The sequence below is a fragment of the Engraulis encrasicolus genome, chromosome 23, assembly GCF_034702125.1.
Source record: "Engraulis encrasicolus isolate BLACKSEA-1 chromosome 23, IST_EnEncr_1.0, whole genome shotgun sequence".
Taxonomy (NCBI): domain Eukaryota; kingdom Metazoa; phylum Chordata; class Actinopteri; order Clupeiformes; family Engraulidae; genus Engraulis; species Engraulis encrasicolus.
The window spans coordinates 33,060,204-33,120,203 of NC_085879.1; the positions used below are offsets into that span (position 1 = coordinate 33,060,204).

Sequence of the window (60,000 nt, forward strand, 5' to 3'; positions counted from 1 at the left end):
CCCTGTAATCAGTTACATTACTGAGTTACTCAAAAATGTAATGCATTACAGTAATTAGTTACTTTTGTAACTCGTTACTCCCAACACTGCTTACAACACATTATGACTGCACTCATAATGCTTCATGATGCTTTATATTAACAGTTATGAATAACCCTGAATCTAGCTTATAATGCTCTATAAGAGTGGTCAGCACAGCTCAGAAGATCACCAGCTGTCCCCTGCCCTCTTTAGAGGAGTTGTTCTCCTGTCGCTGTCTAAAGAAAGCCAAGCAAATCATCAGAGACCCCTACCATACTGGACATAAACTGTTTGAGCTGCTGCCATCAGGCAGGCGTTACAGGGCTCTGGGTACAAAAACGAACAGGCTAAAAGACAGTTTTTATCCAAAAGCAATCTACACACTTCATTTTGCACAGCGGACTTTTTAAATCTTAATTATTTTTATACAGTATATATATAGGTTCTTTGTTGATTTTTAAGCACCGTGAGCATCTGCACTTTACCAATTTCGTTGTACCTGTACAATGACAATAAAGTTTCATTCATTCATTCATAAATTCAAGGGTGTAATGAGTGCTCATGACTGGCTATAAACTACAGGCTGTCTGACGGGGCTTATAGTACATTATGAGTACTTATACCCCTCTATGCACAGACCTGGATGATAAACTGTCATAAGGACTCATAAGATGCTATAATGTTCCATGCGAGATCATAAGTTATCAATGTGTGCTCTAAGTAAAGTGAAGTTCATATGAATGCATTTATGATGCACCTACACAGTCTCACCCCAAGTAGTCAATTTTTGACTACTCAATTTTTGACACCCCAAGACTGCAATTTTTGACGTCTTGGGTATTCCTTCCACGTCACATTTTGACTATGTCCTCAAAGGCGCCCCCTTGTGGCAGCATAACGTCATTGAGGTTAGGTTTAGGAATAGGTTTCGGGTTAGGCCACATAGTCAAAATGTGACGTGGAAGGAATACCCAAGACGTCAGAAATTGCCGTCTGGTCCAAGGTAGTCAGAAATTGACTACTTGGGGTGAGACTGCGTTGGATGCACTGTATAATGCACATCTATAATGCATCATAATGTACTGTAAGCCACATCAGGCAGACTGTAGTGTATATCCAGTCACGAGCACTCATACACCCTTGGATTTATAAAGCATTATAAGCTAGATTCATGGTTATTCATGACTGTTAATGTAAAGCATCATGAAACATCATGGATGTAGTCGTAATGCATTGTAAGTATTTATAATGCACATTATAATTTGTTATAAATGCGCTTATAATGCACTATAGATATGGGCTTTAAGTAAAGTGTTACCCTTTGCTGTTACCAGAATGACCAAGTCGTAGTGCATTAAAGGCCTTGTGTTAAGTCACAATAGTGTAGTATTGTGGTAGTTAACCTTTAATTGTCTATTACAGCGTTCCACTGGTGGAACGGCATGCATTATGGGGCTACAAAACTGAAATCGCTACGATTTTGTCTTTGCTGACTTGTAGGTTCAACCACGATAGAGAAGTATGACCTGCGCACCAACACGTGGATCCAGGTGGGCATCATGAACGGGAGGCGGCTGCAGTTCGGCGTGGCTGTGATCGACAACAAGCTCTACGTGGTGGGCGGGAGGGACGGCCTCAAGACCTCCAACATGGTGGAGTGCTACAACCCCATCAGCAAAGTCTGGTCCACCATGCCCCCCATGTCTACGCATCGGCACGGCTTGGGTACGTTTGCGACCCTTTTTTTCCCATGCCTTTATTCTTTTAAGATATTTTTAGGGCTTTTATGCCTTTATTTGAGTGATAGGACAGTGAAAGACAGACAGGAAACAAGTGGGGAGAGATACGGGGAAAATGATTCAAATGACCCAGGCCTGAATCGAACCTGGGCCATCAATGTAGCAGTCCAGTGCCCTACTGTTCATGCCTTCATTGGTAGGGCAGGGAGAGGACAGTGTGGTACATTTATTTGTTTAGATTTAGTAGGTAAAAAAGTGGATCGCACTCGGGTTCTTCTTTTCTTCTTTTATCTTTTTTATTATTTACATAGCAGCAGAAGTGTAGACAAACGTTTCGGCTATTGCCTTCGTCAGCGTCTCCTTTAGATTTAGTAGCCTTTGTCTCCAAAGGGAAATTGATGCCTATGCATGGGCATGGCTTGGGTACATTTGTGACCTTTTTTTGTTCATCATATAACATAATATATCATAATATATCTGTACATATCTGACTCTTTGATCCCAAGCGACTTACAGTTATTACAAGATATTGATTACAACCCCAAATGGGAAGTCACAGTAGGTGCCTTGCTCAAGGGCACTTCAGCCATGGATGAAGCTGTAATCACACCCCCAATGTCTATACATTGGCATGGCTTGGGTGTACTTGTGATCATTTTTCGAATTACATTGCATGACATTACATTACTTCAAACTATCATGTCTGGCACTTCGATCCAAAGCAACTTACAGTTATTGCATGCTATTGATTACAATTGTAGCCTCTGTACAACCCCAATGGGAAGTCACAGTAGGTGCCTTGCTCAAGGGGACTTCAGCCATTGATATAGCTGTAAGCCGTAAGGACAGGACACTCCCCATGTATACAGACTGCATCGGCACGGTTTGGGTACGTTTTTGGAGTGTGACCCACTTGTACTTGCTCTGCAGCCATTATTTTTGGCGCCTGCTGCTGACACTCTCATTTATAAGAGAGAGTCTGCGTGTTGCGTTTGAGATTCACTGACAAGCGCTCTCCAGAGGCTGTCAAATGAAATTAGTCAAAGAGGCCGGCAACACAACTTGACTCCCAATGAAGTTTTTAACCTTAGACTGCCTTCAGTGCAGTGTACAGTCTGGTTGGCAAATTAACCACACTGCAGTGCCAGACAGAGAGAGAGAGAGAGAGAGAGAGAGAGAGAGAGAGAGAGACAGAGAGACAGCGAGAGAGAGAGAGAGAGAGAGAGAGAGAGAGAGAGAGAGAGAGAGAGAGAGACACAGAGAGAGCAGGGTTGTAGCAGCAAAATTTGGGCCCCATATACAATCAGCTCCAATGGACCCTCCCAGCCACATATCTTCATAAATCGGACACTGTATGTGCCCGTTACATCCATGGGGCCCCAGTGACTCAGTCCCTCTGAACAACACCCCCTGAGTGTGTGTGTGTGTGTGTGTGTGTGTGTGTGTGTGTGTGTGTGTGTGTGTGTGTGTGTGTGTGTGTGTGTGTGTGTGTGTGTGTGTGTGTGTGAGTGTGAATGTGTGTTTGAGTGTGTGTGTTTGAGAGAGAGAGAGAGAGAGAGAGAGAGAGAGAGAGAGAGAGACAGAGACAGAGACAGAGACAGAGAGAGAGAGGAATAGCCAGAGGGAGAGACAAAGTATGTGTGTGTGTGTGTTTGTGTGTGTGTGTGTGTGTGTGTGTGTCTGTGTGTCTGTGTGTGTGAGAGAGAGAGAGAGATGAGAGGGCGAGAGTGAGAAAGAAAGAAAGAAAGAAAGACAGAAAGAAAGAAAGACAGAAAGAAAAAAATTAAAGAAAAAAAGAAAGAAAGAGAGAAAAAACACATTTAGCCCCAGGTTTGCCTTTTATACCGTGGAATATATCCATGATAATCAATTGCACAAACAATTTCCTCTTAAGTCTCTGTGGTGGTGTGTACGCACAATATGCATCCCGAGCAAGAAAAACAATTAGGTCGCAACTGCCTGAGCAGCATAGCTAACGCTCGCTAATTGAACACGAGAGTGCCGTCACAGGCCCTGTCAGGTTCAGATGAGATTTATCGGATGAAAAAAAAGAGATTTGTTTGTTTATTTAAATGATTTATTAAACTATGTGGCGGTGAGGTGTGTAAATATCATGAAGGAAGGCAGCCCTGTCAGGGAGCTGGCTGCTTGAGAAGACTGATGAATTGCACATAAAACACAAAACACAAGAAATGCTTTCTAGAAGGATCGCCGCTGCTGCTGACATGTCTGGCTAAATTAACTGCCATATAAGGCATTAAGCAGCCTGTATTTTTTTGCATCCCCCTTATTAAGGAAACATACTGTGAGGACATAAATAACATATGTGTTGATAGATTGAAGGCACTTTTTTCCCCGTGCATGCACGCAAGGCTGTGGATAGCAGCAGCTCTTGCACATCTCCCACACAGACCTGGGTGTTAGACTGTGCGTGTTGGAAAACACACAGTGTTACACTGGTGTGATGCATTGACGGGTTCTCAGCCAGAGCGAAGGAAAAGAAATGGCACAGTGACAGTACAGCATGCAGACTGACACAAGCACATAATATAATAGGATGGATGGCAGTATAATACATGTACCGTATGTCAGCCATTAATAGTAGTGTGAGTTATCCTTCTATAATTGGGCATATAACCTTTTAAGATGTGCTGTACTATTGTTCGCATCTTACATTAAGATCAGTCTACGTTAATGTCAGCACCTACCTTCCTCGCTGTTGCTTCTTTTTGTGGGGAAGGGGACATTGGGACAGGTCTTCTTTAGTGTGCTGTACTCTCAGTACTCCTTGTAATTACACCTATGCTGATAGCACACCACCAACTTTCACAGTGTGGAGACAGATTTAGAGATCCATTTTCAAATCCGCGATGGAGTTGGAGAGAGCTTTGGAATCTGATAATCTGATAGATTTACAGCCTGTGCCTGGCCGACTATTCATGAGGCGATGAGAGAATGGTGGTGGAGAAGTGTATCCATAAACACAGCATGTGGTGTAGTGGTTAGACTAGTGTTTCTCTACGAGGGCTCTACCGCCCTCCAGGTGGTTGTATCGAGGCCTACAGGGGGGGCGCTGAAAAGGATATAGCTAAGAGGAGGGATGCTCAGTTGCCATTTTGTTGTTCAAAAAAAGGTTGAGAACCACTGGGTTAGAGGAAAACACACTCTCTCAGTCTCCACACTATACCTCACCAGGGGTGAACCAAATGGCTTGAGAATATAAAAGTCCTGCCACACATTATTTCTGCCTGTGGTCATAACATAGGTGATCTGACTAAGTTGTTCATTTTTCTGAGTGTAGTAATAATTGGTAATCAGCTGGTTCTTTCTGAACGCTGGATGTCCTCCCCTGTACCCAGGGCCGGATTAAGATGACCTGGGGCCCCTAGGCTACAGGTTGCTGTAGGCCCCCCTGGAAGACAAAATGACATAGACAGCGTCATAATTACAAGATAAGAATTAAGGATTGCCAACCGTGGAGAGGAGTGACAAGGTTTAAAACTGTACATGATACAGCAAATGTTCAATATCGCATCTTGTCACAATTCTGCGATTTTTAAAAAAAACTTTTGGCCAATCGAGGGCCCCCTGGCAGGTGGGGGCCCCTAGGCTGCAGCCATATCTACTGCATGTTCGTGACAGTAAGCCAGCCCTGCCTGTACCCCACCACAGTGTTTCTCCACAGAGGTGTCAACACAGCTCACCGCTCATACAGTACACTTAAGACCCATTGGGAAACTCCCATCGTCATTGTGACAGAGCACTCCGCAGATCCCTCACTGTGTGCACTGACAGCAAAATTGCTTTTATGGTTCACTCGTGCAAAGGGGAGCAGCTCAACTAGGTGCTCTACAGGGGACAGTAGAGTTAGAGTCCAGTAAAGTAGAGATACCATATTAATCCCAAAGGATATTAAGTAAAAAAAAAGAGAGAAAGAAATAAAGTTGTAGCTGCAGAAGGATAATCCTGAGGGTGTCAGGGAGAAATACACGCTTCAGTGAAGGGGAATGATGTCTGCAAATCACATAGAGGTAGACGAGGGAACAAAGAATAGGCCTACTGGATATACAGAAAGTAATTATACTTTATGTCTAGTGGAAGTTGTAATTTGAATTTGAAGCCTTTACACATCAGCACTGGATCAGTAATAATAAAAAGATGAGCTCGGAAGAAGTGGTGGTGGTGAGGGATAATAAAGGATACCTAGTGTTGGACTCTCACAGCTCCCCTAAATTACAGTGTAGTGTACTGTGAAAAGTCTTACTTGAAATGAAATGCAAATAGCAAAAAAAGTGTAAAATATCTGCTAGCGAACTCCAGGCAAGTATGGAGAGTTATGAAGGACTTATTAATATGAGAAATACAAGTGGTGTACCGCGGGCGGATGAAAATATTGTACCTGAAACACACACAGAAAAAAATCTTCTTGTTAAGATTCAAGCTTCATGTCAGCCTAATACAATATTCATAATTTATAAAATAAATGCAGTGCCATAATTGACGCTGCATATTATCTATACCCCTGAAGTAATCCATAACCTTTCTTCATATTGTGAATCAATAAGGCCTTAATCACCACTGTCATGTTACACTGTCATAAATGCAACACTGTCAATGGTCCGAACATGAGCAAGATGGGCCAAAAAGAAAGAAAGAAAGAAACAAAAACCTGTGAAGTACTTGTGCAACCTGCAGGCAAAAACGAAGTCAGGGTCGGTTTTTACGATGAGCATCCCTTTTGTTTGCTGCCAGTTTCGGGTTATTGAAGGTTACAACGAGAACAGCGAGCGGAGAGGAGAGTGGAGAGGCTAGTAGATATTGCAGTTGGCGAAGAAGCTATTTATACATCAAGTAGCAAAAAAAAGCGCAGCGAGAGCCAAGATTTATAGCAGAAGCATGAGAGGGGGGCTTCTCAGCCCTGGGAGACGGTGGGATGCAACACGCATACATAATATTGTAGTGGTGTGTCTCTCTGCAACCATATGCAGTATGAGTCAGGGGGCTTGCGGATTTATTTGGTATTTTAATGTTGAGGTAGGATGGATGGGCTGAGGATAGTGGTGGGACTCGGAGGGTCTTTAGCCGTTGTCATTGGTGCTAATACTGGGTGACCGTATACAGTGTGAGTTGGGAGGGGGCCTAGGGGACTTGCGGATTTCTTTGGTATTTTAATGTTGAGGCAGGATGGATGGGGTGAGGATGGGGGAGGGAGGGTCTTTAGCCCCGTTGTCATTGGTGCTAATACTGGGTGACCATATACAGTGCGAGTTCGGAGGGGGCCAAGGGGACTTGTGGATTTATTTGGTATTTGAATGTTGAGGCAGGATGGATGGGGTGAGGATGGGGAGGAAGGGTCTTTAGCCCCGTTGTCATTGGTGCTAATACGGTGACCATATACAGTGCGAGTTGGAGGGGGCTGTAGATTTATTTGGTATTTTAATGTTGAGGGAAGATGGATGGTTGAGGGGGTGTGGGGGTAATGGTCTTTAGCTGTTGGTTCTTCACTGGCTTTAATATCAGCCATAGTGTATGCAGTATGAGGTGGCGGTGGGGGGTGGGCAGGGGGTTTACACAGATTTATTTGGTATTTTAATGTTGAGGGAAGATGGATGGTGGTGGGAGTGGGGGGGTTCTGGTTTTAGCCGTTGGTCGTCAGTAGCTCTAATATCAATGTCCATATTGTATGAAGTATGAGTTTGGTGGGTTAGCCTACACAGATTTATTTGGTATTTTAATGTTGATAGGAGATGGATGGTGGTGGAGTGGTGATATAGGTCTTCGGTCTATGCAGTATGAGTGGCGGGGGGGGGGGGGGGGGATTTATTTGGTATTTCAATGTTGAGGAAAGATGGATGCATGGTTGTGGATGTGGTGGTGGTGGTTGTGTGTGTGTGTGTGTGTGTGTGTGTGTGTGTTTGTGTGTGGGGGTGTGTGTGGGTGGGGGTTGTTGGTCTTGATCCATCATTATTGGCTCCGCTATTGGGTGGCCTAAGATGTGGCTAAAGCATGCTGTGATCGTACACGGCTGGTGCTGGTTTGGAGTGGTCAATTTGTCAGTGCACAATACACAACATAATATAACACTACAGAAGTATAAGGCTGTGAAAAGACTGCTCGCCTCTTGTCCTCATTTTCTTTCACGGCGTCTTGCAACCCAGCGCTCAGCCCTAATTTGGTTCGCCCACTTTATGTGTAAATCCAGCCTACTTAAACCACTAACGCGTAAATGTGTCAACTAAATGCACGCCTGTATTGTCTATGTAATCATGATTATCCTCCCCTCCTCTTCTGTGTCCCTCTTCTCTCTCTCTCTCTCTCTCTCTCTTTCTCTCTCTCTCTCTCTCTCTCTCTCTCTGTCTATCTCTCTCTCTCTCTCACGTTATCTCTATACTGTCTATACTCCCTCTCTTTCTCCATATCTGTTTCTATTCCTCCCTCTCTCTGTCTCTCTCACTGCTCTTGACTCTGTCTTTTCTCTCTCTCTCTCTCTCTCTCTCTCTCTCTCTCTCTCTCTCTCTCTCTCTCTCTCTCTCTCTCTCTCTCTCTCTCTCTCTCTCTCTCTCCATCACTCACTCTCTGTGCTCTCGTTCTCTGTCTCTGTCTTTCCCTGTCTTTGCTGCTGCATATCTCTCTCTTTCTCTGTCTACTTCTCTCTCACACTCCCTCCCTACCGCCCCCCCAACATTGTCTCTCCCTCTCTTCCTCCATCTACCTCTCTCTCTCTTCTCTCTCTCTGTCTCTCTCTCTGTCTCTCTCTCTCTCTTCTCCTCTCTCACTCTCTCTCCCTGCCGCCACCCCTACCCCTCCAACATTATCTCTCCCTCTCTTCCTCCATCTACCTCTCTCTCTTTCTCTCTCTCTCTCTCTCTCTCTCTCTCTCTCTCTCTCTCTTCTCTCTTCTAAAAAAAAATCCTCCAGGCATTGCGGTGCTGGAGGGGCCCATGTATGCGGTGGGGGGCCATGATGGATGGAGCTATCTGAACACGGTGGAGAGGTGGGACCCGCAGGCCAGGCAGTGGAACTACGTGGCGAGCATGGCCACGCCGCGCAGCACCGTGGGAGTCACCGCTCTCAACGGAAAGTAAGTAATTTCCGCCAGGGCCGGATTAATGCACAGGGGTAGATATGGCTGCAGCGGCCTTGGGACCCCCACCTGCCAGAGCCCCCCTGTTTGACCAAAAGGGAAATATTGCAGAATTGTGACAAAATGCAATATTGAAAATTTCACCTGTCAGGTTGACTACAGTTGGTAGACATGTTATCCTTAATTCCTAGCTTGTTATTATGACACTGTCTATGTAAATTTGTCACAAAATTTGCCTTGGGAGGGGGGCCCACAGCAATCTCTAACCTAGGGGCCCCAGGCAATCTTAATCCGTCCCTGATTACCGCCACTCCGCACCGCACTGCACCGCGCCGAGGCGAGGGGCGAGCGACAATTACCGCTTCGCACCACGACATGACATGCCACACCAAATCAGACAACACCATACCGAGTCTTATAGGTTACCTTATATCTTAAGTCATATCTACTGTATGTGGCTTTACTCAATGCCCCAAGGCCCGGCAGAATTAATTATTTACTGCCAAGCTACAATTACCGATTTGCACCAGGAGACACCATGGCACACCACACCACAGTGAGCCTCTATCTTATATCTTATACCATATCTCCAGCCATATCTACAATGCTTTACCTCAAGGTCTGGAGGATTAAGTCTTTACTTCCGAGCAACAGTTAACGCTTTGCACCATCGCCATAGTGCACCACATCACACCACACCACACCACACGGAGCCTTATTCCTAACGTATATCTCCAACCACATCTACAGTGCCTTACTTATAGTGTGGCCCTCAAGCTACGACGTTCAAAGGGGCTGTAATTATAGACATACCGTACTGTATACCATATCTACATGTACATATGTGTATATGGTTTATGGGGTGGGAGTCTTTCCCTAATGGCAAGTATGTCATTACCGCTGTGCTGCGGCGAGCAACAATTACCTCTCCGCACCACGACACGCCACATGACACAGAGCCTTGTAGGCTGTACCTCATATCATATGACACATCTACGTTGCTTTACTAATGCCCTAAGGCCCGGCAGAATAAATTTTATGAATGCTACAGCAACAATTACTGCTTTGCACCACGCCACACCACATCACACCGAGCCTTACCGTAGTGCTGTATATCATCAGCCATATCTACGTTGCTCTACTTAAAGGGACACTGTGTGAGATTTTTTGTTGTTTATTTCCAGAATTCATGCTGCCCATTCACTAATATTACCTTTTTCATGAATACTTACCACCACCATCAAATTCTAAGTATTCATTATGACTGGAAAATGTGCACTTTTCATAAATGAAAAGGGGGATCTTCTCCACGGTCCGCCATTTTGAATTTCCAAAGTTGGACCATACTAGAACATATTTGTTTATTACTTAGTAAACTTTCATGTAAATATCAAATTTGTTGATAGCCAACCCAGTTTCAATGAGCAGCATAGTTGCAGTACCTTTTTTGACCATTTCCTGCACAGTGTCCTTTTAATGCCCCAAGGCCTGGCACACCCCCACAGAGCCCTACCGTACTACTGTATATCTTCAGCCATATCTGCCGAGCAACAATTACCACGTTGCACCAGGACATGGTACACCACACCACACTGAGCCATGCAGGCTACCTCATACTGTATCTGCATCCATATCATTCAAAGGGGGTTTCAGCTCAATGGGAAACAAGTCATTACCGCCATACCGAGCAACAATTACCACTTTGCACCTCACCACACCACACCACACCACACCACACCACACCACACCACACCACACCACACCACACCACAACACACCACACCACACCACACCACATTCCGAGAAATAATTACGGCTTCGCACCACTCCACAGCACACAGAGTCTTATACTTTATATTTCGAGACATACATGTATATATTCTATGGTGCCTATCTTAAAGGCCCCACATCCAAGAGAAGTAAGGCATTACTGACGACTGAGCAAAAATCACAGCTTTGCACCACGACAACGCACACCACACCACACCACACCACACCACACTGACCCTTATATTGTATACCTTATATCTTCTGCCATATCTGCCTAGCAACAATGAGCACTTCACACCATGCACCATACCACACCGAGGCTTACACCCTATAGTCCCTCATATCTTGTACAGACATATTTCTATACAGTGCAGTACAGGGCAGCTGTGGCCCAATGGATAGGAAGGTGGACTTAAGATCAGAGGGTTGCAGGTTACAATCCCACTCTTACCTCTCCCTACACCTCTCCATCCATGGCTGAAGTGCCCTTGAGCAAGGCATCTAACTCCACATGGCTCCAGGGACTGTAACCAATACCCTGTAAATAACTCACTGTAAGTCACATTGGATAAAAGTGTCCACTAAGTGTAGTGTAATGTATGTATAGGAATTCTCCCATCCCCTCCCCAAGTCTGATTCAAACAGTGTTTTATGTGGTGTGACTCCCACCTGAATGACAAATAAACCATTACGACCAAGCAACAATTACTGATTCGCATCACACCACAGCACACCAAATCTTATTACCTCTACAAACCTTATATCCTTATATCCTCTACAATCTACATCTTAGTACTTCAGGCCTCTAGGTCTGATTTTCAGACAGTGTTTTATGAGGTGGGATTCGACGAGATGTAAGTAATTACTTCCCAGCAACAGTTCCCGCTTTGCTCTGTGGACCACACCGTGCCACATCACACAACACTGACTCTTATGTACCATTATATCTTCTACAATGCCTCACTTAAGGCCCCCAAATCCGATATTCAGAGTGTTTTATGGTGTGGGACCTGGGAATTACCTCAATGAGAAGTAAGTAATTACTTCTGAGCAACAATTATCGCTTCGCACCGTGGAGCACACTATGCCTTAGTATCACACCACAACACACCACAACACACCACACCACACCGAACCCTTATATACCTTCATATCTTCTGCAGTGGCCCTAAGTCCGATATTCACAGGGTGTTTTATGGGGTAAGCCTTGTGGCGGCCATCAAATAGCCACACTTCATCCATTCAGTCACCGGTCGCAGCGTGGACTCTGTGACATCTATTCAATACCGCTCACCAGGGGGCTAGCTGGGGCCGCGACATGATATGCAGCCCCCTCTGCGTCTGTGTGTGAGAGACTATGAGGGAGAAAAAAAAGTGAAGACTTACTTTCCATTCTGCACAGTATCATTACACACTACTGATTATGATTATACATTTGCCCCACACCCCCCTCTCCACCACCACCACCACCAGCACCAGCACCCGCCTTCATCCTTAATGACACCCGCTGTATTGGTTGTCTCTTCCAATACATCCTCATCCTCATCCCACCCCCACCACCACCACCCCCATGCCTGCCGGGGAAGGTAATGGGCTTGGAGACCAGCAAGTCTCAAATGTCTTTTACATTAGACCAGCTTCATTCAGTCCATAGCACTATCAGCTACCGATGGGAGAAAAAAAGAGAAAAGGAAAAGAACACAGATGTTTGTTTTTGTGTAACGAGACAATATAGAGTTATTTGTTGTCCACTGAGGGAGAGGAGACGGACTGTCCAATTCTCTCTCTCTCTCTTTTGCCCTCTTTCGCTCTCTCTCTGTCTCTCTCTCTCTCTCTCGCTCTCTCAAATATAACAAGCGTTAGGATATATCTGTCCACGCTCACAATTTTTATCCACAGCATGTGCTAGTGATACCTGTAGGATCCTCAGAGTGGATTGAACTGCTTTCTTGGTGACGTGCCCTGCCTGCAAATTATATTATTTGATCATGCTGACCTGCTGTGATTCACAATGACTCACCCACCCGTGCGAGAAAGAGAGAGAGAGAGAGAGAGAGAGAGAGAGAGAGAGAGAGAGAGAGAGAGAGAGAGAGAGAGAGATAGAGAGATCTGTCCAGTCCAGTCCAGTCAAGTCCAGTCCAGTGCGATGCGCGCAGAATCCCAAAGACGACACCCCGTTAAAATGCACCATCTAATTTCCTGCAATCAACATTTCCTCTGAAAATAGCCATCTTTATACTATTAACGGAAATGCCATACGTGGTATAGCTAATGGAAATTAAATGCCTTTTTGACCCCCTCCCCCTGTTCCCTTTTTTCAGTGTTCTGTGCCTGTGTTTTTTTTTAATAATCAGCTCAGCACTTAAACAGAGAGGGAGCACCAAGTCAGAACAGTGTCATACAATGTAATGGGGAGTCAACTGTGCCCCCCCCCCTCTCCCTGGGCCTGGGAAAATTAACCCCTTTGTCATCCTTCCTGTTGGCTTCCCTGTCTGTCTGTCTGTCTGTCGGTGTCTGGTTTCTGCCAAATGCAGAATATTTCTTGAAAATGTAATGCATTTTTAAACTTTTTTAATGTGTTATTACCGGTAGTTATTCACTCAGCCCAGCCCTTGAATGAAGGGGGGACCCAAGGCGATATCTCAGTAGTCATGTGTGAACAGTTGAAGGTGTGACCAGCGTGTAAAACTGTGTCTGTGTCTGAGTCTGTGTCTCTGTCTGTGTCTCTGTCTCTCTGTCCGTGTCTCTGTGTCTGTGTCTCTGTCTGTGTCTCTGTCTCTCTGTCCGTGTCTCTGTGTCTGTGTCCGTGTCCGTGTGTCCGTGTTTGATTTCTCCTCTTCTCTTCAGGTTGTTTGCGGTGGGTGGCCGGGATGGGAGCTCGTGCCTTCGCTCAATGGAATGTTTTGATCCCCACACCAACAAGTGGAGCATGTGTGCGCCCATGTCCAAGAGGAGAGGGGGCGTGGGTGTGGCCACATTCAACGGTTTCCTGTATGCAGTCGGAGGCCATGACGCACCCGCCTCAAATAACTGCTCTCGCCTCTCCGACTGCGTTGAAAGGTAAACATCCAACGTCGCTGGATCCTGGGACTTGTTTTAAAGAAAAAAAAAGCTTGGTGACTTTTTTTAGGAGTAGTATTATAGAAAAAGCTCAAATATCAATGTCAGCTCTCACTACATGATCTTAGAGATTCCTACAGTTTTTTGGGGGGAACACATGGAGAAGTGTGTGATTATTAGTTGGGTTTGAGTGCCCTCTACTGCCAATTCTTCAGTACGACACTCCATTTTGAATCTTTAAAAGAGCATGGTATCCATTGACCAAAAAAAAAAAGAAAAACACATAAACACAAAATGTGTTGATAGACATGCAGTAACTAACAATCACCTGTTGATATCACTATCGAAGATATTTAGTATTGATATAGTTTATTTTTTTAATTGATAAATATAAAGAGTTGTCACTACTTTCTAAATTAGTATATTACCGTAGTGTGCTTAGGTTGTCCTTGTCATGTCTTGTCATTACAGATACGATCCAAAAACCGACACATGGACAACCGTGGCATCACTCAGTGTTTCCCGGGATGGTGTTGGCGTTTGTCTCCTTGGTGATAGACTGTATGCAGTAGGGGGATATGATGGACAGTCTTACCTAAATACTGTGGAGTCCTATGACGCTCAAAACAACGAATGGGCAGAGGTAACATGATCACAGTTGCAATGAAAAATAGCCTGATAAAGCACATTGAGATGCATTGTATTGTATACTTATTGTATTGAACTGTGCTATTGTGTGTGTGTGTATGTATTATTAATTCGTTTTATTAATATTACCAATGGCAAACTGACCAATGACCGTCCACTATGTGAGTGCCGATAGATAATGTGTTGTAGACTTGAATTACTTAGAATGTAGAAGATCAATAGAGAATATCTAATGAGCCAAGAACAATCAATATCAATTATGTATCGCTAATCTAGTAATGGGGAACAACGGCTGGTGAATGAAACCTACTTGTAGACGGGACGTTTTCAAAGCTATTGTATGTATTCACTCCAGATAGGCCTACATTTTTATAAAAGCAGGCCCTCCATTGGGCGGTCGGTGAGCGAGGATTTGTTTTGTTACTAATCATATCTTCTCTTCTGACCTACTTACGCAGGAGGTGCCACTGAAGATCGGAAGGGCTGGAGCATGTGTGGTGGTGGTGAAACTGCCTTGAGACGGATGGACACCCCTTTCCCTCCACTCCTCCACCTCCCTTACACCTCCCTTCCTCCTCTCCCCCATGGGACAATAACTGGAAGTCACGACTGCGACGCGAGACCTGGGAGGAGGAAAACAGCCGTGACACCTGCTCTCTCTCTCTCTCTCTCTCTCTCTCAGACAGACAGACAGACAGACAGACAAACAGACGTGTTGAACTCACCCTGAATGCTTATCGCGAACCTGCTGACGACAAGGCCCAGGATCAGGAAACGTTCTTGACTCAATTCTCCCCTTTTTTTGTAAAACACTGATGATCAAGATGACCAGATTGAGAACAACAACAACATTCACTTTTGTGCTGTCCTACAATGCGAATTCCAAAGCCTTGTCTCAGACAACGGTGATTGCTTTCACAAGTAGTGATCGTAATTTCCACACTGGTGTGACTCAGTCAGAGGGGAAGAAACAGTCACTCACCGATATGTACACAGTAAATTCTGCAGTGCTCATTTAACACTTAGAGAGTTCATTTGAGTCCATTTGGATTTAAATGAACTCTGTAAGTGTTGAATTAACACCACAGCATTTACTGTGTAAAGGGGTGTGGAGATCATGTACCATATGACAAAAGCTACAAAAATGTCTCGTCGTAACCAGGAAATCACTTCATGATTACCTCTTTGTAACTGTACATCTTCAAAGATTTCCATTCTTCACGGCACTTGAGATGCCCACCATCATTCTTTTGGTATTTTCAGATAAAATAAGTACTGTACTAACATATTTAGTCCATTTCTAGATGTTTTGTGTATACAATATGTATTTTACCCTCTTTTTTAAGAATCACTGTGAATATTTCCGATATTGTGAGCTTGCAACAACAAAAAAAACATTTGTCTTATCACACATAGCATTCACAAATAAGACACAACATCAGTCTTTGTCTACAACCAAATCTCGGCACGCTGAAGTACTGAGTTGGTTAATATTAGTGTTCATTTTTAAAGTAGCTGACGTACACCAAAGTCATTAGCACGCATAGGAGTTTCGTCTTGATGTCAATGAAAATTTACACAATAGTGATGAATATACAACTACTATATCATATTGATATTTCGCTTTAACTGTAAAGGTTTTTCTCGAGCGTTTGCCAATGACTGCAACCGTGTTTTTTCTTCATCTCTTCAATGTTTCTGACAGACACATTTTCAAGGGGTTTCTTTTTAGAGCATGCTGCTTTGAAACAATTTTTATGCTTCTCTGAAAATGTGTTTCTATTTTCGTATGACTTTATGACTAATATGAAGTGATAAACTCATGAGAATCGTGTTCCTCATTTGTCCCCTCATCCCCTGGTGAGAAACAAAACACAGACACAGACACACACATACACATATACACATACATATACACATACACGCACACACATACAGTACATATACTCAATATACTCATACGCACATACACATAGCCTACACATACACACATACACAGACACACACACGCACGCACGCACGCACACACATACACATACTCATACACACAAACACATACATACACACACACACACACCAATACACACACACACACAGTACACGCACACACACGCACACACACACACACACACACACAAACACACACACACACACACACACACACACACACACACACACACACACACACACACACACACACACACACACACACACACACACACACACACACACACACACACAAGAAAAAATGGGTCGCTAACAGTACAGATGGTCAAATGCACAAGTGTACACGAAGAAAACCAACTGAGATTTCACAGTGTGAAAGGCTAAGCTGACCCCACTACACTGCCAGCGTGTTATTATGACAGATGAATGTTTGTGCTAAATACCCAATACGTGCAAAGACACTTTAAGTCTGCTCGCTATGACAAAGAACTCTTTGGCACTCTGACAAGCCATTTTTGGGGATGGCCTAATCTGAGATAGAAATAGAGATCGGTCTGGCGTCTTTTTTTGTGACGACGGGACGGGTTAGTCTTCCATTCTGGGTTTTTAAAAAAGATGCTCAAGTTTTTTGGGTGTGAAGTCCAATTAGGCTGCAATTTTATGGTGGGGCTTTTTAGATACAGAACACTTGAGATGGTTATCTGAAGCAGTATTTCAGCCATACTGGACATTCGTATGAAGATTGTATTTATAAATGCAATGGATACTGAAGCTTTTAGGAACGTTTTCAATTGTTTTGTTTTTTTCATTATTTTGTATAGCATGTGGACTTACAAATAAACAGAGAAGTTAATTCTCCTTTCTGAGAAAACTATCATCATTCTGGATGTGTGGGTCAATCATGTTTTTTGTAGTAGCACATGTCGGTGCGGTGCAACCACAGCTAATTCCACTATTGTACATGTAACTGAGGTATTCCTGCACGGTCTGCCACTTGGGGCTCGGACCCGCCACCTCCTAGTCCATGCTCCAGTTTGGGTATGGGAGGCACAGCACGATACCGCTGAGCTTGAGGACCAGTTCGAGGAGGGAGGTTTACTAACGTTCCACACCACACTCTGCTAGTTGGCCTCCGTTACACAAGGACTAAATGTTTTTTTTTGTTTCTACTGGATTATCTAATAGTAAGCATATTCATCGCAGTACATTAATGACGAATTACTAATTCATTTGCAGACATTTACTGTGGTTGTACCACCTGCAAATACAAAAAAAATGTCATTGACCTGTGTAACTACTGTATAGTAGTAGATGTATGGCGTTCATTATATAGCAGTTTTAATTCTTTACATTTCCTTTGTCTGAGTCCCTCTGATGAAGACGGAATTCTCCCTGTCGAAACATGTCAGGTAAAAGATTCCACATTTACATGTCTGAAACAAAGGAAACTTTAACAACTGACTGTACAGTAGTAGGCTATATCTGTTTCTCATGCAGTAGTGTGAAGGACCCAGAAATAAGAACAGGAGTGGGCAGGGACAGGAGTAGGGTGTGTGGGCATAGGCTATGACATGTAGGCCTACATTAGAGCAGAAAATCGTAGTAAAAGCTGTAGGCTACACTGTAACAGTGATAAGAACTCTTCCCTCAACAGCTCCTCAAAGAACTGTAGAAGTTTCTATGGTCTATTGCCATTGTGGGTAGAACCTGTACAAGCTCTCCAAGAAATCTTTGGCCGATTTACGATGGTTCTTGCAGGCACCTGGCTGGAAATTAATGGCACAAATTTCTTGGAGGAGCCCCCAAGGTTTTCTTGAACTCTCTTTGACATACGTACTGTATGCAGTTTGGTAGTCTGGGAGGAACCTCTAAGAGTTCTGCAAGGAATCTTCAGGTGATTTGCTATGGTTCTTACAGGCACCTTTTAGGAGAAAAAAAGATTCTCAAATAAAGTCTTGAAGGTACCCCAAGACTTTCTTGACAATTCTGGAACATGTTTAGATGTTGATACTCAAGATGTGTGTTGCCTGTTCAAATACATTTTTCATGAACATTTAGAACCACCCGTATTCTTATCCTTACCATGACATATGATGAAGTCACAACAGTATACCTCTCAGAAGAAGGGAGGGGGAATCTTATTCAGTACAGTGGATCTTTAACCCGAATTGAAACAGATATTTTTTGAACTCTTTCAAGCATCTGTGAGGTATCTCTGGCTGGCCTTACACCATGTCTATTAAATGCTTCTGTATGCTTATCCGCCAAACACATTGTGCCATTGACATAGTTCCACTATACTGCAGTTCCAGGAAGTGGGTGAAGAACACAGAAAGTGTGATAATGTACATGTGAATCATTTTTACTTAGGCTATCTTTGCTTGTCATGTAGAAGTTCGATATTAGTTTGAACAGAAAACTGGAATTATTTATTTAATCATGTCAAACAACCCAATTCCTGTACCACGGTTGTCACAACTCAGAATCCCATGGCTTTGCCTGAACTCTCACTCAGCCATTGACAATGTTTGATATTCAGTGGCTGCCATTCTGAGGCAAATTTGAAATTAAAGAGCAAGACTTGGCAAGACCAACTGAGACAGGTCTTAGCACAGGTGGGCCCAGAATGCTCATTGGATGACCCAAATGAAGTGGGACCAATTGATGACCTCTCAGCAACTGACCTACATTGCTCTTGGTGTTAAAGTGAGATGCTTTTCTGAGTTACATTGGACATGAGAACTAAGTGCATTCCGCTCCACTTCGTTCAGTGAGGAGGGCATTCCACAAATTGTTGTAATTTTTAACCGAAGTCTACTTTTTCTGATTAACTAAAAGAAGAAGGAAATATGTAGCCTTGGAACTCCCATGCGGCCTTTAGCTCTACACAATCGTTTCGATCTGAAAGACAGAATCTCATTTGAGATTAGATCAGGTGGTAACCAGTCAAGGAAATATCAGCAGATTCTGACTGAGGCCAGCCTAAAGATATAGTTGTTCAGCAAATTTAAAGGTGCAGACAGCAAGTTGTTTCAGTCATTATTTCTTTGAACTGTTGTGGGATTCCACAATAATTCAATAAGGCCTACAGGGAAATATTGTAAACAAACTACCACCAGAGGAATTAAAAACAGGCAACTTGAATCTCTCTGTTGATTTATGGAAAGAATCATCATAGACAGTGGTTACACTCAGTAAATATTTAGGTTGAGCTCACTTGCACAATCTGACAGAAGTGGGCTTTGCATGAAGTAGCGCAGGTCGGGAGAGGGAATTCCTTTTATTGTACACCCAAATCTCAGAATTTAATTCACTCACCTGCCGGAAACAGATTGACCTGTTTTAAACTTGAGCAGTTTTCTAATAATTAATGTATAACTTCCAAAATCCCAGAATCCACAATGCACATAACAGAAAAAACTTGCTGACCTTTGCTCCCAATCACCAAGTTGTTTTAAATTGATTCACTGTAAATGATACATTTTGCTTACAAACCGTCTTTATTAACCTGTGTCAGGAGGCTGACCATTTCATGTCCTCTCTCTCTACTCCCTCTAAAATATTGCAAGCCAGTTAAATGTAAAAAAGGAAGTTCCCCTGCTGGCTTAAGTTTATAAGTTAACTCAACTCATGATTTTAATTCATCCATTCGTGGCTTTGTCAAGTTGAGTTAACTTACAACTGTCGGCAGGGTAACTTACTTTTTACGCATAGGTGGATGGAATGGTTTACAATGCTGTCCCATCAAATACAAAAGGCCTCCAAAAAAGGACAGAGGAAAAAGTGAGCATTGTGAAAGGTCAACTCACCTAGGATGTATATTCCAAAAATATTCGGTAACACTTTACTTGACGCCGGTGTCATAAGCATGTCATTACAGTGTCATAATAGTGTCATAATAATAAAAAGTCTTATGCATGTGTCATAAACGCTATGTCCATATGAAAAACATTTCATGACTGTTGGCCTTAAGTGACATTCGGTTATGGCAGAATGTCACTTAAGGCCCACAATCATAAAATGTTTATGACATGGACATAATGTTTATGACTTATCTATGTCATGACACTATTATGACACTGTAATGACATGCTTATGACACCGGCGTCAAGTAAAGTGTTACCAAATATTCAAACAGTTTTTATATGTCCATTGTGTGACTTCAATAATGATAAAGTCGCAAAGTTGTGTATTGCAGAGGTCTGGAACATCTCTGATGTTCTACTACACTTGACAATACATTTGGCAATACTTTCATTCTTTGTTGATTTAGGACAGGGCCACAAGACAACGTATTTTTTTGGTAGGATGCCACAAAAATATACAAAAAATAGAAAGACAGTGAAGGAACAAAAAGTAAACCAAAACATAAGACCGAAAATCGCTGGCTGATGTAGGGAGGTAAGCTCCAACTTCTTCTGTGTGCTCGCTGTGACTCCTTTGAAAGCCGACCTGATGTGATATTCTGAGTGGGAGCACATTGTTTACCTTATTGCGTTAACGATTCCCTTTGAAGACACCATTGAGGAAGCCTTTGAAAGGAGCAGCAAACTCAAGTATGCAGAGCTGGTACGGCAGAGGAGCGAGAAAGCAAGATTGGCATTGAAGCACATTGAAGGCCAGTGTATCAAGAAGCTTTGTACCTAAATAAAACTACTGTTCTTGGATTTTTTTTCTGAGGAAGATCATTCAGAGAGATTGTTTCAAGCTGTGAAAAAAGTGAACCATTTGTTATTATAAAGGGGTATCAGCATTTACTTTTCTGTCATTTTCAACTCAATTACTGAAGTATGGCAAGCTATCTTTACAGTAATGTTAGAGCATATAGGCCGGAATACAGCTGGAGACAACATAGAGCATAGAACACAGTACCCAATATTCAGTCTTGTTAAACCTGACAGGAATGGAATTCCCTTCTGTTTTCTCTACATATTACTGATATGTAATATTTTAATAATGTGCCAGTTGTTAAAAATGCAATATTATTTAAGGCTTGTATGTTGCAATCGTTTTGACATTGACTTGACCTGTGTCTGAGTCTGTTACTGGCTGAGTATTTCTGGAATGTTCTAGAATGCCAGACATCAGTAAGGAGTGCTCTGTAGAAGTCACCAGTATACTGGCCTACAAAGCAAAGTGCCGGAACTATGTCAAAATTAACACTGAGAAAAAGACCTTCCAAATATTGTTATGAGGTTGGATATTGTAGTTACTGCAAATTTGACCTAGCAATATCTCTGAAGACCATTTATAGTCTAAACTCAATTTGGGCAAAATATGTAGTTACGGCACTTACGGCCAAAGCAAAGGAGCGCTGTACTGATTTTGGTTCAGTGGAGGCCCATACTAACATCATACTGACATTGACCTTGCACTTGCCAACCCATTTTATATATAGCCTACACCTTATCCTGTTATCCATTCTCAGTTCTTCTGGTCTGTATAAAACATCAGTCAACAATCAGTGGTCTACTCTATTGGCTCTGTGAATACTGAAGTGCACAGAGAGAAATCTAACATTTGGTGTGGCCATCACTAGGATTGTGGGGGTGCTCTGACTACTATGCCAATGAGCCTGGCCCTTTGGGGTCACGGTCGGACCCCCGGTTTGATACCAGAAGGCCGGCTTCAAGTCCCGGCGCCGGCAGGGTGACTCTACTCCCCTTCATCACATATGGTGTCAGAAGCGGGATGGCGTTACCGTGAGGCCATCAGTGATACACTCAGCTGTGTGAGCCAAATGAGAGACCCCGGGATACGTGACCCTGGTGGCAGGGATCCCATTGGTAGGCGAAACTTACTGTGAGGCACCCTGGATGGGAGAAGTACAGTGGGAGGTATGTGACAGACTAGAAAAGTGTGTGAAGTACTTTGGTCTGCTTCCCAGAGGGAAAGACAATGTGATGGGTTTGGGTGTCATCAGACGGTTACAATAATATTCCTGTTTGCTGTAGTGGTTAGAGCCATAGTTTGGTGCAGCATTCTAAAAGGATAGAGTTGGAGTCCCGGTGGGTCTTTTGGGCCTCGTTGTCCACCTGAGTGAAGTCTGTTTTATATTGGACATTCAGGTAACATTTAAAGGGGTATGCCACTATTTTAGTACTTAATACAGTTAAATCGTTGGCTGGGGTTTATAAAGGTGGTAGAGTGTCTTATTTTTCATGTTAAGCATGCATGCTACACGGATCCATTGACTTTCACTAGCTTAGCGACATATTCCCTCTTTTAACTTATCTTAAAGCAAAACAACGCTTAACTTGAAAAATAAGACACTTTACCACCTTTATAAACCCCAGCCAACGATTTTAACTGCATTAAGCCCCAACATAGTGGCATAAGAGTTTTTTTTTTTTTTTTTTTAAGTCCGTTTTGTAAGTGAATTATTTTGTTAAGTATATTATTTCAGATACATCACTCATTTTGATGATTTGCACCCCGACTAGCCGTAGTCTGATGCTCGTCCAGGTTATCAGGAGTGTAACCAGAATGTAAGCTGTGTTGTGGACTCTGAAAAGGTCACAAAGATCAACCCTGCACAGACCTGACCTGTGGAACCAGTTCACAAGGTAAAAAGTTCACCTGCCTCTCACTTTCTTTTTGTATTAGGCATAATATAACTTTCAGAAACACATTTTCATTCCATCAAATGAAGGTCTGAGAGGAGAGGAGAGAAGTGTCTGAGAGTTTCCTGATTTATTTATTCATTTCCTTTTTTTGTGGAGCAAACGAGTGCCGAGCACCTCTTGTAAAGTACTTGCTTCACTTATCTGGCACCTGTGTTTACATTTTCTTGGAAGCCAGAACCTCTTTCATCTGCTTTAAAACTTGTAAGGATGATGCCAGCATCAAAGCTTTCAAGAGCTGTACAACAGTGCCACTTAGAGGCAATGTCAGTCACTACAGTCTTTGGCCCATTTCTTTCTTTCTTTTTTTTAAAGAAAAAAAAAACATGTACCGCCGGTAAGTCATCAGGCCTGCCATTGGCATATTTTTCCTTTTCAAAAAGTCAGGCCTGCCACTTTACAGGTGTGAGACTACCAACTAACAAAATGCAGTTCTTCTGCTTCTGATCATGAGTGCAAATAGCAGACATACTTACATTACAGTATGCACGGTATGTGTCCTTTATACAGACTAAATGCAGTCAGGGGCGTATAGCAGCAAATTTTGGGCCCTATGGACAGTCAGCTCCAATGCACCCCCATCTACGTAAATCAGAGACTGTGTGGGCCCCCTATACAGCTCCTGGCCAGCATGAAAAAGTTGATTTATTTCCATAATTCCATCAATAATGGTAAACTGTCATGGATTATAGATTCATGGCCCAATTTTTTTTAAACTATTCCAATCATTAAATTGTTTATTTTTACATATTTTGGTCTTCCAGCTAAAAAAAAACATGAATTGGAGAATTCGCATCATTAGAAGATTGTAATAAAATAAAATAAAAAAACATCAAAATTCGGGTCACATCAAATCAGTTGAAATTTGGTACTTTCTACATAACATGCAATGTTCAATACTTGGTTAGGACTCTCTGTATACATGGGGCCCTGGTGACTCAGTCACACTTTACCCCGACCTGTACGACACCCTTGAATGCAGTCACAGCTAGTGCACAACATAGGCTACCTAGCAGCTGATAAAGGCCTACCTGTAAAACATAATGAGAATGAATAGAGAGACAACTTTGAATACTGATGAGTGTGTGTGGAGCAAGAGCAGGAGTAGAAGCCGGGACCAGACCCCATTTCAAATGCAAACATGGCCCATCATTTTCGTATTACCGCGCCTCACCCCAGCTGAGCTTGTGATTACAGGGTGCCAAATCCCACACCCCCTCTCCCCTCTCCTGCCCTCATACATTGTTTATGAAAATGAGATGGCTGGGCCAGGTGGCTGGGCTGGTCTGGTCCAAACCACACATTTTACCCATGCAAACACATCAGCAATGAGAGTCATTGAGAGAGACCATATGTAGGCCTACAGCCTGGAAGACTAATATGATTAATGACTAATATTGAGATAATATTTTATATTTGTATGAGATGATGAAGGGTTTGATGTGTAATAGACAACTGCATCTCACATTTTATGTTAATGATGTAGATTGGTTGCTTCGATGAACTTCCTTCTTTCTTTCTTTCTTTCTTTCTTTCTTTCTTTCTTTCTTTCTTTCTTTCTTTCTTTCTTTCTTTCTTTCTTTCTTTCTTTCTTTCCTATTTTTCCAGTCATCATTATTTCTGTATCAAATATCACTGCTGCACACTCCAGCTCTGATGACTTTTTGTTGACGTTGAGAGAATTTGTGTGGTCCAGACAACTGCATCTCAAATATACTGTCGACCACTTTGCGCAGAGCCTATGTTATAACCCTTCTGTCACTAAAATTGTAATGGATATGTTTTGATCTGTTATACTCTCCGCATTGTCATAGCAATGTTGTTATAATGCAGTAGAGTATTTTCAGCAAATAGTGAATAGGTCCGCTGGCGACCCCATCTGCAGTAAGAGGCTACTGATGTAGATGGGTTGCATGCAGTACCTCAAACTATCTGTAGATGATGCTGTTGCCTTGCTACTGTTGCCGAGTGCACAGGAGAGAGAGACAGAGACATGAATGAGTGTCTGTGGAATCAAAGTGCTGCTCTCCATCTTTTCTTGTTCAAAGTAGTTGTCAACCAGCATCTTGTGGGTCAAGGACAAATAATTGAGTTAACAATTTTTGCAGAATCACGAGGTCGGCTGATGAAACATTGAGAAATTGAGGGGGAGTGTTATAAGCTAGCAAACCCTGGCCCTTCAGCCTCAACACCCAGTTTCTGTCACTTATGTCAACACCATACTAGGCCCGTGTGGTGCTGTGACCTCAAATTTCTTTTTGGGGAGTGAGGACTATCAACAAGTTTCAGAGTTACAACCAGGGCCGGATTAAGATGACCTGGGGCCCCTAGGCTGCAGGTTTCTGCAGGGCCCCCTGGAAGGCAATTTTCACGATTGCAATTGATATGGGCAGCGTCATAATCATGAGCTCGGAATTAAAGATAACATGTCTATCAATTGTAATCAATACTACAGAGTTTTCTATATAGCATCCTGTCGCAGTCACTTGTGCCTAATCAGGGGCCCTCCGGCAGGTGGGGGCCCCTTGGCTGCAGCCATATCTAGCCTGTGCATTAATCCGGCCCTGGTTAAAACAACTGTGCAGACTGTCTCCACACTAAAAGACATTGAAACACACATGAAGCTGTTGTAAAAAATGGGTAGTGAAAACATGAAGGAAGACTGTTGTAGAGCTGGGTCCTGTCAAGGGAACTACATCGGCAGGCATGGCGGTATCTTCAGACTCTTCTTGATGGATGAATGTACCAGTCGGGGCTTTTTGAATGCACACGACTCCCTTGGAAGACAGCAGAGATAAAAGGTTTTGTCCCTGTGAGACCATTTACACAATCACAGCTAAAATGGGTCACAACAGTCGTCGAATTGTGCAGCCACTTTCTGACTGTGTGTGTTTACCCCTGCTGCACTTCAGGAAAGCGCTGTGCATTGTGATTGCATGAAAAGCTTTGTAGCGCGGGCATAAAAGGGTAGAACAAAAGCCGTTTTTTTATTTTTGGGATTGTATTGTCGTGTAAAAGGAGAGGAGATGACAGGACGGTGGCTCATCGCCGGGATTTGCAACCCAAATTTTTGGTGGGGTAACTTGGTTGACAAAAAAACCCTAATCATATCTACTGGGCTTGGGATATGGCTGCCTGTCTTGTGCCTTCCCCTCCTTGACATGGCAAGCTTCCTTGAAGTGGATTTGCCAGGCGAATCCCCCATCCTGTCTGAATTTCATTCCTGGAATCTCTGGTGGTTATGGTAACAATATAGAGGTCTTGGAATTTACAAAAATTGCCTTTGATCCTCAAAAGTAGTGCTTCATAAAACACAACAACTTTTCGGTTTCGAAGTGGTCTCCCTTGGTAACTTTGCAGTGGAAATTAAAAGATTGTGAGGATCAATGTTTGCTTGCGAAAACTGTGCGCATCATCATGTTTTCCTCTCAAAACTATAGAAATATAAGGGGAAAATGAATAGGCCTACTCAGTACTGTCAGGAGACAATGTCTCTTTCTGATGAAGCCATTTTTCGAAAACAATTAACAATTCATCCACTCCTCATCTGTGTTTTCGTGATTACTCATGTCTGTTTCAGTTGATTGCACAAGAACATTCTCAAGTTATCACGTCAGTATAACAGGCAGTTAATGGGGAGATATTTGGACTTGAATGGATTACCATATTGATTGTCGTAAATATGCCTGCTGTCTGCCTCTTAGAGCCTCTCTCTCTCTCTCTCTCTCTCTCCCTCTCTCTCTCCCTTTCTCTCTGTGCTCAGCTCCTCTAAACAAAGGCTCGTCTTGTCGGTGGTGGGTTTTGAAGATCTCTCTCATTATGAGCTGTTGTTGTGTGACTGCATACAAGTGAGTCTCGCGCGCGGAGTGTGGAGAGTCTAAGGAGAAAACTCCACAAACCTGACGCGAGCGTTCTGTCGAAATGGGCTGCCTCATCGAGATGAGCAACCAATAGGCTGTTAACATACTGTATTCTCAAACCCTACGCCTAACCCCTAGGGACGTTACTGTAGCGCGTTGTAAACGCTTTGTGCCATAGCTCGTCGTACAGCTTTTATCGTCACATCACACCAATTCTTTAGTATGCCACTCACTGACAATGAGAGCTTGGGCTTGCTTTTCAGTCGGATCAGTTCGTTCGTGGATTCCGAAAGTGAAGTTTCCCCGTGCTGTAACGGCTCTGCTACTGTATGCTGCATTTTGCCTCCTATATCCTGCTTACGCTGTTGGAAAGCTGTGCTGGAAGGCTGACTGGATGGCTGGCTGGCTGGCTGGATGCCTGACTCCCTGCCCTGGCTGCTTGGGCTCTTACAAGGCTAATGGAGCAGCCCTTTGCCACATCATACCCTGGCAGGCCCAGTCACAGTCGCAGTCTCAGCGCTGGTTGGGTGGGGGTTGATGGGGTGGGGGTTGGTGGTGTTGGGGAGTAGAGGGTAGGGGCCCATAGTCTCTGATCAGTGTGGACAGAGGTGTGTGTGTGTGTGTGTGTGAGAGAGAGAGAGAGAGAGAGAGAGAGAGAGAGAGAGAGAGAGAGAGAGAGAGAGAGAGAGAGAGAGAGAGAGAGAGAGAGAGAGAGAGAGAGAGAGAGAGATTGAGAGATTGATTGTGTGTGTGTTTGTGTGTGTGTGCGTGCGTGCGTGTGCTTTGGCCTATATCACTTTTAAACATTATGCCAAGGGAGCCCCATACTGTAATCACAGTGTTAGTGTGGAGGGGGGTACCGGTGAGTGTGTAGTGAAGTGATGCCAGGGTCTATACTCTCTGCTCAGCATGTATACCAGGCATGGGGGCTGGGCTGGATGCTGTGACACAGCAGGGATGTAACATCAAATTCTAGCCCCCTACTGTATGCATAAACACAGCAATTCCAGACAATCCCCTTCCCACCGTACTTGTAACTCAGTCCTCCTTTTCCTTCCACAACGACAGCGCTATTCAACTTCAGTGTCAAGAGATGGCCGAATGGAAAACTCACTGGGTTTTCGAGGGCTATAAAAACAGACAACACATCACAAAAAATTCACCACTGAACTACATTCATCTTTAAGTCATCTTTAAGTCAGTTTCAGATCTTTTGAAATGTGCCACATCTGGCCCACAGGCCTCTATTGAACACAGTTACACAGTAAAAATGCTGTGTTGAATCAACACTTGGACTGTACTCTGAGGCTGACTACACTCTAGATTCTAGGGTCTAGAACAGTGTTTACCAACCTTTTTTGTCTTGTGTACCCCCTAATAGGGGTGTCAACAATGATCGATTCTGCGATCCGAATCGATGCGGGGCATGGACGATCCAGAATCGATCTGGCAAATGTATTGCCTCATCATGACTGATTAAACATTTGCTTTGCTTTCAGTAGAAATGTAATGCATTGCAATGCATTGTAGAACTGAGTCGGATCGGATCGGATCACATAGAATCGAATCGAATCGAAATGCTACCTCCCGAATCGTGATCGAATCGGATCGTGAGGGCAGTGCCGATCCACACCACTACCCCCTAAGCCTTTTCATTGTGTCTTGAGTACCCACTAACTCAAGTTCTATATCGCTTTTTCTATCCCAACATGGCTATCTTCCATACATTAGATAAAATTACAGTTTTCCAAGAACCCCCTGCCATGTGCTCGCATACCCCTTTTATATCCCCCTTGTATATCTACCCTTGGTTGGGCAATACTGGTCCAGAAGATGGTAAAAGCCAGGACACTCTAAGTGTTGAATTAAAACTTTTTTTTTAAACTGTGCAGGCCTGCATTATAGCATTCATCCTAAGTCTCAATAAGTAAAAAAAGTAGATGGATGGGTGCATGAGTGGGTGGATGGAAAACTTTATCCCATAGTCTCAGATCAATGCCTACAGAGAGGGAGTGTGGGCGGCCGGTTGCTGTGGCCGCTGAAAGAAGAATATGGTTCGACTTCCAGCTGGGAGATCCCCATTAAGAAATAACTAGTGCTTTGGAAATATGCAACGGGGTTGACAGACCAGACCGACGATTTTAACACTCTTTTGAATCGCACAAAACTTTTATCAGAACAATGAGAACATAAGCATGGCTATTTTCTCAAAGGACATTTCTTTGGCTTTTGTGCTTTTACTGGATTTGACAGTGCAGATGGAGACTGAAAGCGAGTGCCCGGGTACCCCCAAGTATAACTATTTAACGAGCCTCTCAGTACAAAGCAAAATTCTGTCACGTCTCCATAACGCTACATTTGCATACATTTGCAAATGTTTTGACTTTTTTTAAACACGGTCAGTGTTTAGTCGTGAGTGATGCACAGTCTACTGATGATACGGATGAATATGCATAATCAAATCATTTGCTTGTTATTTGACAAACTTGCCAGATGGGTGCAACAAATGTAAGGTGACAATGCCAACACAAAAGTAAAACAGAATCAAATGGGAGAACACATGACAATATGCCATGCTCTACACCAGGTGTGGGGAGCCTATGTCTCGAGGGCTGTTTATGGCCGTTGAGGCCGTTTTAAGCGGCCCCCGATATAATTTATAAGTTATAAGTTTTAGTTACACAGAAGTTATGAAATATTTTGTAAAGGAATCTTAGAAATTACATTTGCAATACAATTAAGTTACATTTTGGGGAGGAGGTGGGTTCTGTTTTAAAAGGTTCAATATAGGCTTAAAGTGCAGGGGGAAATTTGTGTTCATAGTACGGCCCTCAGATGAATTTGAAGTGGCCCTGTGAATGAAAAAGGTTCCCCACCCCTGCTCTACACTGTAGATATCTTCTCACTGGTTACTGTGACTAGCAGACATGGATAAAGTAGAAGTAGAAGTATTGATGCAGTGTGTAGGCCTGTCTATCGCTATCTATCTACATCTATCTCTCTATCTATTACGTTCAGTGGAATAACTGGTGTCAGAACTACTGTGCTCTACAGCAGTGTTTCCCAACCAGGGGTACGCGTACCACTAGGGGTACGCGAGCACACTGCAGGGGGTTCTTGGAAAAAATGTTATTATTATAACAAATGTATGGAGCAGTCACATTAGGACAGAGAAAACGATATAGAACATGAATTAGGGGGTACTCATGGCGCAACTAAGAGGCTTAGGGGGTAAGGGAGACAGAAAAGGTTGGGAAACACTGCTCTACAGTACTTAGATCATGAATTCATACAGGGCCAACCTCTTCATACAGGGCCTACCTTTTTCTGATGAAGAGATGGTTGAAGAGATGGTTTCCTTTATACATGCGAGGACTATAAGGTCAAACAAGTTGTGAGACAAAAACACAGACGTGTTCAATATCAGTGGCCAACAATGCTGTCACATACACTTTCACATAACCATGTGATACGTAGGCCTAACATTTTTTCAATGCCCTCAATACATTTAATGTTCAATAAAACATCTGACCAATACTCCAGTATACATGCAATGTGCTCATATTCTAGTTCTTTAAATAAAATATCTGTAACATCATTCAAAAAACACGGCGAACTGTTCGCAGTTAACTGTCAATCAATGAAGTGAATTGAATGTGTTATTACTTCAACTATGGCTCCCACTGTAGATAGATAGATAGAGAGAGAGAGAGAGAGAGAGAGAGAGAGAGAGAGAGAGAGAGAGAGTTTTTGAGAGCGGCTACAGTCTCTCATGTCCATCTTATGCCTTCTTTTCATGCTTCTCATCACTAGAGAGCGACGTCCCTCGCGCTGCGTGCTCTCAGAACACATTGTCGTCTCATTATCTTGTAAAATACACACACAGACACACTAATGCACACATATACGCACACACACACACACACACACACACACACACACACACACACACACACACACACACACACACACACACACACACACACACACACACACACACACACACACACACACACACACACACACACACACACACACACACACACACACACACACACACACGTGTACATATGTACTGGCACGGACAGGCACACATACAGAAAAAAGACAAAGACAGACACATACAAATAAAAACATGCATACATGCACACGCACACACGCACCCACACACACACACACGCGCAAGCACGCACACAGACACACACTCCAGATTATCTAAATCCCCGCCTTTCTGTTTGCGTTTCGTCTTTGAGGAGAAAACTATGATTTAGTACAAGACACACACTATTTCAAAGACGACTCTTCAAGTACTACCAGCACTACAGACCATAAAGAAAAAAAAGGGGGGGGGGGGTTAAAAAGCAAACGCTAAGTGCAGATTCACGAGGGAGGGAGGGGGGGAAGAGATAGATGCACGCCTCTTGGAACATCTGATGCTCTAAACTCTAAAGTCTAAACAGACCATATGACCACTGATTACATCTTGGGGAAACTCAAACACACAAACGCTAAGTGCCAGGCATTTTAACAAGGCAGGCACAAGAAGAAAGAAAGCCGGGAAGATGAACAAGATGGGGGAGAAGCAGGGAAGAGAAGGAGTTTGGAGACAAAAGGGCCAGTTGTCCTGGGCCCAGGGAGAAGGATAGGTATAGGGGGGTGGGGAGCAGAAATTTACACAGTAAAAATTCAGAGCTAATTCAACACTTAGAAAGTACTCTGGGACCAAATACACTGTAGAACAGTGGTTCTTAACCTCTTTTGGACAAACGGCCCCTTTGCCCTCATCAGAAGCCTCCCAATTCTCCCTTGACCCCATCATAAGCCTGACAATGCCCCCCTTAGTATAAAAAAAGTATATGGACTAATTCCCCCTAATGGCAACTAAGCACCGCCCCTCTCAGCTGTATCCCCCTCAACATCCCCCTAGAGCTTCCCAACGCCCCCTGGGGGGTGTACCACCACAGTTGAGAAACACTACTCTAGAAGATGTTGAATCTAATCTGCCAGTGTTAACACTGTTTTCATGGGCTTTTTTTTACTGTGTCCGGTGGCCTTTTGGATGTATTTGTCCCGGGCCTGGCCCAAGCTGTCAGCAGCCCTGTGGAGGAGTGAGTGAGTTAAAAAAAAGAGAGTATGCCCATCTCCCAAGTCGTCCAAAGAAGAAGATGCCTGTGAAATTATACATGGGAGGCCTGCATGCTTGTCAACAGTCCGAGAGATGAGACAAGACCAACAGATGACTCAGACGCTTGCTTTTTGTTTGTCAGGATTTACAGTGTTTTTCTCTGTCTTTCGCCCTCTTTTTCTCTCTGCTTTCTGTCTTGTCTGTCAGTCTCTCTCTCCATCTCTCTCCATCTCTCTCTCTCTCTCAATCTCAGTTCTCTCTTACAGTGTTTTTTTCTCTCTCTCTCATCCTCTTTCTCTCTGTCTGTCAGTCTCTCTCTCCCTCCATCTCCATCTCTCTCTCTCTCTCTCTCTCTCAATCTCAGTTCTCTCTTACAGTGTTTTTTTCTCTCTCTCTCTCATCCCCTTTCTCTCTGTTTTCTGTCTGTCTGTCAGTCTCTCTCTCCAGCCCTCTCTCTCTTTATCTGTCTCTCTCCCTCCCTCCCTCCACCTCTCTCTCTCTCTCTCTCTCTCTCTCTCTCTCTCTCTCTCTCTTCTCTCTCTCTCTCTCTCTCTCTCTCTCTCTCTCTCTCTCTCTCTCTCTCTCTCTCTCTCTCTCTCTCTCTCTCTCTCTCTCTCTCTCAGTTCTCTCTCCTATTCCCTGGAAGACAGTCCAAAAGCTGGCTGTCAGGATGGCTGTCCGCCAAACCACCCTCTCTCCGGAGGGAGTCCCAAAATTCAACAATTGTGGACCTTTAAACCAGCCTGAATGCAATTAGTCTGCTTTGTGGGTGTAAACCTGTCCCTCAGCATAAACCAGTGACACTGGGCAATCTATCATTTTAATGGCCCTCAACTTTCTCAGGAGATATTCGGGCAATTTAGATGCTTGCCTGCATGTTTTTTTTTCCTTCTGCGATGAAAGTCATTTGAATAGCCTACACAGACGAGATGCGGCATCCAAAGATCCCAACATGTTGGGAAAAAAACAACCACATGCTTGGGCCTCCCACCTGGAGAAAGAGAAGTCTGTAAATAGTGTAATAGAACAGTTCACAGGCACAGTTCAGTATAAACATCCATTTAGACCAAGAAAGTGTTATTCAAAGCTCACTGAATAAAATTAGAAAGTGTTAAAAAAAAGAGCTGATTTAAATTTCACACTTGAACAAAAATGGAGATTCACATAATCAGAGCAGTTACACTAACGAATGCCAGAGCAGAGGTGAGAAATAAAAGTGAGGTCACAGGTTCAGGCATGACATTCAGACTTTACTGACTTTACTTTTCATACGCTAAAACATCCTCGCAGCATTGCTGTTTGGCCGGCCGCTGCGCGTTAAAGGAGGCTAAGGAGGTCACAGGCAGCGCAATGTCTGAAATTATTGAGGTGATTAACAACCCATGACAATTAAATTTCCACATCATTACTTTACCTGACTCAAAGGAGAGGCTTCTGCTTCTCACGTTCTAGAAGTCAGAGGTGACACACCATGCACAGACGGACAGACGAACGGACGGTTGGATGGACGAATGTCTGCAAGCACGGGCGCACACACACACGCACGCATGTCCCCCCCACACACACACCATTATATAAAACCATTTACTTTGCAGTTCCATGCACAATGTCTATCTACTCTTCTCATAATTATCATCATAACATTTTTTTCTGGAGGTACGTTAGTGTACAGAAACAGCGCACTTTGATCTTATGGCTTCCCTTTTAAGGATGCATATTGGCACAAAGACATATGTTTTTATTTTATTTGAGTTCGTTTCATGGTGACATCAATCATTGTGAACGTGCTGTTGTTCATCCTGTCGTGTTTTATAGTCTTGTAAAACAGAAATGTAGCCCTTTCTCTAAAGGACTACTATCATCACAGGTCCAAGAGAAATCTAAAATATAAGAGAGAGCACAAGAGAGGGGAGACAGACAGAGAGAAAGAAAGACCACAGGCACGCACGCACGCACGCACGCACGCACGCACGCACGCACGCACGCACGCACGCACGCACGCACGCACACATGCACACTGTACTGTAACTTACTGAAAATCAGTAAAGGGGACTACACAGGCACACTCACTTCTGCCATACATGAAACCTGGCTCTTGACTTTCCCCCGTGTCTCCTGTGAACATTTGAACTTAATCTCAGCCGAGGCGAGGGCCGGCGAGGAGCACACACAGTGATTGAGGCTTAAAAATCACTGAAACATATCAGATTTGGCCCTGTCCAGCAAATCTATTTCTGAGAGATGAGGCTGCTGGCTGCTGTCTTATCTTGGGGCCCTTTCGAGAAAAGCCACTGCCCACTTCACAGGCTTTGTGGCTTCAAAAGAATCTTTCCAGAGAGGTCAAGATTTAGTCGCCCGCCCGGCCCAAACTGTCTGACGCATTTGTAGAAGCTGCAGCTCATTTTTTTTTAAAGGCACAACAGTTCTCTCTTGTCCTCGGAAAATAATGTTTTACTTTAGTGGTTCTTTCTTTGGGTTGAGTGAACTTTAAAGGATATGGTTTATATGTAGACCAAAATTGGGACGGCAATCGAATTAATAAATGCTGTGAAGATTGCTCTCTATTAAAAAATATTATGTTAAGTGTATTGCAGCCTAAATAATGTTTCAAAATGGCAAGTATGCTTAGTATTTTTTAAATCAGTATTTAGGATCATTCTGTAGGCTAAATGTAGGCTATTACATTTTTGGCAAATGTAGCACACAATAATGTTTCAACAGAGTAGCAGTGGTTCTCCAACCGTTTTGGGCCGGGAACCCCCGAATAGAGCAAAAACATTTCCCCTCATAATCGCATGAAAAATGTACATTTTCCACAATTGTTTGCAAATTGTACCATTATTTCAAATTATCATGCCATTATTGTGCTAGTAGTCTTTTACATCACTCTCTACCTTTTATTCACGTACAACAAAGTTGCTTAGCGAACATCAAAGTCTCCCCCTCGGGCAATGTGCCACCGGTCACTGGACAGCCCACTTTGAGTAACATGGTGAATGTATGCTAATGCTCAGAGTGCGAAATACGATTAACCCACAAGACCCCCTGAAAGCCTCAAAAGCCAAATTTGAGGGGGGTCTCAAATTATGTTTAAAAAAAAAAAAAAAAAAAATGAAATGTATTTTTTTTTGTCACTAATGGTCAGGTAAATGTGTTTAGGCTAAGCATGAATAACCAAATAAAATGGGTTTTCGAACACCCCTTCAATGGACTGTACCACCAGCGGACGTTGAGTAGTTGAGTAGTCAAAACGTTTGATTCGGCAGCATGGGGAGGGAATGGGATGCAGGCTGTCAATGGAGGGCTTTGCAGGGCTTTGATGCACTTTCAAATTATGTCTTTGAGCTGAGGGAGCTATGTCAAGGTGAAGGATTCCCGTGATATTAATATGATTTCAACTTTATAGCTCAGAACGTACAAACACCCAAGAAAACTGACGATCCTTTTCTCCCCCATGAAAAAAACCCCGATAACCAACAGAATTCCATCAATTCAACATGCAAGGAGTCTCAGTTAGCTCTGGAATGAGACAGACTGCTCCAACCCAGAATAGCCTACACCAACATAATTTATATCAGATAAATAAAGTAAGGCGTATCATGTACAGTATTTCAAGCACAATTGGAATAATACCATTATACCAAGAATACCTCGAAACAAGGATAGTGTCTAGCAAGGAGCCAATAGCATAGCAGCATGCCCACAACGAGGAAAATGAGTTTCTTCCACCATATGTCCGCCGTGACAAATGTTAGATTAATTATTATTTTGACTTTGTTTGAAGATATGTCATGTAGCAGTCCAGCCGTATTTAGGCCTACCGTGGCTAGCGTCACGGATCGGTCTACAGGCACTTTTCAATCTCAAGAAAAGCGGACATTAGACTATAAGCTATGTTTTGAATTTGGAAGTTGTATTCTTATCATTTAGCCTACAGCTTGATTGTGTAGGCGTAATTTGGTTCACTTTCTTGATTGCGTTTCCGTTGTCACTACATAGTATTAGTAGTTGCTTGCCAGTGGGCTTGGTAAGCCAGCTACACATCTGTGTTTGAAGTTGGGTCGTTGCTAGGTTTGTTATCATTCATCATTATGCATGAGTTGGTTGTATTGCTGTGTTCGTTGCTAACTAGTGGAAACATTTCGGCGGCACCAGTGAAAGAGAAACTTTTGCCGTGGTTGAACTTGTTGACAGTGCTACGTAGCATGGCATGTCGAGAAGAAAGTTGGGTTCGCTATGGCCTATGTTTTTGTTCTTTTCAAAGTTCAAGTTCTACTGTTGTATTCTATTTTGTACAGTATATTAGGCTACCACTCAAAGAAAAAGGTAGCATGGCTCACCCATGTGTGTGTAGTCACCTGCCTTACATCCCCAGAGCACACACAGCATTATAACACACACACACACCTGGACTGACGTGGCCAAAGAGTTCACCTAAGGACAGGTGACTGTTGACACAGGTGAGTAGCTCTCTGGCTGACATGGTGCTCGTCACGCTCCTCATTCTCGCTGCCATCACCGGTACGTTTCAATCAACTTATTTAGTCGATGTAGTATATGATCCGTCTAAACCACCTAATATAATCTGTAAAAAAATGTATATGAAGACATTATTTGACACAAGGCATAATTCAAGGCATGAATCTTTTTTTCTTTTTTTGTTTGTTTAGTTATTTATTTATGTATTCATTCAGGCATTTAGGTTTTACATTTAATGGGATTAAAAGTCCATATACAGCACATATACAGTACATATACAGTCCATATACAGTAACCGTGTCTGTTAGCCCTGGGCCCTGGCCTAGGTACCAGCACACAGTTAACATATTACAAACAGACTGGAGGAAAAAATATGTGACACATGATCTTTAGAGACAGATGAGGTAAAAAATAAATACATAAAAAACAAGCTATGTAGTTTTTTTAAAGCAAGTGCAGACAGTTCGGAATATGTGAGATCACATGAACTTGTTAAAGCAGATTATTGTCATTATTGTAGACAGAAGGACTGTATTCCTGTTAAGAGTGTACCGTCACACCGGTGTGACGGGAATGTTCGGGCAGTGAAAGTTCTATAGAATTCTGGGCGTCATTCAATACAATATGGAATTGTAGAATCTTGCATTGTTATAGAACGCATTATTTTTATAGAATGCTCAAAAACCCACACTCTTAAAGGTTAAACTGTTTAAGCACCTTGCTTGTAGGGGTGTAAATAACAATGCAATATAATCTCACAATTGAATCGTATCTCATCGTCCTGGGGCATTTTTAAGTATCAAAAATAATCGAATCGCTGGCCCCTTCCCAATGCCCTAGCTCCATAACATAACAGAAGTGGAAAAGTAATTTGAAAAAAGTCAAATCGAATCGTATTGTATCGTATCGTGGGGCATTCTTAAGTATCGAAAATAATCGAATCGCATCGCATCGAATAATAAGATATCGATTTTGAATCGTATCGTCATGGAGGTTGTGATTTACACCCCTACTTGATTGTATGAACTGTGGTATACAGTTAGGGTTGCCAACAGTCCCATAAACTATGGAATCATCCAGTATTTAGAAACAAGAGTACGGCTCCGTATTTAGCTGAAATGGGGCGCGGCGCAATATGATTAAAATGCAGGAATTGCATCTAAGAAATACAAAATGTTTTGGGGGAGGACTCTAAAGAAGTGTCCCTTATTTTTCCCCAGGGAGTTGGCAACCCTATACAGTTATTATTATTGTTATTATTATAATTATTATTATTTTTGCTGTTGTTGTTTATTCTACTAAGTCTAACTGTGTGTGTGTGTGTGTGTATGTGTGTGTGTGTGTGTGTGTGTGTGTGTGTGTGTGTGTGTGTGTGTGTGTGTGTGTGTGTGTGTGTGTGTGTGTATGTGTGTGTGCGCGCGTGCGCGTGCATCAGGTGTGATGGCTGTGGATTCTCCTGGCTGTAGCTATGTGTCTCTGCTGAACCATTTGGGGGTGGGGCCTAATAACCACACCCACTCCGCACTGCGTCCAGTCAGAAACTGGAGCACTCCCACCTATGTCACAGTGGACCTCTACCTCTACGTCATCATAGATGTGGTGAGTGTGTGTGCACATGTGAGAGAGAGAGAGAGAGAGAGAGAGAGAGAGAGAGAGAGAGAGAGAGAGAGAGGGAGAGTGAGTGTGTATATGTATGTGTATGCAGGGCCGGTTCTAGAGGGGTAGGAACGGTAACAATTGCACCCGGGAATGGTGTGGACAGGGGTCTAATACAAATGAAAATAAATAGCGTGTTATCTCTCTTCCTGAATCAGTGCATTGCATTAGTGAGAGTCTCAGAGCTTGAGCATTGCAACCTCCCCATTGGCTGTTCATTGGTAGCAAAAAAAAAGGTTGTCATTGCACAATGTTGCACCCAGGCCGAGATTTGGACAGAATCATCCGTGTGCGTGTGATCATCATCATCATTATCAGCAGCAGCAGCAGTAGTGTGTGTGTGTGTGTGTGTGTGTGTGTGTGTGTGTGTGTGTGTGTGTGTGTGTGTGTGTGTGTGTGTGTGTGTGTGTGTGTGTGTGTGTGTGTGTGTGTGTGTGTGTGTGTGTGTGTGTGTGTGTGTGTGTGTGTGTGTGTGTGTGTTCAGCAGCACCAGCAGTAGTACTAGTATTTGAAGGAGAGAGAGAGAGAGAGAGAGAGAGAGAGAGAGAGAGAGAGAGAGAGAGAGAGAGAGAGAGAGAGAGGCAGGCTGATGAGTGTGTTCTGTTCCTTTCAGAATGAGAAGCACCAGAGTCTCACGACTGGACTTCACATGTTCAGTTCAGTTCAGTTATGGTTTATTTGAGTAGGGACAAATACACATCATGTAGGCTGTACAACAACCTAACAGATAAGTATCATAGCATTTGTAGCCATAGGCTAATTTCCAATGCCCGTCCCTAGAAGGGCTTTTAAAGTAAAATATAAAAAACTGTTTTAATGTTGTTTTAAAATACAACCTATCCATTCATCCAAGCATTCATTCAATCTAAGAAGACAGGCAATATACATACACATACCTAATCCTATATTAATGTACAGTCACTCGCTCATTCATCCACTAATTAATCAATTTGATAAAACATGTACAATAGCACCCCCCCTTACACACATAGTCAACTGCCACCCACCTCCCTCCCTCCCTCACACACACACACACACACACACACACACACACACTTAACTGCACCTCCTCCATCACCACACACACACACACACACACACACACACACCACACACACACACACACACAACACTCTGAACAGCCCCCCCCCCCCCCCGCCCCCCACGCACACACACAGACGCACACACACACATTCTAGAAACACACACATAGAATCACACATGATTACATATCTGGTTATTTTTTAGAAATTCCTTCATCTGACATCTGAACGACCTATGACTGTGATTGGCCTTGAATTCTGGGGGCAAATTATTCCATAAATTAAGACCTTTAATTAAAAACGAGGACTGACCAAAGGATGTTTTACGGTGGGGTATTCTACAGTTCCCTGCTACAGCCCCCCTGGTAGACCTCCCAACTGCCTGTATAGGTTGGGTTAGGTCACAGAGCACTTGAGGGGCTTGACCATGCAGGCATTTATATATCAGGTTGATATTTGACAAAGCAATATAATTATCAAAGCTCATCATGTTCAGATCCCGCTGAACATCGCAATGATGAGCTCTAATTGGCCTTTTAGCTAGAATTTTTAAAGCACGATTGTACAGTCTCTCCAGTGGTCTTGTTGCTGTGAGACCTGCCTGTGACCATGCAGTTATACAGTAGCCAAGGTGAGAGAGAATCATTGAATGCAGATATATATTTGCTGCTTCAAATGATAAACAATCTCTAATTAGTCTAAAAGTGCATAAGTTCAGTCTAACTGTTTTGCTGATCTTCTGTATATGTTTATCAAATCTAAGATGTTCATCCAATATTAGGCCAAGGCATTTAACCTCTGTAACCTGATTTATTGGTTTGTCAAGGATACTAATGTTAAAGATTGTGGACGTGGTGCACCTCCCAGAGGAAAAACACATTGACACTGTTTTACTTACATTGAGTGCTAGACATGACCTGTTCAGCCAGTGAGCTACAGTCTCCAGTTGTTCATTTAATTTTTGCGAGACTGCAGCCGCTGTTTTACCATAAGCATATAAAACAGCATCGTCTGCATACATTTGAAAACCTGCGTCTGGACAGGAGTCAGGGAGATCATTTATGAACATACTGAAGAGTATCGGTCCCAATACCGAACCCTGCGGAATGCCCGTTTTAACTTTTTGTAGTGATGACTTTGCATTGCCGATGGCAACACATTGTTCACGGTTTGTGAGATATGATTGGAACCAAGCCACTGTCCTTTCTGTTAAATTATAATTAATAAGTTTAGATATTAGAATGTTATGATTAACTGTGTCAAATGCTTTTCTCAAATCTAAAAATACTGCCCCTACTAGATTTCCTTTGTCTATGTAAGATTTAAATTGCTCCAAGAGAAAGCAGTTAGCGCTCTCTGTGGAGAATTTTGCTCTAAAACCAAATTGTAATGGGTGCAAATGTTTGTTGCCCTCTAGGTGTTCCATCAGTTGTGTGGCAACTGCCTTTTCCAGGACCTTGGATAGGGCAGGCAGGATGCTGATGGGCCGATAGTTGGTTACTTGGTCCTTAGCACCACATTTAAATATTGGGGCAACCTTAGCTTGTTTCCACGCTTCAGGGAATATCCCACTTGTTATAGAGGTGTTAACCAGGTGGGTCAACGGGTCAGCGAATGCATCAATATGTGTTTTTAAAAATGCTATATCTAAATTAAAAAGATCTTTGGAGTAGGTCGTTTTTAGCTTTTTAATTATTTGTACTACTTGACTTTTTGATACTTGTTTAAGTTCTAACATATGGCCCGTATGTGTAGCCTTAGTCGGGCCAGGCCAGCCACTAGTGTTAAAAGTGCTGGCTATATCCTCAACTGATTTAATAAAGTAATTGTTCAGCGCTTGCGCAATTCCTCCACTGTCTGTTATTGTTTCATTCTCTGTTTTTAGTTCGTGTATGATATTTTGAGCTTTTTGTGGTTGTATTAAGTTTTTCAATTGTTTCCAGATAAGCAGACTATTGCCTTTTGCCTCCTTTAAGAGTGTGACGTAGTATGTTGCTTTCGCTGAGCGCAGTTCTCTAGTGACTCGGTTGCGGAGTCCTTTATATTGAGCGAGAGCAGTGTTTGTCCGACTCTTCAGACAGTTCTTCAGCGCAAAGTCACGTTGTTTCATAAGCTGTCTAATTGATGGGTCCACCCACGGAAGGGATTTTTTTCTTTTGGATTTTTTGACAGGCTTGAGAAATTTTGACATGATTGTGTTGATAGCATTCATAAATTCATTACAACATAAGTTTGGGTCTGTGTTCTCGATCACATTATCCCAGGTTGTTTCTCTAAATGTATCTCGTAGAGTTGGTAGGTCTTGCTTAGATATTATAAGTTTTTCATTGTTAGGTACGCCTACATTTAGAGTATAATTGGCAAAGCGTTTTTTGGTCAGCTTCCGTGCTGCCAGGGTCATGTTGTGGTCTGACAAGCCAGTAATGAAATTAAACGTTTTTGTGATTCGCTCTGTTCTATTTGTGAATATTAAATCAATCTGTGATTGTGTCGATCTAGTTATTCTTGTCGGCCCTTTGATTAGTTGACCGAAGTCGAGCTTAGACATGCTACTTTTCAGTTTACTCCTGGCTTTCTTATCTGCCCAGTTAATATTAAAATCTCCGAAAAGTAACACCTCCGATTTGTATGTAATGCCTTTAAGCAGCTTCTCTAATTTTTCATAGAAAGTACCATCGTGTGTCGGCGGGTTATATAAAACCACAATGCGGAAATTCATCTCCTGTGACAAATAGACATTTAGTCCCAGGCATTCAAGTTGCGTGTCAGGGTCAAACTCGATTTCAGCGCATCTGAAGGAATCCCTAATGTAAACAACCACCCCACCCCCTCTACCAACTTTCCTGTCCTTCCTAAAACAATTATATCCTGGCACATCGATAATAGAAGTTAAAATTTTGCTATGAAGCCAGCTTTCAGTGAGACATAAAAAGTCCAAATTTGAGTCCAACAATAATGTTTTAATTTCGTCGCATTTGGGGAGGAGGCTTCTAATGTTAAGATGTCCCCCAAATACCCCCCTTGGTTTAGCAGAGGGGTCCCATATTACTTTAGCATGATGGACTGTATGGAAGATATTCGCTCGTTTGGTCGTTGATTTAGGCCTACTAAGTGTAGGCTTTTGCATTATACAGTTTTCATGCGCATTGATTTACATGTTCGTGCCTGGCCATTTTTTAATACACAGGTGAAGGTGACATGACTCCCAAAGCCAAATGATTGTAGGCTGGGGTTTTGTGGAATCGGTAGGTCCGAACTTGTTTCATGAGCAGGAAAACATTGTCTTTTGAACAGTGGCACCAGCGTCAGGTATGCACAGGTGAGTAGTATTGGTATTGGGATGATACATGGTAGCTTCAGATGGAAACGGCGTTTTCCCGGAGTCAGCCCATACCTTTTGGAACTACTCACTTTGGGTCGAGGCGGCAGGTTGTTTTTCTTACATAAATGTAGAATGTTGGCGAGTAGAAATACGGCTTCCAGCAAGGAGCCCAACAAACCACGCTTTCCACGGCATTTCTCTACCACCTGCGACGCATTCCCCTGCGCCATCTTGCGCGTCACCAGTCAGCGTACAGCACAGCAGAGAGCGAGAGAGAGAGAGAGAGAGAGTCCTGAACACACCTTGAGAGCAGGGGCGCCTGCAGAACTGGGGTGCGTTTCTCAAAAGAGAAGTTGTTAGCCTGTTAGCAACTTCAGTAGATGCCAATGGGAGAATGCATTGAAAACAACAAAGTAGCTAATGCATTAAGCAACTTTGGTTTCGAGAAATGCACCCCTGATCAGTTAGTTACACTTGTTCACATCACAAACATGTAGAGTAGCATAGAGTAGAGTATCATTTATTGATACCAGGGGGAAATTAAGGTGTCAAATAGCATGCATACATATAAATACAGAGGACATAACACACTAGACATTGCACACATCCTGACACATGTATTAACCATGTATAGCTCTCTTTTACATACATACAGCCCTCTCTCTCTCACACACACGCATGCATGCATGCACGTACGCACGCACAAACAAACACACACACCAAACTATGAAGTGTCCACAGTATCACATGTGCCTTAGCTGAGTGGCACATAGCAGCAGACACCACAAAGTGTCCAGGAGTGTCAGAAGTCACTGTGCATAGTAATGATAAACAGTGACCTCTGATACTCCTGCAGACTTTGTGGTCACTTTGTCTTGGGCTGCTGGCTGTACTAGGACCATAAAACGGACTGGGCATTTCTCAGAAAATGCAGAAAGCCAACAGCAGGCCCTACCGTGGCTGATACGGTAGGGCACACGTTTACCACTCGGCTGACCGGGGTTCGATTCCCGGTCCGGGTCCTTTGCCGGTCCTTCCCCATCTCTCTCTCCCAGCTCCCTTGCTGTCTCTCCTTCACTATCCTGTCTCACAAAAAAAACAATAAAAGCTGAAAATACTTTAAAAAATACTTTTAAAAATGCAGAAAGCCGACAGCATCACTCAGCCGCTGATGGCTGTCGGCCCACTGGGCAATGCACTGTATGACAGTCCAGGTCTGATCACAAACGCATTTAGATTAGCAGGCAAGCTGGACCACCCAAGCACTGAAATGTGCACACACACACACGACAGAAAGGCACATATACACTGACAGAGCTCTTCTCTCTGATTCAACAAGTGAGGCTCAAAGATAAAGCTTAGAGATGTAGGCCTATAATCCTCTCCTACTCCCTCCTGGCCTGTCTCTCTGTCTCTCTGTCTGTCTGTCTGTCTAACTATCTCCTGACCTGTCTGCTTGTCTCCTCATCTGTCTGTCTGTCTGTCTGCCTGTCAGTCTGTCTCTGTTCTCCTGACCTCTCCTGATCAGTCTCTTTACTCATCTGCTTGTCTGTCTGTCTCCTGACTTATCTGTCTGTCTGTCTCCACCTGACCTCTGTGTCTGCCTGAAGTATTGGACCAGTCTGTCACCTCATCTTTCTGTCTGTCTGTCTGTCTGTCTGTCTGTGTGCTCCTCTCTCTGTCGATCTGTCTCCTGACTTGTCTGTCTGTCTCCTCCTGTCGGCCTGCAGGGTTGGACCAATGAGCTTCTGCGATGGGACCCTGAGCACTTCTGTGGTATCTACACCATGACCATCCCAGAGGAATATGTCTGGAGACCACCTACCTCTATTATGGAGAGGTGAATGTGTGTGTGTGTGTGTGTGTGTGTGTGTGTGTGTGTGTGTGTGTGTGTGTGTGTGTGTGTGTGTGTGTGTGTGTGTGTGTGTGTGTGTGTATGTGTTATTTTTCCGTGACGTTTCGAGTAGAAACTTTTCTTCAGGCCAACTTTCAATCCTGGTTGCTGCAGACTTTTCTTTCTTTTTATCTGGCTATTCATTAGTCCTGCTCCCAGGTCAGACGTTTGGATGTGCAAGCTTTTACCTTCAACTTGTATGTAGCATGTGTATGAGTGTGCGGTATTGAGACTTAATCTACATTTGACAGCTCTTGTGTGAACATGCTAACGTGTGTGTGTGTGTGCAACCTGATCTCCAAAAATTTTGTGCTCCTGGACACGGATGTTAAGGACACGAAATTTGTGTCCAGGTGCACCAATTTTGCCAAAATTCCGTGCTCCTGGACACGGAATTGTTTTCCGTGATGGGCACACGGAAGTGGTTTCTATATTCCCACAGCACTGTGTTAACTCTATCATTAGAAAATACATACCAAATGCTAATCTTAAACAAAATAATACTATAGCAATTTAAGTTGTGCCCTGACCAAAACATTCCCTAACCTTTAACACCGTCATTAAAGACATATTTTGAGAAATACATTTTCCAGTTGGTTGATAGGCTATCAAATTCATATAATTAACTAGAACGGGCACTCGGTAGAGCGCAAACCTTCGCCTACGCCACCAATTTTTTTCTGGCCATCTTCAGAGTGTGGGGCATAACATTCTCCAAATTTTGGTGTTAGTTTCATTTAAATCGGACCGGAATATCGTAATATTAAATTTTTGGCCCAGTCTTGACCTCTTATTCAAATCAGCATGCACACGTTGTTCTGGCATATAGTGCTTGGCAAAGAAAAAAGTTTTTGACCTTTTCGTGACCTTGACCTTGACCTTTGACCCAATCACTCCCAAAAAGTAAGCGATTGTTACTTGGGTCATGACCAATCATCCCACTAAATTTCATAAAAATCGGCTCAATTTACGTTTTTGACCTTTTCGTGACCTTGACCTTTGACCTTTGACCCAATCACTCCCAAAAAGTAAGCGATTGTTACTTGGGTCATGACCAATCATCCCACCAAATTTCATAAAAATCGGCTCAGTTCTGTTTGAGTTATACGAAGTACAAACATATTCACAAATAAATAAATACACAGCGGTCAAAACATAACCTTCGCCGACTTTGTCTCGGCGAAGGTAATGAAAGAATACTAGCTGTGCCCAGACCCAAACAATCTCCAACCTTAACCTGTCAGTAAGAAATGTTTTTTTGAGAAAAAATATTTGAAATTAGAAAAATCCTGAGAAAACACAAGACTGGAAACATAGAGCTGTGGGAGTATAGAGAGAGCACTTCTGTGCGTCCATCACGGAAAACAATTCCGTGTCCAGGAGCAGGGAATTTGGGCAAAATCTGTGCTCCTGGACACAGATTTCGTGTCCTTAACATCCGTGTCCAGGAGCATGTAATTTTTGGAGATCATGTTGGTGTGTGTGTATGTGTGTGTGTGGGTGTGTGTGTGGTCTTGAGTCTATGCTTAGCAATAATATGTGAAAGTGTTAGCGTCTGCCAAACATGTGTGTGTATGTGTGTGTCAGCACTGTAGTGCTTGATTCCAGACTCAAGTCAGTTTTCCTATGGACTTGGACTTGTCTTAGACTCGGACACTGGTCTTGGACACTATAGGGCGGCTAATGGACTCGCCCGAGTAAGTGTTCATTTTATTTAGAACACTGACCGTCATTCCAAAGTGGAGCTTGAAATCCAATATCATACACGTTTGTCTTCACATGCATGGCATATACCTAAATTACCCTGAAACACTCTTGCTAGAGTAGAGAGTTTCATTTATTACACGGAATGACATCCTTTTCATTGTTTAACACTGACCGACATGTGACTCAGACTTGACTTGGACTCTAATCTTTTTGGAATTGGTCTCGTCTCAGACCCGAACCTCTTCGGAGTAGGACTTGACTAGTCTGGTCTTGGACGCTACAAAGGCGGACTTGACTACGGCCCTGGTGTGTGTGAATATGTGTGTGAACTAATCTACACGGAACATGCCAGCATCTGCCATGCCCTATCTGCCATGCCCTATGTGAATGTTTGTGTGTGTGTGTGTGTGCTTGTGCGTGCGTGTGTGTTTAGTTTCGATGCTAAGCTAAGCTACGAGAAGAGCTCCTATGTGAACCTAATAGCGTCTGGGTGGGTCACCACTGGAGAGAGCTACAAGATCACCAGCACCTGCAAGATGGACCTCTTCAAATTCCCCTTCGACACCCAGCAGTGCAAGCTCACTGTACTTACCATCCTCAATACCAGTGAGTGAGTGTGTGTGTGTGTGTGTGTGTGTGTGTGTGTGTGTGTGTGTGTGTGTGTGTGTGTGTGTGTGTGTGTGTTTCAGGGATGGAAATAAGCACCTGGCGGGTGAAATATGTCAACCCACCTGTCATCTTGACGGGCGAAATTTTTCTACAGGCGCCCAGGTTAATGCTGAATTATATGCAGCAGCCAACATCAAAGGTTTAAGCAAATTGGTAATGAAAAGTTATTGGCATCACAATACAGTAACTGAATTTATGACCTCTGAAGCAAAAGTAGGCCTATTGATCAGAAAATGATCTTACCTAGCATTACAATGTTTGGAACGGTTGAATGTGAACTGGTAATGATGATGACAGGTAAAATTTGTGAGTGATTGGTAGATTTTAGAATCTATCTGCCACAGTGACTGGTGGGGAAAATGTTTACGTTCCAGTTCCACCCCTGGTGTGTGTGTGTGTGTGTGTGTGTGTGTGTGTGTGTGTGTGTGTGTGTGTGTGTGTGTGTGTGTGTGTGTGTGTGTGTGTGTGTGTGTGTGTGTGTGTGTGTGTGCTTGCTTGCACCTGTGTGTAGAAATTCCCATTAAAACAAATAAACTTGTTTTTGACAGTCACAGGAAACACACCTGTATCAACTAACCATTTTAGTGAATACCGTCACTAACAAATTCACAGAATGGTTATTTTATGTGTTATGGAAGGATTATATTCAAGGCTTAAAGCAATACATCCATTCTACTCCCTCTGTGAACAAACCCCACCTGCAGTTAAGGAACCACATACCTTTTTATGATATTATTTACGTCACTAGGGGAGATGCTCCCATGTGAAATGGTTGAGAAACAGTTGAGGAATATTCAAATATTCAAAGGTTGCATAGTAAGTGAATAGTTAAACCATAGCCAAACCATGATTGAACTGTAGGCACGAGCCATGCTCATGAAACCATGATTTACCATGGTTCCTTTATGTAAGGGACACACCCATGCATAGGCGTAGCCAAGGGTGGGCCTGGGTGGGCCATTCACACTTGACAGTCAACTTTTTCCTCATTGAACTATAATTAATATCATAGCACTGAGCGATAATTAATCATTTTGTCAAAAGTCTGGTTAATCTTCTGTGATTTCTATGATTTCAATGTCAAAGTATCATTTTTGAGCGCGGTTTTATAATATCTAACTACTCTGGGCCCACCTGTTTTATTATTTCTGCCTACGCACCTGCACCCATGCCCCACACACAAACAAACAAATTTGCACCCACGTAGGCACGCATACACACACTCGCTCACACTTACAGTGCACACTGCCTGTAGTCGATCAGATCCGTCTGTACCCGGGCTCCAACTCGGCGGACGTGTTGTCGGGCTCCCTGATGGTCTTCCAGGCCCAGGGAGAGTGGGACCTGATCCGCATCAATGTCACCAGGCAGAACCTCACCATCGGGACCAGCGTCTGGGACACTGTGATCTACACGGTAGGAGGCTACTCACACAGACCACACACTACACTACACACACACAATGGTTAGAGTGTGTCTGTGTGTGTGTGTATGTCTACCTCTCCAGATTGTGATGTGTGTCTACCTTTTCAGATTGTGATGTGTAGCTGTATATGATTCATTAGCTGTGATCTGTTTGTGTGTGTGTGTGTGTGTGTGTGTGTGTGTGTGTGTGTGTGTGTGTGTGTGCGTGTGTCTACCTCCCCAGATCGTGATGTGTAGGCGACCACAGCTTTACGTGATCAACCTCCTGATTCCCGTCTTCCTCTTCCTGGTTCTGGACCTGATGTCCTTCTTCATAAACGAGGTGCAAGGAGAGAAGCTGAGCTTCAAGGTCACTGTGCTGCTGGCCATCTCAGTTCTCCTGCTCATCCTCCACGATATGCTGCCCTCCACACACGACAGAACACCACTCATAGGTATGCCTAGCAGGAGCGGTTCCATCCCAATGGTCCGACAGCCCATTAGTCCGGCAACCCACGTACTATGCCCAAACCAAAACAATTCCTCACCCTAACCGTCATTAAAGGCATGTTCTGTCAGTATACAGTTATTTTAGCGGCATCATTTAAGTTAACTGAAAAGTTAAAACTATGCCCAAACCAAAACAATTCCTAACACTAACCATCATTAAAAGCATGTAGCACGTAGCGTGTTATCCCAGTAGCCTGAGCATTATGCCCTCTATGGCTTATTGTCTGATTTATGGGGTGTCGGACTACTGGGCTGTCTGACCAATTGGCAGACCCCAGCCCGAGCGCGCACACACACTTTCCATTACAAACTGTGTTACCTGTAGCATGGTTGGAGTTACGTTTTTGCCGTTGTCACGTAGCATAACTTTTTGTAGGCTAGTTGACTTGAGGAAAGGCAGAGAGATATCACCTGTCGAAGTAGGCTGTAAATAGTTTCAGCGACATTTGGATACTATAATGTTGATTTTTGCCTTCGATTTTAATATCAAAGTACAGTTTGCAATACAGCATCAAACTTAAGAGCAGTCCAACAGAGTTGATCTGGTAGCCGCCATTACTATTTTTTATTCACCTGTAAGGATGAGCTGACATGGATTCTGGGTAGTGAAAGACCCGCTCAGCTCGCTTCAGCCTGCCGGCTGGTTTTCGAGCCGAGCCAAGTTGTTGTGTCGTGCCCAATCGAAAAGCAACAAGTGGCGGCCGAGTCGCGCTGTGTCGCGCTGTACCGGGTAGAAAACGGGCAGTGGAAATGACCCCTTTGCTCCAATGTCACCTTGCTGCTGGCCATCTCAGTTCCACTGCTCATCCTCCATGATTCATCACCAGTGACCTCAGGCATGTTCGGCATACAGGTGTCCACAGTGTCTCCTCTGTCCATCCCCAGGCGTGTTCTGCACTGGCATCTTCCTGTTTGTGGGCTTCAGTATCGTAGAGACCATCGCTGTCAGCTTCCTGATGCGAATGGCCTCCAAGTGCGACCTAGCGGCGTTTAGTCGGGAGACCCGGGAGAAGAGGGTGCAAGAAGAGGCTAGTGGGCAAGGTGAGTGCACAAACTCCACACCTCACCTGTAAACAACCGTTACACTAGCCTGGGCTAAAAAGCCGACTGTTGACTCCGTCAATCAGTCTGGCAAAAGCCATGAGGAATCCGTCTCCGTGGAGGGTGGTAGATGGTCTGATCTTACTCTATTATTTAAATTAATTGGAGCTCCAAACTCAAATTAAAACCCATATTGTGCTTTATTAGCATGTCTGTTACGATAAAGCGTCGCAAAAGCAAACAAATAACAAAACGAAAGTGTGAACATAGTACCTTAACCAATCAGTAACGGAGCTCGCGGGTGAGTTCCGCTTCATCACTCTCAACTGTTTGCTGATTGGCTAAACACTGAGAGAACCGAGCTCGAGGTTTTTGCCAGACGATGTGCAGAGCCAAAATCTTTGGGTGGAGTACATAGGATGGCGTCGCGAGGCTACTGCTACACCACTTAACAACCTAGACCTTCACAATCCCTACATCGAACCTAGATCTCCACACGTTTCTTTACAACCAGAGACTATGTTTATGCATAGGAGACATCAGACATGTGTTTCCCGACCATATAAACAAGCATTGGTAACACTTCCAAATAAAGGGCCATAATTAACAGTAAAGTAGCTATAACCTAATACTTAAGTAAGGGATAATAATCATTACTTAACGCCATATTAGACACATATTAATTGTTATTAATGCATATGTTGAGCATTAGTAAGCAGTTACTTAACTATTAGATAACAATATCATATTATTATTTAACTAATAGATAAGTAAGGGCACAGTTAATAGTTAAGTAGCTATCAGGTCATACTTAACTAAGGACCAAAATTAATATTTACTTAATACAAAAGTATGGCATAACTAATGGATAAATAATACATACATATTGGGAATTGAGACCCTTATATTAGAGTTGGCTGAGGATAACTAATGGTTAATTAATGGATAGATATTGGTGTTTAAGACCCATATATTAGAGTTGGCTGCGGATAAGTAATCGTGAATTAATCCATAGATATTGGTGTTTGGGACCCTTATAATAGAGTTGGCTGCGCATACCTAATAGTTAAGTAATAAATTTACTGCGACGTCTAGTTTTCACTCGTTCAAATCACTGTAATAATGGCAACAGGAGCCATTATATAGCAAGGATTGGACGTACACTTCACAATGATGGTGGGGTGATGAGATGTAATTTGTTCATATACCACTTATTAGTTTTAATGGTAAAAACCCTACAATAAATGCAGAACATTATGAAGAGTAATAGTTTTGAAGTGAAACTAAACCATTCCTTTGTGATAATTAAGTTAATGTCTGAGAATATTAGCTCCAAGAAGTGCAGTGCATGATGGGTACTCAATCTACAGACAATATTTCGGTATTATTTATTCATTAGTTATGCCTTACTTTTGTATTAAGTAAGTGTTAATTTTGATCCTTAGTTAAGTATGACCTAATAGCTACTTAACTATTACTGTACCCTTACTTATCTATTAGTTTAATATTGTTTATGCTATGAACTTGTAACACAAGGTAATAGTTATCTAATAGTTAAGTAACTGTTTGCTATTGTTTGACATGTGCATTAATAACAATGAATATGTGTCTAATGTGGCGTTAAGTAGGCCTAATGATTATTAACCCTTACTAAAGTATTAGGTTATAGCTACTTTGCTGTTAATTATGGCCCCTTATTTGGAAGTGTTACCCAAGCATTAGCCTGGGTCATTCATAGCTAGAATAAAGTGTATGTAGACATAAGGAAAATGGTTTATTTGATATGGAGTGAAGAGAAACGGGATGCAGCCTTATATAACCTCCTTGGCCTCCTGGTTTCCTACTGTAGGTCCGGTGGTGTCTACTGTAAAGGGGGTGGAGCAGGACACGGCCATTGTTTCTCTGTTGCGCCTCCTGCTGGAGGAGGTGAGAAAACTGCGGCAGAGCACCTGCCCCCAACCTGCACGGCATGCTGGGAGTGCCTGCGTGTGTCTGAAGACCGCCGCCAAAGCCATCAACACGCTCTACTTCATCCTCTACACCTGTGCAGCTGTCTGTTTCCTGGTTGGGGTGTTTAAGCAGTGGTATTACTAGCTGTATATGGGAAGGGTGGTGGAACAGTGGTTTGAATACATGGGTTCTAAGTTTTTGTTTTCTCCTAGCTGCGCGACACTGGCTGTGCACAACTCAACCTCTGATTGTTGGAAACCGCTAGTGGTGTCAACAATAATCGATTCAGCAATGCATCACAATGCGGGGCAGGACAATTCCATAATCGATTCGGCAAGTGTCATAATTGATGTGGCATTTTTTTTCAAGTTTCAATTACTTCTGTGGATATTTCCGGAGGAAATTAACGTTTCATTAAATTAAAGCACATCAAAGCATTGAAAACCACAAGACTGATACAGAAAACAGCCGATAAAATGTTGTTCATTATCTGACTGCTTGTATTGCCTCATGACTGAAGAAAAATGTGCCTTTGCTTTCAGTAGAAAATGTAATGCATTGCAATGCATCGTAGAATCTAATTGAATCCATTCGAATTGAATCTTTACCTCCAGAATCGTAATCGAATCGAATCGTGAGGGCAGTGCCAATGCACACCTCTAGAAACTGCTGTTAAAGAATTGGCTCACGTGGTTGACTGCCAGTGTCTTGACCCACCTCACAACATTGTGCTTATAAACACGTTGAACCCATGTATGACTAGCTGCATGTGGAAGGAGGTGGTTCAGTAGAACTACACGCTAGCAGTTCCTAATAGAGGGTTGTCACTAACACTTTTTAAGTGTAAATAAGAGATAGTACATTAAGCTACTAAAGCACTAAACGAGATGATGTGTTAACATAGGCTTTGGTGTATAGTGTGTGCTAGCTTTTGCAGGTCTGTGTTTTTTGTTTTGTTGTCTGTTGCTCTCTGTTATTCCTGTCTGTGTCTCATGTTTGGTGCCAGCGGTTGTACTGCAAACAAAATTGCCCCATGGGGACAATAAAGTTCTACTACTACTACTACATTAGCAGCAACAGAAAGAAGTTTTACCAGAAACAAATGTTTATATAATATATAATCATCTAGTATATGATACAATACAATTTGTTTTATTGTTGGACATTGTAATCTGATTCATTGTAACGTGAAATAATTTGAAAGAAAAATAAAATGAAGACAGCACATTGGGCTGAGTTGCGTATGCATCACATACTACTCAGTGATATATTATACTCCTTAGATATCATCTCTGATATCCTATGGTCATCTAAAAGATGATAATCTGTTTGAGAAATCAGTAGCATCATTTAAAGTGGACATGAAACATTACATTTATAGCGTTTTATATAAGTTAAGTATAGTTTTAATTTATTTAGAGAGGAAAATTATAGCAATATAATCGTAGATCTTTTAAAAAAGACATTTATTATTACATTAGTTATGCAGGCCATTATCAATATTCGCCGCCATCTTGTTTATGACATCACCGGGTGTGTTGCAAAGTTCTTCCGGTATCAGTGCGTTGGTTGGTTTGGTTACTGGGATACTGTGCTCTGCTGCTGATCACCCGTAGCCTGCTAAAAATAACTTAGCTAAACTATGGAGGATGAAGTGGAGAGATTTGGCGAATCCCACGACTTTCACCCAATGGCTTATGCTTTCGAGCCAATAGTGAAGGAAATGTTGTCGTCTTTTCAGGCGCTGCGCAACTTTGGCAGGGCTGGCTGTCTTGGTAGGTCGGTCAGTAGAACCTATGCCATACGTTGTAAAATTGAACACAGAGGGGGTTGCGTCCAATTTAAGCCTGTTGGTGGACCTAGTCACTAGACGCCCTGATGGATCAAATATCTTTTCCTCTATGTAATCTTCATCCAAAAAATGGTCACTGCAGACCCTGGCATAGTTGTTGACCGGAGGGTTTTTCCTCTTTAGCGCGGCCAACCAACGGTGGAGGACCGTTTTGCGCTTCAAGGGCAGGTGATGGAAATGAACTGCCTTGCTCTTACTAGCCTTTAAACGGTAAAATTCATTTTTGCAGCCAGGTGCAATACAACAATGCCCTCCTTTTGTCCTCTGCTTATTGCCGTTCTCCATAACAGTAAAATCTCTAAATCTCGTTGTGTCCGTCTCCGATGCTTGCTACTGTAGAATTTCCAAGGCAACACACCCAGTGATGTAACGTTCTGCCGTGGAACATGATGGCGCTACACAGTTGCAAAAATGTATCTTTCTCAAACTTGATATATTTTAACCAGTGTCACTGACACTATTAAGGCAACTCGAATGGATAGACTAATACTCAATATTTCTAATGAGGACAACTTTGTCTAGTGTTTCATGTCCACTTTAAAAGTTTGGTGTTGGGTTTTAGTTCAGCTACAATATGTGATCTTAGAATGGGGAATTAGGAGAGCTGACTATCTGCATACAGTGAATGACCTGGTAATTCCATCATTTGCTTGTTTCTTATTCTTATGTGCCTCATATTCCATTGACAATACCAGGATTCAGTAGGTTCAATCTTTAAAGCATTTGAAAGCAATTTTGAAAGCATTGTTCAGGGAGCCAAACCTATGGACATAAAGGAAAGGTCAGACAAGACAACTATAAGTAAAGGTTAAAACCGTAAAGTATAAGATTGCCCAATGACTAATACAAAGCAAGTGAATCTTGTTTATGGGTTTATTGCCAAATTGTTTATTGCGACCAAAATTTTATGTAAACACTTTCAACATAAACATGTTATCAAACTCTGAGTCATATCTCGTCTAAACCAAATCACATGGGATAACATGATGTACTACCCTGTAAGCTTAAGTGTGAGTGTACGTATACTGTATATCAAACCATCACACCCAGGTAGGCTGAAGGAGAGGCAAGAGCACGTTGTGTGCTAAGCACGTGTTGAGATAGAGAGAGAGAGAGAGAGCGGGTACACCTAATCCCCGTAACGATGCAACGATAAACATGAAACTGAATGCAGCGACAGCGCGCTCGCAGCAGGGAATGCTTTTATTTTCTTTGCTCTCTCTCTCTCTCTCTCTCTCTGCCTGTGAGGGGGATCCACACACCGTGGCACGTTGCCCTGATTTAATCAATTTAAGAGGGGGTTTGTATGTAGGTGGCTGGCTGCTCGGCAGGCAGTCCCATCACACATGTAGCACCAGGCCCGTCTCTCTCTCTAGTCTTCACATAGACTGCCAGAGGGCCCGCCACTGGCTGCAAAAAAATAGGGGGTCTGCATTCACTCTTCAGCCTCTCAACCCATATCCAACGACCCCCCCCCCCCCCCCCCCCCACCCCATTTCCTCTCTTCTTGCTTTCTGCTCAGTATCTGGAATAAGGCCCACGACGCGTTAACAAGTTTGCAAGATTTATTTGATCTTGGTATATACACGTTAGAAGACCCCCCATACCACCCATCTCCTGACAAGCCGTAGCCTGCCAGCCTGCCAGTTAGAATTTCAAGCAAGCGTATATGAGAGAGCGAGCAAGCGTAGACTTAGCCTTGAAGCTCATCTACTACAGATCAATTTGCCTCTAACAAGGCTGATATTATGGCAGGTATACTGTAGGGGAGAGTGTAGGTGCTACTCCCGTGCTGAACGCTGTGAACTGACGGCTGAACTGGAAATGAAAACGGGTCTCTACCGTATGCGTGAGTAAGATACTAAGATTTTCAGGGATTGATTTTTACAACAGACAGACAGACAGACAGCTAGACAGCCAGACAGACAGACAGACAGATAGATAGATAGAAAGACAGACAGATAGTCAGACAGACAGACAGACAGACAGACAGATAGATAGATAGATAGATAGATAGATAGATAGATAGATAGATAGATAGATAGATAGATAGATAGATAGATAGATAGATATATAGATAGATTCTTTATTGTAAAAGAATGGGGCATTGGGGCAAGAAAAAGAATGAAGAAAAAAATTAATAAGACCACTCTTAGAGCGCATACGTCCACCAAACCAGACCAGGCCAGCACCAAAATATTATAAATTTCAGGCATTGAGCAAAATGAGTAAGCTAGGGTGTCAGGCTTATAGCCCAAAGGCTGGCGGTTCGATTCCCATTCGTGCGGTTCGTGGGTGGGTCCATACCGCACGCACTGCTCCTTGCAGTGCCATGTGGGGCTTTCCTCTTGTACGGTTGAGGCATAAATGCAATTTCATTGCGTGCAGTCAGCACTGTGTGCTGCGAATTGCTGTGTCACAATGAATGGGAATTTCCCAGGTGGGTTTCAACCCAGATGAGATCAAAACCAACATGTTATCTGCTTCAGACATTGAGCATACCAACATATTGGTCAAATTTCAGAACATGTACATATTTTGCACACCTACCAACCAACAGCTTAACTCACAAACAAATAAAAAAAAACTTGTAAAAAGCACAATCTCCTTGGCAGAGGTAATAATAAATTGACTGAGAAGCGCTAGTTCAATGAGGGCTCCAGTAGCATTGGCTTGTGGTGGAATGTAAACACCAATTAACGCAACGCATGCAAACTCCCCTGGAGTGATAAAAAGACTTGAGAGACATACACTCCAGATTGAGAGAGCAGAACAATCACCAAAGTTTGTGCTCTAGCTATCGACAGTGATTAAAAATAAGCCATAAACCATCACGTTTTTTTGACATTTGATTACTTAGTGCACTGTTAGAAACAGGAGGTGTAAGGAGTGACGACTGCAGGTGTGACTATCGCGACTGCAAATCATCAAAAGCATTTTAAATTCCCCCAGAAAAAGGGAAGCAATCAATTTTGAGCATTTCCATCTACAACATTTCAAATTCTCCCGAAAAAGGGAACCGATCAATTTTGAGCATATCCATCGGCTCGATTTCGGTGCATTGAAGGCAATGACAAACCAGTTCAGTTAACAGGTGAGTGAAGGAACGGGTGGTCTTATCGATTGAAGCTTCAACCAGCAGCGCACTGAGGCATTTCATGAACATGAGCTAGACAAGCCCTTTGCATCTCCCGCGGTAAAATGTTGTAGATGGTTTGCTTGGCCACACTAAAGTGTCGAAGAGACTTGCCATCGCGATAGCCAGGCTGCACTGCTGAATCTGTGACTCTTCTCCAGTCAGGTGTCAGTCATACAGGTGGTTACTCTGATGAAGGCCTAGTGCCCAAACATCAGCACCAAAGATTTTTTTTAAAAAAGTGGTGAACTGTGAAGAAGCAGTGTCGCGCTCTTCCTTGAGTTAAATGAAGACTGGAGTACCTTGAAAAGCTGCACCTGCTGAAAAAGAAACATTCGAGGTGTGCGGGCTCTCGCCAAAAAATCATCCCCTGTATCTCCTCCAGTTGCTTATGGATTCGAAGTGAAAGCTTGTCTGTGGTTGTTTTTTATATTGGAGTGCAGCAGAGCTGGCAAAGTTTGTCGGAAGGGCCTTTTTTTGGGGGGCCTTTCTTGAGTCTTGAGATGCCATTGGGGGCGATCTTGACAGACACGATTGGGGATTTGAATGGACAAGGTACTAGGTCCAGAGTCTGTCTGCACTGCTGCCACTGCCACGTCTCATCTTTGCCTTCACACTAGCTCTTGCTCTGTGTCTCTGTGGCATTGTGGGTACATTTTCTGATGGTGGGTGGGGTGCTCACTCTGTTATGCCAGCAGCACGTCTCTTACACAAGACAATAGTACAGCATATAATAGAAATGCCAAGGCTGATGAATAGCCGCATGTAACTGGAGAGGATTTTCTCAACTTACGTTTAAGTCAATTACAGTACATTAGACTTAGAGTTATAATGTATTCTCGTTGGTTTAAGTTTATCTCTTGTCCTTGCAAAATGTCGCCTTTCTTGATTTCTTGACATTACAGAGAAAACATTAACTGTTTTGTGAGGTCCTGCATATTATACTAACACAAACATAATGTGATAATGTTGACATCCTCCACAGTGGCTGATTTTAAATAAATGTGCTTTTGGTTATTAATACTTATTCTATCCCTCACAGTACCAATAAACCTTTAACAGGATGGAATTTTACCCAGTAGCCCATTATATTTTCATCAGTTAAAAAGTCACAGATCTTTTGAGCAAATAGGGTTTGCCATCTGCCTCCAGAAAAGTTGAAAAGAGAGTTTTAAAGAGGTGAAGATTGACATTGGGTGTGCGTGGAAAAAGCAAATCCCACCATCAAATTAATGGAAAATACTCTATACGTTAATATCTTTCGTTTATGTGTACAATGGTGTAAAAAATTGCTTGTGAGTGTGATTTTTTTCCGCCTTTAATTTGATATCTGAAAGGATAGCTCGGAAGACGCATGTGATGCGGTCTGCTATTTCTGCAATCCAATTCCAGCCAGAGGCTTTTCTAGATGTCTCTGGGTGATAGCAGTAGTGGTGCTGACCTCTCTCTCACCAGATGCAATACTCCCTGACTCTGATGGTGGCTTTGGCTGACTGTTGCCTTTTCACAGTGCACAAACAGTAAGGTCTACTGTAGGCGGTGTGTTGGTACATTGCTGTCAGATCCATGGATCCTTTCCAATACTTGAGGAATTTTCTTTCTTTGGAGGCTTCTTTTTCTTCATGTTCAGTATTTCAATCACCCTATCACATTGCATCTTTAATCTCTTTTTTGTTGCCAGTTCATCTTCTGCACATGACCTTTATTCATCATTAAGTGATTTTTAAACTCACTGCTACTCACTACTACTTTGCAAAGCGAGCCTCAGTAAATTTGCATCTGTTGTGCCTTTATTGTTGAGACAGGACAGTGGGAGAGAGACAGGAAATGAGTTGGGGGAGAGAGATATATGGGGAAGGATCGGCAAACGATCCAGGCTGGAATCGAACCCAGGTCGCCAGGTGTTGGAGCCACGGATGGGCCCAGACTGATGTATTCATGTTTTAGTCTGGCTGTACAGACTACATCACGAAAGGATTCAAACCGAATATGCAAATCCTTTAGCCTGTTACAGCACAGCCCCTGCTATACATTTGCTGTAATCAGAATGGCAATGACGAAGTCGTAATGTAGCCCATTACAGCACTTAAGGCCCTGTGTAACGACATAGTGGTGTAGTACAAGTACTATGGTAGGTAAGTCCTCTCAACGACTATTACAGTGTTCCACTGATGTAACAGCGTGTGTTATATGAGGGTCAAAGGTAAAGTGCACACCTCCATCAATCAGACAACTTTTTTTGTAGAGGTACTATTGAGGGCATCTTAAGCAGCAACATCACACCATGACTTGGCAACTGCCCTGTTTCAGACTGACAGACCCTGTGGATTGTGAGGACGGCCAAAAAAAAAATCACTGGAGGCTCTCCACCCCCGCCTCCTCAACCCGTCTTGGGCATCTGCAACTCCCATAGTCTGAGCAAAGCCAAGAACCATGTCAAGGACTCTACCCAACAACCTCCCGTTGACTGTTCTGCTTTCTTACAACTTCTGGATTTTTTGGCACACCTCAGCTGGCAGGTGCCTTGGAGATGTTCCATAGATTGCTAATCAGAAACATGTGAATAAAGTTAAATAAAGTTGAATAAAGTTAATGCATAATGGTCAGTGTGCAGGAGTTTTTAGTTTTTCGACTTACTATTAAATGACATTACATTGCACTTAGCTGACGCTTTATCCAAAGTGACTTACAGTTCTTATTTTTCAAGGTATTGGTCATAGTCCCTGGAGCTATGTGGCCTTAGGTGCCTTACTCAAGGGCACCTAAGCCATGGATGGAGGTGTAGGGAGAGGTGAGCTGGGATCCAAACCTACACCCCCCAGATTGAAAGACCAACTACCTAACCACTAGACCACAGCTGCCCGTTCTACCATTTGGCATGAAGTTCCCAAGGTGCCATTAGTGACAGCACCCCTAGAATGAGGAAGAGCTTCTTTCCTCCGGGTGCCCGTCTGTTGGACAACCTGTAATACAATGAACAGAAATGCAAACTAGCAACCTAAAATGCAAATGGACAAATTGTATGTTAATACATTCCCACCTTTCTTTATGGTGCTAACACGAAACCTAGACATTATGCTTTGCTATAAGCAATGCCCCGTGTATGTGTTTATTATTCGGTTGAATGTTGATGTGCTGCACCTTGTGTCATAAACAATGTGAATATGAATCTCTCTCTCACACTCACATTCTCTCTCTCCCTCTCTCTTTCTCTCTCTCTCTCTCTCCGTCTCTGTAGCAACTCTCAGGAAGTCTCTCTCTCTCTCTCTCTGTGTGTGTGTGTGTGTGTGTGTATACCGACACTGTCTGTGTTTTTATGTCTGTCTGTGTTTTGTTTCTCACCAGGAAATGTGATGACAATTATCATGACATTATCACTTCATATTAGCCATAAAGTCATTTTTGATGCATCAATATGATATGAGTCATCGATGCAAATTTTCAGAGGCATAACAATTGC

At 43.0% G+C, this 60,000-nt stretch overlaps 2 protein-coding genes across 3 annotated transcripts in view; both read left to right on the forward strand.

The window, feature by feature from the left end:
- The window catches only part of klhl4 (kelch-like family member 4), a 75,097-nt gene extending 58,754 nt beyond the window's left edge, over positions 1-16,343 (forward strand). For both annotated transcript variants that reach the window (XM_063190009.1, XM_063190008.1), the window contains 5 exons: positions 1,522-1,746; positions 8,679-8,841; positions 13,462-13,674; positions 14,146-14,317; positions 14,781-16,343. In XM_063190009.1, the coding sequence (XP_063046079.1) occupies positions 1,522-1,746; positions 8,679-8,841; positions 13,462-13,674; positions 14,146-14,317; positions 14,781-14,840 (833 nt within the window). In that variant the 3' untranslated portion in view covers positions 14,841-16,343. The remainder of the gene's footprint in view (positions 1-1,521; positions 1,747-8,678; positions 8,842-13,461; positions 13,675-14,145; positions 14,318-14,780) is intronic.
- Positions 16,344-37,796: 21,453 nt separating this feature from the next.
- LOC134439995 (5-hydroxytryptamine receptor 3A-like) lies at positions 37,797-52,395 on the forward strand. Its single transcript, XM_063189922.1, has 8 exons — positions 37,797-37,955; positions 38,626-38,673; positions 44,108-44,217; positions 46,412-46,584; positions 47,903-48,063; positions 48,296-48,506; positions 49,447-49,602; positions 51,452-52,395. The coding sequence occupies exons 1-8, from the start codon at positions 37,797-37,799 to the stop codon at positions 51,694-51,696; spliced, it is 1,263 nt and encodes a 420-aa protein (XP_063045992.1). The 3' UTR covers positions 51,697-52,395.
- The last annotated feature ends 7,605 nt before the right edge of the window (positions 52,396-60,000 follow it).

Excerpts from the sequence above, each read along its gene's own strand:
- LOC134439995 (XM_063189922.1), top strand. The coding sequence starts at position 37,797 with ATGGCTGTGGATTCTCCTGGCTGTAGCTATGTGTCTCTGCTGAACCAT. Across the intron at positions 37,956-38,625 it reads TCTACGTCATCATAGATGTG|AATGAGAAGCACCAGAGTCT; the intron begins GTGAGTGTGTGT and ends TGTTCCTTTCAG. Across the intron at positions 48,507-49,446 it reads CGACAGAACACCACTCATAG|GCGTGTTCTGCACTGGCATC; the intron begins GTATGCCTAGCA and ends GTCCATCCCCAG.